The 72,089-nt window shown below is 41.7% G+C and overlaps 1 non-coding gene across 1 annotated transcript; it reads right to left on the bottom strand.

Moving 5' to 3' along the window:
• Positions 1-37,027: 37,027 nt before the first annotated feature.
• On the bottom strand, positions 37,028-37,134 carry LOC148848823 (small nucleolar RNA R71). The gene has a single exon (XR_016101560.1). It is a non-coding gene; the product is annotated as a small nucleolar RNA R71 (small nucleolar RNA).
• Between the last annotated feature and the right edge of the window lie 34,955 nt (positions 37,135-72,089).

The following is a 72,089-nucleotide window of genomic DNA, read 5'->3' as shown; positions in this document are numbered from 1 at the left end:
CAAAACCTGGGTATGTTGGGACAGTCTGAGAATTCACCTGATGGAAACCTAAACTGTCGGTAGTTGATTTCAAACATTGAAATTTGTTTTTGCAAAATATGTTTATATATATATATATATATATATATATATATATATATATATATATTATGATTTCAATATGTTTGCAAAATGTTTCAATTCACAGGATCCATGTGAGTACAAAGTGTAGCACTGTACCTTGCAGCCGAGGAAGAGGTCCTCTCTTGTCGGGCAGTGTTTGATCATTATGGGCTGAGAGGTTAAGTGTAAGACCGTTGAAGGTAATACATAGTTGGCTGATCTTGCATCTACCCACAGTTCTTAGGTTTTTATAAGGTGGTTGGATGTAAGAACCATTTAGTGTAAATGTTGGGCACATTAAGAACCCATGTTGATGGACTCAGGGGTTCACTGTCTCCTACAGTTAATTTGGCTAGGCCTTTTAACAAGGGCTGGCTAAACTCATGTGGCTGATGTGTAGATCAATGTTAGGGTTCACGCCATACAAAGAGTACCAACTAGGCAATAGTTTAAAGAGTAAGTGAGCACATAAACTTAATGGGCCTAAGGCCCGATTTGAACTGGGCTTAAGTTAGTTAATTAAAAGGGGGCGAATTTAGTTTTAAACTGATTAGGATTAGTTGAAGGATAAGATAAGTCTTATCCATTTAAGAGTCTAGATCCTAATATGTGATTTGGATTAGAAAACTCTCCTAATTAGATTAGGAGGCTGATCCAGAGAAGGCTACAAATAGGGAGCGAATTCATCAGATTAAACACACAATAGCAAACTGTAGAATTTTTCTCAGTCATTGCCGCCCATACACAGTTCAATCTCCACTTGTGCATCTGATCAAGCAATGTTGTTGATATTGTTTCTTGGTAGAAGAAACAGTCTGAAGTCATACTCACCTGCCCTTGCTCACTTCTTGTTGAAGAATTCAGGTTCTTGCTTCACTACACACTATGTCATCCTCAGTGGAAGTGGGTTTTGGTTTTCTCTTTGGATGTGAACACCTACATTAGGAGTTACTACTACTTCGTATCAGGTATATCCCTCACTTCCTATTGGTTTCAGATCTGGTTTGGTTTTAGTTTCATGAATGAACATTGAAAATGCAGTTTTCAAAGTTTTTCTATTTTATTTTATTGGAAGAAGAAGTTGTTTCGCGTGGAGTCGAAGGCACTTGCGCAAATAAGAAAACTGCAATCTGCGATTTGCAGAAATCAAAACTACAAGCAGCGACTAATCTTTTCTTGCAGGTTTGGATCCACACGAACAGCCCACTGATGTGTTTATTTTCTGATTTTGATTGTCATTTATCATCCATATCTAATTTTCAGACCATCTTATTGAATTGATTCTTGAATGAAACACCAAACCCTAGACCCATTCAAACCAGATTGGACCAAACTGGTTGGACCAAATCTATGGATCAGTGGGGGCTGTTCTCAGCCCTAAAATTCCATATATGGGCCGAGGGTTTGATGGCTAATTGCTAGGTGCAATTCGGCCCACCTCTGTAAAACCCAATTTTAATTTGTTAAAACTGCTTTAGCAAAATTTGGCATAAATGCTATATGGGCCGAACTGCTCTTTGCAGTTCAGCCCATATACCTAGATAATATTATTTGTTAATATTATGGACTTTAAATGGGCTGAAAAGGTTTTAAACTTTAATTATAGGTTTTACAGTTATTTAATTGGTTTGATCAATTGTGGGTGTTCATGCATATGATGTGATGCGTACATGGACCATAAGCACTTGGCCCATGCCAATTCAATAGTGGCTCTTTCGAACAACATGGATGAATGCACATCATTGTCATGGTGTCCTTAAGATCATTTGATGATCTCCCTTCTCAGTGCGATTTACTTTAGTTTCTCCTTAATAGGAACACCTCGAAACCCTAGTCATTTTGGGCCCACTTTGAATCTGGCTTTATGAAAGTCAGTGGGAGCCACTTTGGTTTGACCTAAATCAGATTTAGGGGGTTATTCTTTTTGTTCACTCTAGTAAATATAAGTGCATGTGATAGGGAATTTCATACGATGAATTCTCTAAAGGCCTTCCATCATTAGTATGAAGGATGGCTGTATTGGTGGGTGGAGATGCACCATAAAATTGGGCTATCCATCTACAAATGTAGTTGGCTGGATTGCTTCATAAGATGATAGAGGCATCATAGACCGATGTGGGAGGGGCCTATCCGAAAATGGAGGACTCTCTCACGGTACCTTAGCGTTCACGAACATGATGGGTGAGCACTTACTGGACAAAAAGGTTTAACCTAAAATGGTTATGAACCTTGTCTAACAAGAGACAAAGAGAAAACTCATAAGATGAGTGGATAAAATCCTTCACAGAAGGTGGTGGAGTTTTGTAGCTAAAACAGTTGGCTCCATGCACCACATGTGGTTTTTCACACTGAGATTGGAGGAAATCTTAGAGATGCCCAAAATGGAGATGAAACATAGATTAAAAGCCCTTTCTATGTGATGACATGCATCAATTTAGGTTGTGGACTTGTAAATCTGCTTTGCCTTTACTAGAAATGGCAAATGGAAACTTCACCCCGTTGTTGGATGATAACAAACTCAAGGGCCCTAATTATGCTGACTGGTTCTAAAACCTTATGCTGGTTTTGACGTCCAAGAAATTGGACAAAATTGCTAGGAACCCTACTCTGGATCATCCGGATGATAGAGCTTTTAAGGCCCGAAGGAGAGTATCAAGAATGGGAAGAGAAAAATTCACCCGGTGTTATATTATAGCCTCTTTAGATAATTCAATACAAAAAAAAATTCGATAAGATCGAACTGTCCAAAGATATATTGGATAGTCTAAAGGCTATGTATGAAGAGTAGAATCATTCTACTTGACAAAAAGGTCTTAAAATTGTTTATGATCGCACAAATGACCGAGAACCAACAGGTTCATGACCTTTGCTTTATCTCTCGTGTCAGGGCTAGATCATGACACTAGAATTGATGTTGTTATCAATTCCTTGCCTTCGTCCTTCAATTAGTTTATCATGAGTTACAACATGAATAAACTAAACATTAGCCTTTAGGAACTTTGCAATATGTTGCAGAGGGCTGAAGAACTGATTAAGAAGGATAAGCCAATAGCCATGCTTGTCCTCAATTCAGCAAGCAGACTGGCCACTGGAAAAGGAATTGTCCTCAATACTTGGAGGATAAGAAATAAGGTATGTTCAATTCTTTTCTCATAGAGACCAATCTGTTGGTCACTTTTTCTTCCTGGTGTATTGACATCATGGCTTTGACTCATGCGTGTAACTCACTGTAGAGTTTCAAGATAAGTAGAAGACTAAGTGTTGGAGAAGTGACACTTTACTTGGGGACTTCTGCAACTGTTGTAGCTACAACCATAGGCACTGAAATGTTATCTTTTCATACATAATCTAAGAAGAAATTTAGTTTCTGTCTCAAAGTTGTGCATGGATGGTTATTTATTTTGTTTAGTAAGGTGATTACTATTAAACGGAATAACAAATTCCTAACAATATCTCCCATAGAAGAAACCAAGATCCACTCCTGCTGAAGATGACATAGCTATGGATGGAACGGAACCAATATGGTGCGTCCTACACACTGGATCCTTTGCAAGAATCCTCTAGAAACTTTGAACACCGAATCTTTTGGTCTTTCTTGCAAGACAGTTGTCAAGAACTGATTTTTTGACTCTCTATCGCCGCAAAGGTTCAATGTTGCAACAGGGAATGGCAGCTGCTGGAGGAGAAATCCATGGACAAAGAGGGCTGAACTGTCTCTTCTCTCTGGAGTCAGTGTGAGATCAAATCTCAATTCGCAGGAGGTATATCTTGCATACCAACCCTAGTTTGAAATCTGATATTTCTGTTAGGGTTTCTCCTCTTTCTTCTTGATTAAGAAACCTCCTAATTGGGAGTTATCCCAATCCAAATCAATATTTGGATAGGGGATAATCTTAATCCTATCCGCAGATTAAGTTAGTTTTCTCTTTATCTTATCAGGAGGTTATCAGATTCAAATCTAATTTGAATTTGGTCTCCTAGAGTGGATAAGGTTAAAGACCCAATTCTTTTACTAACATTAATCTCATATTCGCCCCATGAATATGTGATCATATCAGCCCAGTTCGAAATGGGCTTTTGGCCCATTAAGTGTTCGGTGTTTAACTATTTTCCAATCTACTGCCCAGTTGGGCTTCTTTGTATGGCGTGAGACCCAAGCATTGATCTACACACCAGCCACATGGGTTCGGCCCAGCCTTTATTGCAAGGCTCAGCCGAATTCACTGAAAAACTTAGTGACCCCCTTGAGCCCATCACATGGACCCTATGGGCCCAACACTTACATTAAGTGGTCCTTAGGCCAAGCCATCTTATAAAAACCCAAGGACTGTGGGCAGGTGCAAGATTAGCCCATCAGGTATTATCCTAAATAGTGTTACACTTAACCTCTCAGGCCTTAATGATCAAGCACTGCCCGACAAGAGAAGACCTCTCCCTCGGCTACAAAGAATAATGCCGCACTCTCTACTCACATGGATCCCGGGAATTAAAACATTTTGCAAATCTTTTGAAACCGTACATATATATATATATATATATATATATATATATATATATATATATATATTAATTTTGCAAAACAAAATTCCAACGATTGAAATCAACTGCCGGTAGTTTGGTTTCCATCAAAGAGAGTGCATTCCCGATCATTATCATTATCCGACAAAGGGGCTGATCCTGTCACTATTATCACTCACTCAGTTGAATTCTTAGACTGCCCCAACATGTCCAGGTTTTGACCCCCACTAAGGATCTCACTGATTGACATATCAAAGACAGCCCGGTCCGACACCTCGTGATGTGTCATAATCGAGTCATGGGGTTAGGTGTAACTTTCCAGTTTTGCCCATCTGTCTCCAAGGTCTAGGGCAATACTGGAAATCTGGTCCGGTTCAAGGGTTCAAGCAATCCCATACTGCATGTGCCTTGGGTCTTACCCTGATGGCCGAAATAAGCCATCCCAACACTTGGTAGTACATCAGTATCAGCCTTGGCAGGATAAATATCCCTAGACTTATCCAATCACTGTTGACATTTAAAAGTAACACAAGTTTCTATAAGTGTCCAATTTTGGGGTCTTACATAGAATTATACCAAACAACATGAATCAAACATGTACTTTATTTATTTACACTAAATGTTAAAAGTACATCAAAATGGATTGAAGCTAATGGCATACAAAACTGTCTAACATTGTCTAGGGTCCAACATCTCCAAGGCTAGAATCCTGCCTTTCCTCTTTTTTATCTCCGCTTCTGGATGCTGCTGCGGCAAGGACATCATGATGGGCCTCCTCATTGCTTGTGCCCGGTGTGGAAATAAAAAGGATGTTTCATGTTATTATTCCCGCCTGACCAGACAACTAGGATGATGTGGCAAGCAACCTAAAGCCAAAGATATTATTGGAGAGGTGAACGGGATAAAGAAAGATAGATCCCATAGGCGAGCGGTCGGGATCAAAAAAATTTCTCTGCTGAATGGACCGAGCTGACTCAGGAACTCTCTCGATTGGATCGTAATTCATATGGTGTGTGAAAAGCAATGAATCGGATATTTCGTCTACCACCTGCTCGGGATCCGATCAGTAATAGAAAGATTATGTGATAAGCCTATGAAACTCAGAAACCACCTATTTGTTATTAGGAGTAGGTGGAGTTGAAGGGATGAGAAGACATGCAACGGATATCAACATGTATCTGTACCGCCTGGCAGATATAACACACATGCTCAGGATACTTAATAGAATACTCATTCTAATAACTGATAAGCCATAGGATTTTGCACTAGTATTGTCGGACTAAAAAGCTAGCACCGCTACCCTTCCGAGAGTCCGTGATCAACCCCAGAATCAGAAGAATCATACTATGAGCTGCTCGAGAACTAGTTTCGAACTGAGAAAGACTTAGAAGAGGGAGACTTTTAGTTGCGGCTTAGCCTAAACCAAGATAGGTAGTATTATGCTCTTTCCACTGAACCGCCGATAGAGGCGAAACGGAACTCAAAAGAACTTTAAGGATAGGATAGTTGAATTTGAAGGAGATTTATGGATAAAGAAAGTCACGATTCAGGATGACCGATGGATCAATGCTACTAAAGCTCGCGCATACTTCCTAACCTAAAGTACTGCCGAGATCCATGGTTAGACAATACAGAGATGCAAGTAGCGGGAACCCAACCTTCGGTGTACCGGTCGTACCAGCCATTTGTTCCTCTCCGCGGCCTCCCCATCCCGAACGAACCGGAGAGAGGCAAGTCATAGTAGGTCTCTCGCCCTTTTGTCCCTTCAATGCTGTTGAGTCGGTCGTCCCAGAGGGGCTGGGGGAGCGTACGGGATAGACCAGTAAACCCCTGGGCTACAGGTCCTGCCTATGAGTCAGGGACTGGGTCTGGTCCCTGCCTGACCCCTGCTTCATACGTATAAGGAATTTCTCTATCTTCCCCGCTCGCTTGTGGCCATTGTTCGGAATCAACGCCGAGTTGGTCCCCAAGAAGGAAGCCAGGGCATCCCTGGAGAAAGATATGGATAGTCAATTTCCTGATGAGCTCATGGAGGGAGAGCTGAAAGATGATGAGGCACTTGTCTACATGGCGACAGAAAGAGTGCCCTGGGTTGTCAAATGGTGCTACGTCCTCTACTACGATTCGTATGGATGGCGGGGGGGGGGGGGGCTCAGTGGTCTAGTGTTCTCTAGGAGGCTCAGATAGAGGACAAGAGGTCCTTAGAGAGTGAGTGGTTCTTGTGGTTCTTCCCTTGAGAGCTATGAGTGAATAGTGTTTCCTCCTTGTATATGAGTACGAGTGTTTAGAGTGGAGAGATTGTTATAATAAAAGAGTTGTGTTGTTCTCTCCAATTTGTTCTCTTGCCTTTATTTAGTAACTTGCTTTTGAGTGAGCGAGAAAAGAGTCAGTCGTGCGTCAAAGAGTGAGAGGTGAGCTCAAGGCCGAGTCTGTGAGAGGCGGAGGCGTCCTGCGCAAGTCGGAAAGGAAGGAGGCCGAGTCAGAGAGGCGGAGGCGTTCCGAGGTTGCTGAGCAGGAAGGCGAACACCACAGAGGGCACGCAGAGGTCAGTATCGCTGTATTGAGCTTGCGGTGAGAAGGCCCCGGAGAGCGATCCTAGCGTCTCTTGGTATCCTCGTCGCTCTCACCGGCGAGTCACCATCCTCTTGCACCAACAAGAAAAAAGCAAAAGAAACAAAGAAAGTACCGCATCTCGCTCCTTTTTGGGGGGTAAGAGAGAGGGAAAAAGAAAGCAAAAGAAAGTATCCACGTGCATCATTCCAGGTATGGATACCCTGGAACAACAAGCCTTTCATGGAAATCCTAACTTCAACCTCCGTCCATACTTCTCCGATTCAAATCGGAAAGGATTTGCATCCGGTGGCTTGAGCGTGCCCAAGACTGAAAAATGGGTTGAGCGACGAGGATACCAAGACGCTGAAAATGATTCCCTTTAGCATCCCCTCAAACCGCTAAAACCAATTTTACAGGCTGATTCAGATGTGAACCTGGCTCTGATACCATGGCTATAAGCCATGGTCCGTGAAGGAGTGCGCCTTTCAGAAGGCCCTCTATGTTCATGATCCTAGAAAGGATCGATTTCGCATTGAACTCTCTAAACCCCTGTTATATCCGTAGTTGGGATTCGTACTGAATGGATCCTTTTCCAACGGAGATTTAGACTTCATGTCCCTCTCCTTGATTATGTTTACACTGAAACGAATGTTTCTCCTCAGCATCGACTGGACACAGTTTCCAGCTTGACCGAATGACGCTCCTAGGTTCAATTGTCGGAGCGTAGACTCTAGAAGTGAGAGAACTTGGACTTGCCCAGTTTCCCAATGTGGAAACTGCTCTAGTATGACTGAGTCTACCATATCGATTTCCAAGTCAGGTGGTACCGACTTTCCCGTTCTTCACCTCAAGCCCAACTATGCGGTCTTGAGTGATGCATCAGCTGTGGCCTACTCTATTTTGGCCGCTATTAAAAAAGAGCAATCAGATCAGACTGATCTTCAAACCGGGACTATAATCAGTCCGATATCGCCTAGTCGCACTAGCGACTCATCTCGCACTGCCAAGTCTCATCCCCAAGATCCCAGTGTAACTTCAGACATTGAAGCTCGTTCTAACGAAAGGATGCCAATTCCTTTTTCCGGGGGAGGGATAGACAGAGAGAGAGAGAAGCGAGCCAACCATTGTGGCTCCTATCGTGCTCCAAAAGAATATGGAGCCTTCACGTGATGAGGACGACCTGACTCAGTCTCTCATCGTTGATAAGGGAATGAATCGAGTCGTGGATGATTTCTTTGTTCCCATGACTACGGAATTGCCATCCAGAGGTCCAGAAGTGATCTTGGATAGAGCAATGGAAAGCGCTTCGCGCGATCATGTTGGCCCTGTAGCGGTCGACCCGGCATCTAGGGAACCTCTAGACTGCCTCATGTGCGATAACTCGAACCCTAGGGTCGAGTCAACTGCCTTTTCTGATCGGAAGAGCAAGAATGGGGATTTGAATCCTCTCTAAAATGGAAGGAAGATCGCGGCAAGTGAGCCGCAGGAAGGTGACATGGTTTCGTCCTTGCTCAAAGTCCAATTGCCTAACTGGCCAAAGAAGGATAAAATTGTCGACAAGGAGCTGACCAAGTGGTCAGGATGTGCTAATGGAAGAGTGTCGCAATCGCCAAAGAAAAGAGTGTGGCACTCGTCTTTGTCTCTAAACAAGACCTACGTGCCTGATCAGTGCAAAAAGATTCTAGGCGGCGCTTTAAAGATAGGCCGCTCTGCGATCTCCGGTGAGAATGGAGGAGGGTTCAAATTGACATGGCCTCGAGAGGGCCAATGCGCCTTTGTCCCCCATAGGGGCTCGATCTCACAACTGGCACGGTAGCGGGGGTTTGGACTTTTCCTCGTCCGGAATGCAGGCCACTAGTCCCTACAGGGGACGCGCGAAAACCCCATCTACTCGAAGGAGTGATCATCACTCCAGTACCGACGCGAAGTTTCACCTACGGGATAGCAATGTTTCTTTGCCCCGGCCGCCGGTATGCCCGGAGGACTGACCGGACAAGGTATTCCCCGCCAAGAGAAACGTCTAGGCAGTCTGCTATGCTTCCTGAAAGGTTTGAGTCTCCTAACCGATGGTTTGAAAGGCTCCAAATGATTCAGTGTCTATTCCTTCAAAATCTACTCTTCGCCACGAAGGCGTGAATCACTATTCTTTCTATGCAAGGATTGGAAAACCAAGTTTCCTGCTCTCGACCATGGTAATGGATTCTCATGTTTCAGCTGGGTTTCAAAAGTCAATCCGGGATTTCCAAAGGGAAAGGTTTGTTAGCCATACACGGAAAGCCCCTCTGCACACTAACCTTGGTGGTCAAATTGGAAATGTGGATGACATCCGGACGGGCTATAGTTGCATAGCCAAAGGCAAGGAGGGCAGGAACTTCTTCCTTCAAAAGGAATGGGTGCAGCAGTTTATGGCTCGAAGTACCAGGCGTCAGGACGCATCCGGGGCTGACGACTTGACGATGGAAGCTTGTCGTGGTGGTGTACGCCATCATGCTCTAAAGTGCAGGAAAAGCCCTTTGCGGGCTATGCCCACTTTCTCACTATCCGCACCTCTTAGCATATGTCTCAAATCAGAGGCACTATCCCAAAAGGCAAGTCACTCTTCACTTTTTCCCCTCCAGGGGCGCATGGCACATATGGAAGAAGGGGGGGACCCCTTATGATGATGGGCGTGATCAAAACCAGCTTCGATGATTGCATTCTTGGAGCGTTGATGGAAGCTAATGCAGTCTAGGAGAAGACTCTTAATCCTGGAGGGCATGAATCAGGAAACCTCACAGGTGGATGGTCTATGGCCCAACAGATACTTACTGAGACTGATTCGGCCACGATCTGGAACAAGTCCTGTGGCGATGGGATCGAATCTTCCTTTATTGCGATCCGACGGGTTTCTTCTCCAGTGGAATGGCAGGATGGGAGTCGTTGTCTGGGGATCAACTACCAGGATGAGAAGGAAGCTTTCTATTTCATTTTCCGTACAAATAATCCAACAGTCACCCGGGTTGTTCTAATTGACAGTGGCAGCTTTTGCTGGTTTATCAATTCCTGGTGGAATGTTTTTGGAGTAAAGAAAGAGTGAAAGAGTGCGAAACTAGAGCGATTCGCCCCCGCCCGTTTGAAGTGGCAAAGATTGCGACCAAACGAACAACACATGAGAACGACCAGGAAGCCGTGGTACTACTCCTGGGAGTACTCGTGATGCTATAACGAGGGGAGTTGAGCTGTTGATTTCATCAGAACGCATCAGGTGCGATGGTGCGAGGGAGAGTTCCGAAGCGCCTCGTTTGATGAGGTGTGCGAAAGCCTGAGTGTTCGACTTGATCAGGCTCGATCGAGAGAGCTGAGAGCGGATCAAGAGTACCAGATGAAGAAAAAGTACTCACCTGAACTCAGGCAACATATAATAGAACTGGAGGCTCGGTATACGAAGAGAACCTTCACGAAGGCAAGAAGCAGGGGATACGGGCTGCGTCAAAATCGCCAAATGCAGCCAGGTCAAGATAGGGACACCGGACAGTGTAGACCTTTCAAACCGGTGGTCACGTTGTGGAAATTCGCTCGAGGCGAAAGGCAGGTGGTCGATAGTATAGTTAGGTCATGCAGTTAGACATACCCTGGAGCATTTCGGAGAGATTAGCGGACAAAGAAAGTCAAGGTTCAGTCTCAAGGCTTGATTCGTGGATGGGACTGGACCTATTTCCAACCATTGACCCAGGCCCCTGATCGTTGTGTCGCAGAAAGATGGAGGAGATCTGGATCAACCTTAGTGAACTCTTCGATATACGTCATTCAGTGAAATGGTGGTTGCGGGGATGCTGGGTCACCAACTACTCTTGGTGCTTCGGGCGGGTCATTCACCGGTTCTTGCAGGGGTCTCCATCTCAACCTGGAGAACGAACTCGAACTGAATCGAAACTCTTGCTTTATAGGGGGCTCAATCCACTCAATGGGGTGGGTTCCTTCCGGGCCAACAAATTGAACTGGGGCTCCGTTCGCACGGAAGTATCTGAATAAGCCCAGGGTGGTTGGCCCTAGGATTATAGGCTTTGAAAAATAGATTCAACCTATTTATTGCCGATCCAGTAGTAAATAGCGGCCAAGCTTAGGGAAGATGGAACTCCCAAGACTGAGTTGCATGGGAGGATAGGAGGTCGGGCGGGTCCAATAAACGCCGATTCCAGAGGTTCACTAGGGGTCTCGGACGGATTCATGGGGATCTTCTTCACCGGTATCTGCTGGGGAATCCGACTCATCCATTATGTGAGGTGCACTTTACGAAGGATCTGAAGTTCATACAAAATCAGGACCCGGGATAGGAGGAGGGAGCAAAAAACTGATTCATGCACCACCTTGAAAGTCCGCTCACATTCCACTCCTGATCCAGCTAGAGGGCACTACTGAAGATAGGAGGAATTCTCTGCTGCTCCAACTCTCCCGCGGACAAGAGATCAGATTCCCCTTCCAGAGGTATCAGTTACCAGTGACAGGAGCGATGAAGGCCTTCTAATCGGTGCTCGGATCAGAATCAGTTCAATCTTTTCCCCTTTTTTGACACCTATCAGATCTATTATCCCCCGTGGAATCGAGAACAGGAGAAAGAGGAAAGGAAAGGAAAGGAATGCTTATCGATCTTGAAGACTGAGACTCTTGTGACCGCCCACCCATCTGATTCAATCCAGAAAAAGCAGGCTTGTTCGACCAGAGATCAAAAGCTGCTCGGAAGAGGTCACTGATTGCCCGGAGTGACAGGCAGGATCAGATCGGAATCAGTCCCACTTTTTGTCGATTACCCCAAAAATGGATAGCCAGTCAGCATTGAATGCCACCAGTCATTATGGCCAGACATAATGGATGAGTCGGAGATGGCTCGAATCATTCTTTTTTGAGAAATAGTTCATAGATAAAGGAAGGAAAGACAAAGACTCTTCCTCTTCATGATGCATTACTCATCCTTAAAGCTGAGGGGCACCGACAGGCTTTGAGCACCCGGGATAGGAATTCCATAACCGATATGCCTCTTTCGGTGTTTTTGTCTATTACGCAGGGGCAAGTGAATTGATAGGATTGAATATCCCCCAGGGATGGCAGTTATCAGCAGCTTCGCCCACTTCTTTATTGAAACACAGGAATGGTAGGTAGGGTCGGGGAAGAGTTGTTTAGGGAGATAAGAACATTAGATCTCAGCCAAGGAGGCATGCTGATATGAGAGGGGCAGCTCTCAATTGAACTGATTGGACCGGAGGAGAAATGATCGATATGCCGTATCCGATGCAAGAGGGAATTAATTAACTGGAGGGTTTCAATATAGGCACTCTCTAGAGTCCTCGATCTTTGGAAGAATTCAACTATTGACGGCCATGAGTTTTGTACTGCCATTACGATCAAATCAGAAGGAAGTTTTTTACGGATTTGTTATACTTTTATCTATCGCCCGATGCGACTGTAGAAGTCCTCAAAATCATATAGATTGGAAGATCTATTAGAGATGAAGATCCGCTAAGGAAGTAGTTCTCTCTGGAAAATAGTTACTGATTAGAGGTGCATAATGAATGAAAATGCAACAGGAAGGCAGGAATGATTGAATCGAGTCAAATTGCGCTCCTCTGATACAGTCGGGGTATACAATATTCTAAGACTCCTTCAACAACGCCTCTAGTTCAGCTGCTCACCGCAGTCGAGGGCTCAAAATTCCTTTGATGCAGGTGGATTCAAAGCCTCTTGTTTAGGCACCTCTTTCTGGGGTTGCCTCTGACTCCTCCAGTGGATTGATCAGTCGATAACCTCCTTATGACTTCAGGGAGAGACAAGAGGTCAATGCTTTATGTGACAAAAATAGGTCTTTAAGATCTCCTAATCTGGCTGCTGGTGCGGGCTTATACCTGGCTGGATGGGACTTTCTAAATGAGTTGATTCCTGAAGCTTGATGTGGAAGCTACGGGAAAAAGAAATTGCCTTAAATTAAAGCTCTTGATTTGCCCGCCCCTATTCTCCTCATTCGACGCCCTTTCTAGTGCACATAAAGAAAAGGCCTCTCCTTCTTTCTTTCTTTTCTAGTTCAGAAGCTGGCCTTTAAAGCACCTCTAGTTCAATATCAAGCGGAAGCCCTATCTCCTCATTCGCCCGACATCCTTTTCTTAAGAAGAAAAGATCGGAGCCGGTTTCAGTCGATTGGATACCTCTAGTCATTCTCTACCAACTCCTTTCAAAGCTGGGAATTCCATATCTTTATATATTGGCCTATTCGAGCAGGTTATGGCATTCCTGTCTGTAAATGCATGCTTCTTTGATCGGCCCGTTCTGCCATCACTTTTTAAGAGGCCTTCGGCTAGGCGTTTCTTCGACGGCTTGGGAAAAGAACTTCACCGCTCATGGTCTTCCTACTCCGATCTCGCTTCGGGTTTACCACTAGTTGGGCTAGCTGGCTCTCTTTCCTATTACCAGACCTGCTTACTTACTTGTGTACCGGAAGCGGTTACGGTGACTTGCCTCTTTCCTTTTGTGCCTGCTTTCTTTCCTATTGCTTGTGTTGTGCCAGTTGAAGGGCCCAACTCCAGTAAGATTAGATAAATAGAAATAGGTTGTAGAGGAGAATGATAGAGGGACAGAGGTAACAGGACGGAGGGTTGGGGAGTCGATAAGGTAAGGTGACGGTAAAGGTCTTACAGAACCTTTGCTTGCTTTCCTACTGGCAGGCTTTCGATTGCTAATACGAGGAGATGAAATCGGCAAGACCTACTATTACGATTGATTGCTTTCCTGCCTGCTTGACTATTGCTTGTGTGCCTGTTCAATACCATAATACAAACTAGTAGAGCGAGGAGAAGAGGAGATTGCTAACCAGAGGAGATAGTTACCAGTGACTTTTCGATTGCTGGACTATTCCTGCTTGTGTGCTTTCCCGATGGCGATTGGTAATACGAGTTGCGCTTGCTAATACATACCTGCTTGCTTACTGGCTTGTTGCTATTTTTCCTATGTTGCCTTCGGTTGCTTTCATGTTCCTATTCATACTAACCACTAGTAGGGCGAGGGGAGAGTGACCAGTGACGAGTGACCATAGGGCTTTGGTAACCGGAGGAGTAGTTGCCTAGTAGCCAGCTGACTTACGAGTACCAGCAGCAGTGACGGTTACGCTTTCTTATGCCGCCTAACAAGCGAAGAAGAAAATCTTCCTGCTCCTTTGACACCCGCTCCTATTCCTATTATGACGATTGCGATGCCGATTGCTTGCTATTCTTATGTTGCCTATTCCTATTGTTTGCTATATTATTCCGGTGCCTGTAGCGATTCCTAATACCAGCTGGCTTGCTTGCGATTGAAGTGGCTTGTGTTGTGCCTGTTGGCGGTTTTTCCTTAGCGTTCTATCTATTATAACTATTCCGATGACTGGCTTTCCTGCTCCTGATCCTACTCCCGCTCCAGTTCCTATTCCTAACACGACAACCTCCTACACCCGCTCCTACTACCGGCAAGAGACGAGCTCCTACTCCTATTATTCCGTTGCAGTGGAGGTTTCGGTTTCTTATGCCAGTTTCAGGTTCCTTTTGTTCCTATTGCTTGTGTTCCAGTTGCCGGTTCATACTGACTATGTAGTATGCCGGTTGCCTATTCATCATACGAGACGAACTAACCAACCAGAGTGACAAAGCGAGGAAAGACTACTGCGAATACACCAGCTCCAGTTCCAGCTGCTGCTAAATATGCTCCTCTTCCTATAAAGAGTGACAAAGCGAGGAAAGACTAAAGCCAAGACTCATATTCCTATGTTGAGTATTCCGATTGCTTTCCCGATCGATTGCGGTTCCTGTTCCTACTGCTTGTGTTGTTTTCCTGCTCCTACTACCGGACTTGGAAAGAAAGGATAACATTACTATGACTCACAGGAGTGAGTTAGGGCACAGCTGTCGGCCCCCCCATCTCTCTCTGTACTATCGGAATTCAATAGGAGGGAAAGACGATTCTTCTTGGCTGGCTGCCCTGCCCGACGAAAGGTGGTTGTTCCTTACTAGTACCTCGCTTCTCCGAACCACTGACTGACCTGGTTGCTCGCAGAACATATGCTACGATCTGCCGGGTCTTTCCATATTGATTGCGCGCGGGTCTACGAGACATGGGACTTAGGGCAACTCTTACTCTTACTCCGGCTTCAGGCGGCGGCCCGGACGTGATGGAAGCATCTCGTATGTAGAATGTACACGGTTGGGTAGTAAGAGGATGATGCCTTCGGGTGTTCGCCTTTTGATTTAGTTTCCGAACGGCTTCTGCTTGTCGGGCAGCCTCACTTCATTCATGCATGGGCGTTCCACAAACGAAAGCGAACCAATGCCTTTCCTTTAGCGGCCGCGGTTCGCTGTTGGACAGAAGAGTATATTTCATTCTTTAATCTTTTATAAGATTCATTCATTATATTACTGATCATGTAAACGGAGACCTTTCTAAGGTTCCCTAGATCTTATCCCACCAAGGTCAAGGTGTTCAGATCAATGCCATCTAGGGTTCGATCAGTGGTAGCTGGGGTCATCTTACCAGGAGCAGATCGTAGGGTCTTATAGACACGAGACTGAAAGCTCCGTAGGGTTTACCCACTCTATCTAATAGTATAGGGGGTTGACCCACTCGACTAAAAGGAGAGGAACATGATTCTTTGATAGACTCTACCTTGCTCGAGCTGCTCCTCTTTCTTATTGATGGCTCCTGAGCGCTGTTCGTAGGAAAGCTCCGAGTTCCGTAAAATAAGAAGTGGTGCCCTTCCATCTCTAGCAGGTCTGGCGCTCACGTGACCGACAGTGATAGATCTGTCACTTCCTGGGGGAGTTCTGTTATGAGTGACGAGCGAATGCCCTATTGATCAAAGGTCATGAGCTCTGTTATGAACGGGCTTTCTTTCGTTGATCAGGAACCTCGCCCGCCATAGCGGAAGTGCATCCATTCCTTCGTATCGCTCCCCCTGACTGCAACTCTTTCGCTTGTTCATTAGGGCTCTGTGACAGGGGCGGGGCGGTCGCTTACGGGGCCTATCAGCCGGAAGCTCGAATCTTGAAATCGCTATCGGTGCAGAGAAAGAATTTCGTCATGCGTTCTCTCTCTTCCTTCCGTCATGCTACTGCTACTGTCATGTGCTATACATTTCTCCTCCCGTCCAGTGTTCCCTCTCTCATGTTATACAGAGTGGACCGCTCCCCTTTTTCTTAATCCAATGAATAGGCGAGGGCTTCGCTCGCTTAGAAGCAGGGGCGGGCAGCAGCAGCATTAATTCGTTCGCCCGCGCGTACATCTTCTATTGATCGCATACGATCATTGTGCCGGGAACCATACCGAACCAAGAGATCAAGGGTCGATGAACTGAGCTATATTGACGGTTGGTTGACTTCATTCGTTCTTTTCTAACTACTGATATTCTAGATTTTTCAAGAAAAGAACTACGCCACAACCGTGAAGGGGATACCAAAGGGGAGCTCCATGTCACCCGTGCTTATGAATATCTTCCTGCACCTCTTCAAATGATGTTCGTAAGGCAAGGCCTCCATCGGGTTGGACTCCAGTTAATGTCATATTTTTTATAATCACAAGGCAAGTGAGGAGGACAACCTAACCAACTACTGATATGGTCAGTTTTCTGGTTCCTTCTTGAAGTAGGCTTATGTTACGCTTAGTAATCTAACATTTGGATCGGTTCTGAATTGTAGCCATCAAAGGGTCCATCTGAAAGATTAGGTTTTCTATACACGGAGGAGCAAGCACTTGGGCTACGCAAAGTCAAGCCGTTGCAGCAAGATTCAAAACGGATGCACGTGCTAGCGCAACAAGCAACGGCTTTGAATCGCTTGCTCGGCTGCGCGTTAGCGCAACGGCTTTCGCGCTAGCGACTCAATCCGTTGCTTGTTGCTAGCGCGCGCATCCCGTTTTTCAGCTGGGGCTGAATCATTCAAATCATTCGAAGAAGGTTCTTCTGACTATAGATCGGAATAGAGATTATAGCAATTTCAATTTCATTTCCATTATGGTCCATGGATATCAATTTTGAGTTTTCCATATTTAGAAGTGGGTCTTGGAGTTTCATAGGTTGGCAAGAGCGTGAGGGGCACCCTTGACAAGGGGAATCCTGTTTATGTTCCCGCCAAAGGAGTCGGCTGCTCCTTTGCCTGCGAGCTTGGCCTATTTTAGTTCGGTAAAGTAGCGAACCCCGTAAAAAAATAGCCTTTTCCGGCATTGCATTTTTTGTCTTCTTTTTCATGGCCCAAAAGGAATTTTAAGATATTTATGTTTTCCAACGAAATTCCTTTTTAGCTTGTCCAGGCGGACTCGAAGAGGGCGGCTTTGCTCTGCTCATACACGCCAAACAATCACGAAGCTACTAAGCGAAGCGCGCGCTGGTTCTATCCTGTTACGTCAAGTCTTTACGTCTATAGCGGGTGCCTACCTTGCCGAACAAAAAGATAGTGGCTCAGCTGAATGGCAAGCCGGCTGAGAGTGTACCAAATACACAACCAAAAAAAATGAGCTCAACTATATGCTTAACACATGATGCCCAGGAATCCTCCAGACACGGGGGGATACGAATTCCTCCGCCTGGGACAAAGCATAGAGCTTGCCGGGCTGAGCCCCCGCTCCTTTTCCCTCTAAAACCCCTCACCTGAGGGTACCTTCGCTCCACTAGCCTGGATTGGCGGATGGAAGTACCAAGGTGCGTCTGGTGGTATCGTATATAAGATCACGGCTGCATTTAGGAGTGATGTTTCCCTCTTCTTAAAGCCGGCGGTGATCTCACTTTCGAAAGAGAGTCTCGACGTGGCGGTGTACACGTAGCTCCATAGCGCGGAGCTAGTCACTGGCTACAGGGCGACCGACCTACCGGACCGGAGGCGGCCGAGAATGTTGTCAAAAAGACCAACGACGATCTTGGAGGAGAAGAGGAGGAGGAGGAGCTAATTCGGACGGAATCGAATGATTACGAGATACACTATGAGACAAAGCCTACAGGGGAGAGCACTTAGACAATTAACTTTGAGTACAGGGAAGTCTGCTGGGAGGAATTCCTCCGGGCGTATTACGGTTTTTCACCGAGGGGGTGGATCGAAGCGATTGCAGCGAAGAATTGATCTGAAACGAAGCACTTCGTCTATGGGCATTGTAGAAAGGATAGAATATGACCCTAATCATTCTTCTCGGATCGCTCCAGTACGATGGATCGAGGGGGTGCAGCTACGCCGCCAGAGGAAATGCAACACGATAGAAGAGTTCGCTCCGCCGCGTAAGATCCTCGAACCTACCACGACCACCATCCGCGGCCTATTTTCGTTCTCTTCCCTGCCCGGGAAGGTGGATCAAAGAAAGGTAGCTTGCTTCTCTCCTAGACTGATGGCGGCTTATGTAGTGGTCGGCCTTCCTACCAGAATGCCTCCTTGGTCGAAGAGCCAAGCCAGCGCAGGAAGCAAAAAAACTTGCGTGAAGGACGTTTTCTTCTCTGCCCTCTCCTCTCCAAAAGCCAAGGGAGATACTGCATCCCTTTCCTTCGGTAGCTCTTTTGGTTTCCCAAGGATAGCGGTAGCAGGGGCAAAGCCCGCTTTCTTCGCTCCGCGAATGAGAGATAAACTCAAAGGAAAAAACACGTTCTCTCTTTGCGAGGTCTGAAAGTGGAGAACGCATAGCATTCTCTGGGCACATAGGATCAAACGTAAAGCAGCGTTTTCTTGGCAGAGTTTTAGGCGGCAAGAGACTTTAGGGCTTGTTGGAGCTGTTGAGCATAACGAATCGAAGCCGAAGACGGATCAAGGTAGCTTGCCTGCCAAGCCGATAGGCGAAGGGCCGAAGGATGGAGCGTGCAAAGTCGATCGTGCACCTGTCGTGTGACCCGTTGGTCCTAAGCAATGTCTTTCGCGAAGTGACCCACCTAGAAACAGCTCTCCTTTATGTTAGGGGGGCACTCAAATGGAACTTCGATCGGATGCGGGTATCCAATCCCGCCGCTGAGATGTCCAGCGGATTCTTGGGCCTTGACGAATGGCCGGCCACCTTTTACGTTAGAAGAGCAAAAGGCCCGGGGCATAGTAGGATGAACCAATGTGAATGAGTGTAAGCTTCGTTGCCTGAACACGATTGGTGCTGACCACACTAGGTGCTACCGTGGTAGCAAGAGAGGCCAGGCGGTGACAATTGAGAGGTTGTCACTGAGCATTCCTAGTCACACGGGAAGAGAGGTCAAATGGCAAGGCCATACGCCCATTTGGCTCCTCGCGGAGTATAGCTCACATCCAAACATCTGATTGGGGAACGGGGCAACGCCCATGAAGCTCCGGCGGAAAGGGAAGGCCTGCCAGGCCGTATGCCCATGGGTGTAGGATTCTTCGAAAAAGCGCAGGCTGACTCGGAGACCTGGGACAATGTTTGCAGTAAAAGTGGTTCTAGGTCGAATCCCACAGGGAGCAAATCAATAATCTCTTAGCCGAATGGGTAAAGTAATTGTGTGGGAAAAATAAATAACTAAAATTAAAAGAATAACAAACTAAACAAACAAGAGAAAATCAGTCTTACCGAATTTTGGTTCAAGGGTTCGGGTTGAATCGATTGGCCATCGATCCTAGGTACAATTTAGCATTCTTGCAATTCAAGCATTTAACCTTAGATTTATTAGGATAGCCATAATAAACCTTGTGTTTTCCTAATTCAGTTGACCAAACCCAGCATTCGATCAACACTTATCACCACTCAACTGGGTACGATAGCGTTCCATGTTAAACAGTGATAGCATTAAGATTTGTGAAAACAGTTAAACCAAAATAACAATAATTGAGATAGCTGCAATTACTGAATTTTGTTCCATCGATTCTTTTAGGTTGAACCATGTTAAAACATTGGTCAAAGGCTGTCACGAACAATTGACCCAAAAAGATAACAACCTAATTGCTACTTGTACCATTATTCGTGACAATTACGGATCACCGAAATCATGGATAGTAGTAGGAAAATCAACATTAATTCAGTTTGTTAGACTAATTAACATTAACATCCAATAAAAATGTGCACAAGAACCAATGAATACTTGAATTAAAAAGCAAGAAAATAAATTAACTACAGAACCTCACAATGACACAATCGAACCTCTCCCCTTGAACCAGAAAAAAGAAGCTTAGTTGCTCATGATCTGCGCAATCTCCATGCTTTGCTTCTCCATGGCCGAACTGATCTTCTTGAGTTGCTTGATCTTCTTGATGATCTCTTGGATCTTGGAATGAGTAATTGCTAGAGCTGGTTCACCCCCCTCTTTATATAGCCAAAGGAGAGGGCTGTTTTCCAACTCCTTCTAGGAGATCATCTTATCCTTAGGGAGTTTTGATCTTATCTTGAACTAATCCTATCCTATCTCTTATCTAATGCTCTAATCTCAATCTTCTTATCTCTCTAGGATTACATTCAAGAATTTAGATCTGATAAAACTCTCTCCTTGGAGATTACATTCGAAATTCGGACTCTTAACTCTTGAATTCGAGTTGGGCTGCTTCAGCTACTGACGGGTTTGTCGAAGTCCTCAAAATTAGTACTAGTCCCACAATAAAATATTTGCAATAAAAGTGGTTCTAGGTCGAATCCCACAGGGAGCAAATCAGTAATCTCTTAGCCGAATGGATAAAGTAATTATGTGGGAATATTAAATAACTAAAATTAAAAGAATAACAAACTAAACAAACAAGAGAAAATCAGTCTTATCGAATTCTGGTTCAAGGGTTCGGGTTGAATCGATTGGCCATCGATCCTAGGTACAATTCAGCATTCTTGCAATTCAAGCATTTAACCTTAGATTTATTAGGATAGCCATAATAAACCTTATGTTTTCCTAATTCAGTTGACCAAACCCAGCATTCGATCAACACTTATCACCACTCAACTGGGTATGATAGCGTTCCATGTTAAACAATGATAGCATTAAGATTTGTGAAAACAGTTAAACCAAAATAACAATAATTGAGATAGCTGCAATTACTGAATTTTGTTCCATCAATTCTTTTAGGTTGAACCATGTTAAAACATTGGTCAAAGGCTGTCACGAACAATTGACCCAAAAAGATATCAACCTAATTGCTACTTGTACCATTATTCGTGACAATTACGGATCACCGAAATCATGGATAGCAGTAGGAAAATCAACATTAATTCAGTTTGTCAGACTAATTAACATTAATATCCAATAAAAAATGTGCACAAGAACCAATGAATACTTGAATTAAAAAGAAATAAAATAAAGTAACTATAGAACCTCACAATGACACAATCGAACCTCCCCCCTTGAACCAGAAAAAGAAGCTTAGCTGCTCATGATCTGTGCAATCTCCATGCTTTGCTTCTCCATGGCCGAACTGATCTTCTTGAGTTGCTTGATGCTTGATTGCTGGATGATTGAGTGATTTCTAGAGCTGGTTCGCCCCCCTCTTTATATAGCCAAAGGAGATGGCTGTTTTCCAACTCCTTCTAGGAGATCATCTTATCCTTAGGGAGTATTGATCTTATCTTGAACTAATCATATCCTATCTCTTATCTAATGCTCTAATCTCAATCTTTTTATCTCTCTAGGATTACATTCAAGACTTTAGATCTGATAAAACTCTCTCCTTGGAGATTACATTCGAAATTCGGACTCTTAACTCTTGAATTCGAGTTGGGCTGTTTCAAGGTACTTCTGCGAGTTGGGCTTAAGTTGTGAAATGGGCCTGGCTGCGAACTTGCTCCGACTTTGGGCTCGTTTTCGTACTCGATGCGGGACGAATCTGTCAAAATCCAAAACATAAAAGTTGTGGGCCTTCCTTTCGTCTTTCTAATGCTTCTTGAATTGTCTAATTCGGTGTCCGGAATTGAGAGTTAGGCCTAGATTACTGACTGTCGCTGAAACTCTGCAAAATCACCCGATTTGTCCAGTTTTCTTCCAATTGCCTTCTTTATTGCCCTAAATCGAAATACAAGAGTAATGAGTCCATTTAAGTGATAAATAAATGTAAAAGAATGAATATTAGGGGATAAAATTAGGGTTCGTTTTGGTCTCATCAGCTACTTCTGCGAGTTGGGCTTAAGTTGTGAAATGAGCCTGGCTGCGAACTTGCTCCGACTTTGGGCTCGTTTTCGTACTTGATGTGGGCCGAATTTGTCAAAACCCAAAATATAAAAGTTGTGGGCCTTCCTTTCTTCTTTCTAATTCTTCTTGAATTGTCCAATTCGGTGTCCGGAATTGAGAGTTAGGCCCAGATTACTGACTATCGCCGAAACTGTGCAAAATCACCCGATTTGTCCAGTTTTCTTCCAATTGCCTTCTTTATTGCCCTAAATCGAAATACAAGAGTAATGAGTTCATTTAAATGATAAATAAACGTAAAAGAGTGAATATTAGGGGATAAAATTAGGGTTCGTTTTGGTCTCATCAAATCCCCCCACACTTAAACTTTGCCTGTCCTCGGTCAAGGCAAAAACTCAAGTAACACAAGAGAGACTAATTATTGATTTTCAATCTTTATTTTTCTCTACATGAGGCCTGGTTCATTTCATGCTTTAGTTCAGACTTGGTAACCTTTCCCCTTTCATCTCTTTCTCCCCTTTTTATTGTCCAAGAGTGATCGCAAATCACCATTCCTCATGGTCCCAAGTTAAATCGATAGTCAAGGAGACAAGCCTTCCAGGGCTGAAACTCCTTGGACTGCACGGGTGCTCATTGCTTTTAACAAACCAATTCAGCCAGATGCAATTACTTTCCTTTTAATCAAAACAAGGTGTGCTTATTGCCATAAGCTTGCTATGTATCACATCTTCACCACTTAGTGTGAATTCCTAGGATCTGAAGGTGAGAATGGGGTTGGGGTTCTAGGGTGAGTGCATTTTATGCTCCATCTCACCCTTGCCTTCTTTTCAAGATGTGAGTGCATTTTATGCTCCATCTCACACTTGCTTTCATTTCTAAATGTGAGTGCATTTTATGCTCCGTCTCACACTTGTTTTTTGTTTCTAGATGTGAGTGCATTTTATGCTCCATCTCACATTAGTTACTATTTTATTTTCAAACTCCTCTTTTTTTTTTTTTTTCACAAGAATCACAGGGTTTCACCGCCTGATCCATGAATTCATTGATCGTGGTCTCTATACGCCTAACACAGCAAGTTCTAGAATAATCAACCCATGTTTGACAGATAATTATGTGAAAATCAATCAAACCCTTATGCATCTTGCCTATTGATCGATTAAAATCATGAGGTACCATATGCAGCCAAGAAAGATTCAGTTAGTCATGCTTGCATCCTATCTTATCTATTCAGCCTAAGCACATGATTCCTGATAAGTTGAAATTGTTCAAGGATAAGTTTCTAGGGAGCAGAAATTTCAAGAAGATAAGGTATCCCAAATTTCCATCAGATTTCCGTAATCCCCCCACACTTAAGTTATACATTTTCCCTAATGTATGTGATTATGCATAAAGTAGAAGGATTTGGGGGTACTTCCCTGTTTGTCTTGTTGGGTTCCTGCTAAACACAAAAATCAAAACCAAACAAAATAACAAAATTAACTAAACACAATGGGTTGCCTCCCACAAGCGCAATTGTTTAACGTCGTTATACTCGACGTCCTCTTTTTTTTTCCTTAATCCAATAAATACCGTGGAATGTCCAACGAGATGTCTACCGTAGAGGGGACATTTGCATCCTCATGGAACATCTTCAATCGATGTCCATTCACCTTAAAGATCTTACCTGTGTCGAGACTTTTGATCTCTACTGCACCATAGGGAAAAACATTAGTCACAGTAAACGGTCCCATCCACCTGGAACGCAGCTTACCTGGCATGAGTTGAAGTCGAGAATTATACAATAAGGCTTTTTGTCCAATTTTAAATTATTTTCTTAAGAGTGCATTGTCATGGAACGATTTGGTCTTTTCTTTGTAGATTCTTGAATTCTCGTATGCCTCTAACCTCAACTCTTCCAACTCTTGCAACTGGAGCTTCCTTTCCTTCCCTGCTTCTTCCATATTCATGTTGCATTGCTTGATTGCCCAATAGGCCCTATGTTCAATTTCCACCGGCAAGTGGCAAGATTTGCCAAAAATTAACCTGTAAGGGGACATACCTATTGGGGTCTTGTAAGCTGTCCGATATGCCCAGAGAGCATCATCTAGACGTAGGTTCCAATCCTTCCTTCCTGGATTCACGGTCTTTTCCAAGATGGACTTTACCTCTCTATTGGAAATTTCAGCTTGCCCGTTAGTCTGGGGATGATAAGCAGTGGCAATTCGGTGATGCACCCCATATCTTCTCAACAAGGCTTCAACTGTTCTATTGCAAAAATGGGTCCCTTGATCGCTTATGATGGCTCGAGGAATGCCAAACCTACTGAAAATGTTAGACTTTATAAACCCTACAACACATTTAGAATCATCAGTTTTGGTGGCCTTGGCTTCCACCCATTTTGAGACATAATCGATTGCCAAAAGTATGTAAGAAAAACCACAAGATGGGGGAAAGGGTCCCATGAAATCAATGCCCCAAACATCAAATATTTCACATATAAGAATGGGGGTTTGGGGCATCTCATTCCTGCGAGACAGTGTACCTGTTTGTTGACATCTTTCACAGTTTTTAGAAAACAAGTAGGCATCTCTAAATAGGGTGGCCCAATATAGCCCACTATCCAAGACCTTTCGAGCAGTCCTCTTTGGCCCAAAATGGCCCCCACAAGCATAATTATGACAAAACTTTAGAATTGACATCTGCTCCTCCTCAGGGACACATCTCCTAATCATTTGGTCAGAACAAAATTTCCATAGGTAGGGTTCGTCCCATACATAATATTTTGCCTCATACTTGACTTTATTCTTTATGGATCTGCTAAGGTTATTAGGCAAAATTCCCGTAACCAAGTAATTCACAATGTCAGCATACCATGGAGTCATACCTCTCATGTGAAACAACTGCTCATCAGGAAACAACTCACAAATGGGAGAGGAGTCATCGTCTTTCACCAACCTACTTAGGTGATCAGCCACCGAATTTTCAGCTCCCCTTCGATCCTTGATTTCTAGATCGAACTCTTGGAGCAAGAGTATCCACCTTATCAGCCTCGGTTTCGACTCCTTCTTTGCTAGTAGGTATCTCAAAGCTGCATGGTCAGAAAAAACAATCACTTTAGAGCCAAGAAAATATGACCTAAATTTGTCTAAAGCAAACACAATAGCTAATAACTCTTTTTCAGTGGTTGTGTAATTGCTCTGTGCAGCATTCAACGTTTTGGAAGCGTAGTGAATGACATGGCTCTTCCCATTTATTTGCTGTCCTAGAACAGCCCCTACTGCATAATTACTTGCATCTGTCATGATTTCAAAGGGCAAGTTCCAATCGGGTGGTTGAATGATGGGTGCAATGGTTAATAAATTTTTAAGCTTGTTAAAAGCTTCCTTGCACTCATCATCAAAATCGAAAGGCGCATCTTTTTGCAGCAAACTGGACAATGGCAGAGCAATTTTTGAAAAATCTTTGATGAACTTGCGATAAAAGCCTGCATGTCCAAGAAAAGAACGAACCTCCCTAACATTTGTAGGGTAAGGTAAACTCACAATCAAATCAATTTTTGCCTTGTCGACTTCTATTCCTCTGGCTGAAACTACATGTCCCAACACAATACCCTCCTTCACCATAAAATGACATTTTTCATAGTTTAAGACAAGATTTGTTTCCACACACCTATTCAGAATTTTACTTAAACTATTCAAACAATCATCAAACGAATCACCATAAACAGTAAAATCATCCATGAACACTTCAATGCATTTTTCAATAAAATCAGAAAATATGCTCATCATGCATCTTTGAAAAGTGCCTGGAGCGTTACACAAACCAAAGGGCATTCGTCTGTAGGTGAAGGTGCCGAATGGACAAGTGAATGTCGTTTTCTCTTGGTCCTCCTGCGCAATAACAATCTGATAATACCCGGAGAATCCATCGAGAAAACAAAAGAAAGCCTTACCTGCCAGTCTCTCTAGCATCTGATCAATGAAGGGTAGGGGAAAATGGTCATTTCGAGTGGCCAAGTTGAGTTTTCGAAAATCTATTACCATTCGCCAGCCACCTTGTACCCTCATGGGAATTAGTTCATTATTTTTACTTTTTACTAAAGTCATCCCAGTTTTCTTAGGCACAACATGAATAGGACTTACCCATTTGCTATCTGAAATTGGATAAATTATCCCTTCATCTAACAGTTTAAGCACCTCTTTCATTACTACCTCTTTCATCACCGGGTTGAGTTTTCTTTGTGGTTCTCTAACTGGTTTAGCATCATCTTCCAAAAGGATCCTATGCATGCAAATCGAGGGGCTGACCCCTTTTATGTCGGCTAGGGTCCAGCCAATCGCCTCCTTATGGTCCTTTAGGACATTGATGAGCCTCTCCTCTTGCTCCTCAGTCAACCCTTTTGCAATGAACACAGGCAGTGTCTCTTTTTCACCCAAGTAGGCATATTTTAGGTGATCAGGTAGGGTCTTTAGTTCCAGCTCCGGAGCCTACAAAACAGAGGGCAGCAGCCTTGCGTGAGAAACCTTTGATTGAACATCAGAAATCCTTACCTCCTGTTTAGGTTCTAGAGTATCATAGGATGCATCGATCTCCTCCTCCCTGTCCGATTGTGCCTTATATTCTAGCTCATCATCCATGTCCTCCTCTCCAAAGACTTCCTGCACAATCGAATCGATAGTATCAATAGAGCAGATCGAATGACACTCACTAGGATATTTCATCGCATCAAAAATATTAAATTTTACAATCTCTCCATCAAACTCGACGGAGAGGGTACCCTCGTCCACATCTATTTTGGTCTTGGCCGTTCTCATGAATGGACGACCTAATAGAAGTGGGGCTGAACTCGTGGTTGTGTCTTCTTCCATCTTCAGGATGTAAAAATCAGCTGGAAAGATCAAATCGTTAACCTGCACTAATACATCCTCAATAATTCCTTCTGGGTATGCATTAGAACGATCAGCCAATTGAATAACAACTCTAGTCTCTTTTAAAGGACCTAGTCTCAATGCACAGTAAATCGAGTATGGCATGACATTAATAGATGCACCTAAGTCCAGCATGGCACGCTCGATTCGTTTATTACCAATCACACAGGGTAGGGTAAACATACCTGGATCAGCACGCTTTTCTGGCAGGGTCCTCTTGATCATGGATGAAACGTTCTCTCCTACTCTTACCTTTTCATCAATTCGCAGCCTCCTCTTGTTAGTGCAAAACTCTTTCAAAAATTTTGCATATTTAGGGATTTGTTTTATTGCATCTAGCAAGGGAATGTTGATCTCCACCTTCCTGAAGGTTTCTAACACTTCTTGTTCATATTCCTCTTTCTTTGAAATTGCCAACCTGCTAGGAAAAGGTGGTACAACATTAGTAACCTTAGGGAGAGGGGGGTCTGATTTTACCTCAATGGGGCTATCGTTTGACCCTTGTCCTTCCTCTTCCTTGGCTGCCTTCGATGGTGAACTTGGTTGGGACTGCAACTCTCTTCCGCTTCTCAACACCACCACACTTGCATTCTCTTTCGGATTAACTACCGTTTGTGAGGGTAGTTTCCCAGAGTTCTGCGCCTCCAACTTGCTGATGGAAGTGGCAAGTTGGCTAATTTGGTTCCCCAAATTCTGAATGCTAGCTCTTGTTTCCTGCTGAAATTGCTGAGTATTAGTAGCTAGAGCCTTAACTATTTCATCCAAAGACATACCTGAATTTGGGGGTTGGCTTTGCGCTGTGATGGGTGTTGAAAACTGGGGCTGTCGACTGAGAAATTGGGGCTGATATTTCTGCTGTCCTCCTTGGGTCCCGTAGCTTAAGTTTGGATGATCTCTCCACCCCGGATTGTAATGATTGGAGTAAGGATCATACTTTCGTTGGGGCTGGCCCGGGAATCCTCCCATGGCATTGACTTGCTGCATCGGGCCATCTTGTAATGATGGACACATGTCCATAGGATGGCCAGGAATCGAACAGATACCACACACCTTGGCAGTTTGTAACTGTCCTGCTGCGAGCTGCTTAACCAAGGCAGTTAAATCAGAAATCTGGTTTTCTAAATTTGCATGGCTTACCTCGTTAACCCTTCGAATGGTACCTTCTGTCCTTGTACCAAATTGCTGAGAATTTTTGGCCATATTGGAGATTAATTCCCTGGCTGCTTCAGGTGTCTTGTTCACTAGAGCTCCTCCACTGGCTGCATCGACCATACTTCTATCCATGGGCTGAAGCCCTTCATAGAAGTATTGGATTAACAATTGTTCAGGAATTTGGTGGTGGGGACAACTAGCAACAAGTTGCTTAAACCTTTCCCAATATTCATATAATGTCTCACCACCAAATTTCCGAACTCCACATATTTCTTTTCTTATATTTGCAGCCCGGGATGCAGGAAAATATTTATCTAAAAATAGCCTATTCATTTCATCCCATGTGCGTACTGAACCGGGAGGGAGAATATACAACCAATCCTTTGCTTTATCTCTTAAAGTAAATGGAAAGGCTATGAGTTTTACCTGGTCCTCGGTCATACTGTGGGGTTTCATGCTTGAACAGACGACATGAAATTCCTTTAGATGTTTGTGAGGGTCCTCACCTGGGAAACCATGAAACAGAGGTAATAATTGAATCAAACTAGATTTGAGTTCAAAGGCTACCTCAAGAGTGGGGTACGTGATGCATAAAGGTTGTTGGTTCATAATTGGTGCAGCCAACTCCCTTAATGTCCTCTCTCTGTCAGCCATTCTTTCTACTTCTTCGAAGATGGGAAGATCACAATCTGAATTCACCTTCTTTGGTGAATGATCCTTCCTTTGCTTCGCCTCCTTTCTTAAACGACGGGTGGTCCTCTCAATTTCGGGATTGTACTCGAGTTCACCTCGTTGAGAAGCACGAGTCATAAAACAAAAGAGGTTAACAAGAGGAAGGTAATAGCAAAGAAATTAAAGTTGCTCCCCGGCAACGGCGCCATGCTGCGACCATGGGCCATAAGTACTTGGCCCATGAAGACTCGTTAGTGGCTCTTGCGCACACCATGGCTGAATGCACATCATTGCCATGGTGTCCTTCAAGGTCATTGGATGACCCCTCTTTGTTTGGTGGGCCCCCACAACCCTGAAAAGGGATGCGTACGGAACCCCTAGCCGATTAAGGCCCACCAGAAATCTGACTTTATGAAAGTCAGTGGGAGCCACTCTGGTTTGACCTAAATTAAAACTAGGGCGTTTTTGTTCCCTCTAGCAAATATGAATGCATGTGATAGGGAGACCCATATGATGGACTCTCTAAAGGCCTTCCGTCATTAGCACAATGATGGGTCCTTCAGTAATGAGGAAACGCACCATAAAATTGGGCTATCCATTTGCTGTTGGATCTTTTAGAGTGTTTCATAAGATGATAGGGGCGTCATAGACCGATGTGGGAGGGGCTTCACCAGAAAATGGGAACTCTCTCACGGTACCTTGGCGTAACCTGAATATGATGGGTAAGCACTCACTGGACAGAAAGGTTTACCTGAAAACGGCTCTGAACCTTGTCTGACAGAGGCCAAAGGGAAACTCATTTGATGAGTGGATATGATCCGTCACAGAAAGGTGGTGAGGTTATGCAGCTGAAACAGTTGGCTTCACGCACCCCATGTGATTTCCCACATTTCCAGAGACATTTCATCGTCTCCGTCACTGAGAAAGGAGGGAAATCTCAGAGATGAACAAATGGGAATGGAACATAGATTAAAAGCCATATCTATGTAGGTAACATGAATCAAACTAAGGTTGTCGACTAACTGATGGAAACCAAACTACCGGTAGTTGATTTCAATCGTTGAAATTTTGTTTTGCAAAATTAATATATTTATATATATATGTACGGTTTCGAATTGTTTGCAAATGGTTTTAATTCCCGGGATCCATGTGAGAGGAGAGTGCGGCACTGTTCCTTGCAGCCGAGGGAGAGGTCCTCTCTTGTCGGGCAGTGCTTGATCATTAAGGGCTGAGAGGTTAAGTGTAAGACCATTGAGAATAATACCTGATGGGCTAATCTTGCACCTGTCCACAGTCCCTGGGTTTTTATAAGATGGCTTGGCCCAGGGACCACTTAATGTAAGTGTTGGGCCCATAGGGTCCATATGATGGACTCAAGGGGTTCATTGAGTTTTTTAGTGAATTCGGCTGGGCCTTGTTTTAGAGGCTGGGCCGAACCCATGTGGCTGGTGTGTAGATCAATACTGGGTCCCACGCCATACAAAGAAGCCCAACTGGGCAGCAGATTGGAAAGTAATTAGACACTGAACACTTAATGGGCCAGAAGCCCATTTCGAGGTGGGCTGATATGATCACCCATCCTTGGGGCGAATTTGAGATTAAAGTTAGTAAAAGGATTGGGCCTTTAGCCTTATCCACTCTTAGAGACCAAATTCAAATTAGATTTGAATCTGGTAACCTCCTGATAAGATCAGGAGTAAGCTAACTCTATCTGCAGAAAGGATTAAGATTATCCCCTATCCAAATACTGATTTGGATTGGGATAACTCCTAATAAGGAGGTTTCTTAATCAAGAAGAAAGGAGGAGATTTCGAACCAAGAAAAATCGCAAGAAAGGTTCCTGCGAATTCAGATCAGATCTCATACTCTCTAGAAAAAGAGAAAAAGCAGTTCAACCTTTTTCGTTTTGGAGATCTCCTCCTGCCGCCGCCATCTGCCATTGCAAGATTAGATCTTTGTAGAAAAGAAAGTCAAGAAATCTGTTCTTGACATCAGTCTTGCAAGAAAGACTGAAAAGGATTCAGTGTTTAGTGTTTCCAGAGGATTCTTGTGAAGGATCCAGTGTGTAGGACGCACCCTACTGGTTCTGTTCCATCCACAGTTGTGTCATCTTCAGCAGGAACGGATCTTGGAGCATTCTTTGGGTGTGAACACCAACTTTGGGAGATACTGCTTCTCCGGATCAGGTATATTCCTCCCATTTATCTTTTGGTACAGATCTGGTTTGATTATGGTTCAAGTAGGATCCTTGAATATTGTATTCTAAACTTAGGGAATATGATTCCCAGTTGGGAGAAGGTAGAAAATTTTTGAAATTCACCCACCCATTCCGCAACCTTTATGGCGTCCATTAGATGGATCCTACCCTTCTTTCAGACAATCCTTCGTTGTTTGTCCATAATTGGAAGAGCAAGTTCTTCTTCATCTCATGCCCCAAGGGTTGGTCATTTAAGTCAGGCTAGGGGGAGATGCACCTGACTGTCGAGAAGGTTGTGCCTTTACTTTGGGTCAATGAAGCCATCACGGTATCCCATCTACTCATGTTGGGGACACTCTGGGCCAAGTCCCTGGTTGAGGTGGAGCTTCCCTTAGTCTTCACGGGGCTTAGTCTTGCTCTCCTCGGTAGGAGAAGTCTTGTTGCCGGATTTTGACACGTCGTGCTTTCACTTTGCTTGGAGGTACTGATTTTTGCTATCTTTTTTGTAGAGATGCTATTGGACGCGAAGAGAATGCTGTTGGAGAGTGCTCTAGCTAAGAAGAAGGCCCCGGGCGAGGGCACGTCGGGGGGCAGACGTCGAGGAGGCCCATTAAGAGGATGTCCGTTCTTGCCGAGAGGACGCCTGCACCCATCGAGTGGACTCCTCGGCCACAAGCCCCTGCGGTCGGAGGGGGTAACCAAGAGAAGAGGCCGATTTAGGGGAGACTGAGCAGAAGAGGCCAGCCGAGGCATCTCATCCCCCTTCCTGGGAAGAGATTGGCATGCAAGGACCACCCAACCGAGGGTGGCAAGAGAGGAGGCGAGGCCGTAGTTGCTCAAAGGTGGCCTCCAGCAAAGAGGCCTATGACCGGGCCTTCATCCAATCCTCATTCTACGTCGGTGCCTGCGGAGGAGGGGGAACTTGTCACAGACAAGTGTTCCATCCCTAGTGGGATGTCTGAGAGGGGGATTCCATTGATGCCGAGGGGGTTGGCCGAGCCCTGATAAAGGGAATGATCCCTCAAGGGGATCACCTCACCATGATGAATGGTGACCCTCTTGTCATTCGGGATGAGGGCCTGGACTTCCTAGCTAAGGTATGTTTCATCCTCCATTGTTTCACTGGTTGCTTTTCATTAGTTAACTGTGTTGATGAAGATGCGTTTGTTGTAGGTCTTTCAGCATTACGTTGGCCTGGGGGATCAAGTCGGGCTCCCCCTTGACCATCTGGACCAAGTTGCAAAGAAGAATGAGTAGCTCGTAGTGTGGGTGGCTTTGACAGAGATTAGCCGGGACAAGACCCTCTCGGCTTTGGGAGAGAAGAAGTAGCTCCATCAGATGTTGGAGGATGAGATGAAGGCGGAAAAGGCAGGGACCGCCAGGCTTTAGGAGCAATTAAAGAAGTCCGAGCTCGAGCATGCCTGTCTTAATGGGGTCGCATTGGAGGCCCGGAAGTGGGCTGCAGTGGCCAAGGTGCGGGCAATCAAGGCCAAGGTGCGGGTTACAGAGGCCGAGATGAATGACAAAGATGCTGTCCTTGCTTGGAAGCCGACGATGGAGTATTAAAAGTGCTTTGCCGACTATGTGGCTTAAGCCTACTTGGAAGGGATTGAAGACACAAAAAGGGGTTGCTGAGGTTGATTGATGAACCTACAATTTATCTATAATTTTTGAGGACTTTAGCATGGATTTTTATGCTGGTTTTATTAATTTTTGCCTTAATTTAGTTTAATGCTAAGAATAAGTTTCATGGGTAATTAATCCAAGAAAATGAAGGATCAAAAAGACCAAATTCAGCCCAGCCCGGTTGTGGAAGCAAAAGAGAGCACTTCGGCCCAAGAAGAGCAAGTGGATTCATTGAGAAAACCCAAGAAAAGAAAGCCTAGCTAAGAATAGAATTCGGCCCAGCAATGAAGGCCCATTCTCAGCCCAAAAGAGCAACTCAATGTATAGCTATCATGTGCTAAGAGAGAGCCTAAGTGCAGCCCAAATAGCAGCCCTTAGGAGGCTTTCAAGAGAGCTCTAGAAAGCTCAAGAAAGGGGTGTAATACACCCCATTCTAGAGGCTTCAAGAAGGGGCAAGAGTCCCCTTGAAAAATTATACAAGGAGACCTCTAGGAGGGGGGGAGTGGTGTTCAATTGCTTGAGAGGAAGGCTCTCCCACTCTTAGAAGTTCGGCCACCTTGAGAGAAGAGAAGAGAAGAAGGTTAGGCGCAAGGAAGAAGAAGAAGAAGGGCTGAAGAAAGTTCAAGACAAGCAAGCTAGAAAAGAAGGTGAGTTCAAAATTGGGGGTTTGTGATTCAAAGATCATTTGTAATAACTCAATTGTAGTTTCATTCTCCTTTAATTTGAATTTTGTTTCTTTATTATATTTTCTTTCTTCTTTCTCATTCTTCCATTCTTCCTTGATGTATTTTATCTTGTAAAATTTCAGTTCAGCAATTTAATTCTTTTTGATTCATTCGAATGGTCATGAATTGTACTTGGAGTTTCTTGAATAAGGGTGTTTTTGTAGATTAATTCGGCCAACTATCTGAGATTGCAAGATCTGAATTGCTTGAAAGAGAATTCAGATCTGCAATTTTCAGATTGGCCGAATGGATCTAAAGCTTGGAATTCCTAGAGTTCTTGAGAGAAACTCTAGGAATTCAGATCTACTACTCAAGAATTGAATTGGATGCAAGATTAGAGATAACTTGCACAATTCAGTTGGTGATCAATTCAGTTTTCAATTGATGCCTTAGAAGTGTTTGAAGAAATGCATGCATGGGGATTAGATTCTTGTTAGAGATAGAAGAATTGTCACTTATGCATAGGATGAACATGTGCTTGAGAGAGGCTGTTCATGACCTTGGGGTTTCACTAAACCAAGGCTCAATTATGATTTATTCGAATGATCCAAATTGATGGATTGTTGAATTCTGAGATTGAAATTTATTGCTTACTCTTCTAACATGATTTGAAGGCAATTGGACCAATGATTTAGATAAATTTTAATTTAGGACTTTTAGCTTTCATTAAAGTTTTGATTTATTTGTTAATCAGATAAGAAGTACTCAATTTAGTATTGATACTTGTTTCCTAAATCCTCGTGAGAACGATACTTTATTCACTATTTTATTACTTGAACGGCTAGTGCACTTGCTAGTGTCACAATGAGCCAGACATCAAGTTTTTGGCGCCGTTTCCAGGGATTTAGGGAAGCAATATTAGGAAACATTGGGCATTCTTAATCTGGCCTCAGTCATCATTGCATTCATAGAAGGTTTTAATTGCTTCATTTTACATTTTAGCCTTGAATGCAACAGCTGTACTGATTTAATTATGTTTCTTCTTTTCTTCAGTAGATGTAGATTACTTCATTTCCTTGTTTCAGTTTCATTTTAATAAAGATAGATTTCCTTTCCTTTCAATCTTGGTGTTGTTACATTCAAAAAGAAAAAAAAAAGAAGAAAAATTCATAACAACATAAGTTTTGCAGATCTGAGTTGCATTCGGCACTCAGATCAGCAGAACTCAGACCTACAGCACTCTGCCGAAAAGACTTAGTTAGTTTGTGTTTCAGCCTTTTATTTTATTTTTATTTTTTTTTCATTACAAAAAGAAAAAAATATATATAAAGTGAAAAGGAGAAAAAAAAAGAGATCATATGAACAATAAGAGGGGCAATTGAGAGTTCAGATCAGTACTCAGATCTGAGTTCAGATCTGAATTCTGCTACAGCAGACCTGCAACAGTTCAGATCTGAATTCCTCTTAACACAGATCTGAACTGATGCAAATTTGCGGTGAATTGGGTGTCATAACCACTCCAATTTACCATAGGACACTTCTGCTACTCCTCAAAGGCAATTTGGTAGTAATGACTGAAGGTAAGGCAATTGAGAATTCAGATCCAAACTCAGACTTGAGTTCAAATCTGAATTCTATTGGTACTGATCTGCTTAGTTCAGATCTGAATTCCTTTGATACATCCAACCTGCCTTAAGGGTGAATGGATAGCAAAGAATGAGTGAAATTCAAATCTGAAATGCAGTTGATATGGATAGCAAAGAACTAATTTTTAATTCTGCATCTTAGAATTCAGATTTGAATGCAGAAGCTTTCATTACTGATGAAGCTGGTCTTCTTTCCTAATGCTGAATTGCTTCATCTTTGGTTCCTGTTTTAGTTTAGGTAGTTTAGTTGATTGCTGGTTTTGTTTATAAAAAATTTCATTATTGATTTCTTTAACTGTTAGCTGATTTCAGTTCTGTACAAATCTGCATATAGTATTCTTCATTATTGATATTACTACTCTATTTGTTTTCTATTGCTGATTTGTTTGGTTTTGATTACTGTTTTAGTGCTGCTAGTTTAGCTGGTTTTTGGTTCTATATAGCTCATAAAAATAGGGGAGTTCAGATCTGTACACAGTAGATTTCAGTACTAAAATCAAAAATCAGATCTGAGCAAACCGAAAAAAAAAAAAGAGATTTTGTTCAGTAGTATAGTTTCATTACTGCTTTGTGTTTTATTTCATCTCAAAAGAAAAGAAAAAAAATCAGATCCCAGCAGCCACACCATGGTAAATACAGGTCTGATTTCATATCTTTTTACTACTGATTGATTTCGGTTTTGTGCAGATCTGTATACAGCATGTTTCATTGCTGATATCAGTGGGTTATCCTGCTGATTTGCTCAGTTTCAGTATGGATACTCTAGCTGGTGTTTGGTGATGCATAGCTCATCAAAACAGTGGGCTCAGATCTGATATTTAGTAGCCTTCCAATATGGAAATCAGACCTGAGCACAACTGTACTGTTATCAGTAGCTGCTGTCATATTTATTGTTGTTCTCAGTGGCTTCTGAGATTTCAAAGCTAATCTCAATGTTGTGTAGAACTGATGTCTGAAATTGCTATCTCACAATCCTTTATACACTGATTTCATTTTTGTGTATTGACCTTCAGTAGCATAGAATAGCCTTTTAATATGAAGATCAGACCTGAACACAATCACTGCTGATCCGCATTTGGCTGTCCTTAGTAGCTGCTAAGATTTCAGATCTGATTTCAGAACTGTATATTACTGTTCTTAGTAGCTATTGAGATTTCAACTCTCAACAGTTCAGATCTATTTTGGCAATATAAAGAAAAGGAATTTGTAAACTATTGTTCTACTCAGAGATTATTGAATACAGACCTGTTTGTAAATTGCTACTGAATTCTGTATATTGAATAAGATGTTGATCTGTTTTTAGTTAGCTGCATTTATTTATTTTAGGATGTAGGTTTGTATATTCCAATACTTTACTATACATTTTCAGTTGTAATAAGGTTAGTTATTTTATGAATATTGGCTTGTTTATTGCCTTGACTTTCGCAGTTTCTAACAAGCAGAGTCGAGCTGGAGGAAATCCTCTACGACCCGAAGATTGAAAGAACTCTTTGTGTCCGACTAAGAGCAGCCAAACAAGTCCAGCAAGAAGCTCAAGAAGCTCAAGAGGCTCAAGAAATGGCTGAGCAGAGGACTATGATGGACTATGCCAAACCCACTCTCACTGGAGCTGCCTCTAGCATTATCAAGCCCAATATTGCTGCTAACAACTTTGAGATCAGACCTGCCATCATACAAATGATTCAAAACATGGTGCAATTCTGTGGATTGGCCCACGAAGATCCAAATGCACACATTTCTAACTTTTTAGAAATTTGTGACACCTTCAAACACAATGGGGTAAGTGATGATGCCATTAGGTTGAGGTTATTCCCATTTTCTTTGAAGGATAAAGCCAAAGCATGGCTGAATTCATAACCGGCAGGATCAATAGCTACGTGGGATTAAATGGCCAGCCGTTTTCTCTCTAAATATTTTCCCCTTCTAAAACTGCTAAAATGAGGAATGACATCACTACTTTTTTCCAGCAAGAGGGGGAATCTTTATACGAGTCATGGGAACGCTACAAGGAGCTGTTAAGGAGAGTTCCTCACCATGGCCTCCCCATTTGACTGCAAGTGCAGACTTTCTATAATGGTCTTACTGACTCAAATAAGACCATATTAGATGCTGCAGCCAGAGGGTCCATAAATAATAAAACTCCTGAGGTTGCCTATGCACTTATTGAGGAAATGGCAGCCAACAACTATCAATGGCATTCTGAAAGAACTCAAACTAGGAAGCAGTATGGCTTGCATAACGTTGATACTTATATGGCACTATCTGCACAAATAGAAGCACTCAGTAAGAAAATAGATGAAATGCAGATAGCTGCCATGCATGTGCAGCCTCTTAATTCTGAATTGTGTGGGGGAGGCCACATCAGTACTGACTGCCAAGTTGGCAATCAGTTCAGGCCATCTACTGAACAAGTTGACTATGTCAGCAATTCGTCAAGACAGCAGGGTTATCAGAGTCACCATACTTTTCATCCAGGATGGAGGGGACATTCAAACCAGTCCTGGCCAAATCAGCATACTTCCAAGCCATTCCACCAGACTTATCATCAGCCTGAACCAAAGTCCAATTTGGAGGAACTGATGACAAAATTTATAACAGGTGCAGAAATTAGATTCCAGAACCAGGAATCCTCAATCAAAAACCTGGAAAACCAAGTGGGGCAATTGGCACAATTAATCTCTTCCAGACTGTCGGGAACTCTTCCAAGCAACATTGAAGTGAATCCATGAGAGCAGATGCAAGCTATTACCTTAAGGAGTGGAAAAGAGTTGCCCGAGGTAAAAAAGAAGAATTGGGCTGAACCCAAGGTAGAAACAAGCCTTGGGACCGGACAACAGAAGACGGAACAACCAGAAGCACAACAAGGGATGTACTAGCAGCCACAAGTTCCATTCCCTAACAGGCTAAAGCAACAAAAATTGGAAAAGGAATTTGGTAAGTTTCTTGAAATATTTAAAAGTTTACATATTAATATTCCTTTTGTTGATGCTTTAGCCCAGATGCCACACTATGCAAGGTTTTTGAAGGAATTATTGGCAAACAAAAGAAAACTGGGAGATGTGGCTACAGTTGCTTTAAATGAGGAATGTTCTGCTATCCTTCTGAACAAGCTGCCTTAGAAACTTAAAGATCCAGGGAGTTTCACTATTCCTTGTACCATTGGCAGTTTAAAAATTGAAAAAGCTTTATGTGACCTGGGAGCTAGCATCAATTTAATGCCATATTCTATCTTCAAGAAATTGGGGTTGAATGAACCCCAACCCACTAAAGTGGCATTACAATTGGTTGATAGATCCATCAGACATCCTAGGGGGATCATAGAAGATGTGTTAGTTAAAGTTGACAAATTCATTTTTCCAGTTGATTTCATTGTGTTAGACATGCAAGAAGATGTGGAGGTCCCGTTTATCCTAGGGAGAACTTTCCTGGCTACTAGGAAAGCAATGATTGATGTCCAACAAGGACAACTCAGCCTTAGGATACAAGATGAGGAGATAACTTTTAAAATGTCTGATGCTATGAAACATGCACCCTCTAGTGATGATTCTTGTTTTATGATTGATGCCATTGAATTGACAATTGATGAATGCTTCCAGGTAAGTAGAATAACTGATCCTCTCAAACTCTGCCTCCAGCAGGGAGAAATTGAACAAGGAGAAAATAAAGAAATAAACCTTATGATAGCATACCTGAATGATAAGCCTTAATTCAAGGGAAAGGGGTTTCTTAAATTAGAGAACTTAGGCAAATTGCCTGGATTATCAGGTAAGCCATCCCCCCAAGAACCCCCCACCCTTGAACTGAAGCAATTACCATCCCATTTAGAGTATGCTTTCCTTGAGGAACCATCAGATCTCCCCGTGATAATTTCCGCAGCACTGAATCCCTTACAAAGAGAAAAATTATTAAGAGTGATGTAGGAACACAAAAATGCTATAGCTTGGAAGGTAAAAGATATCAAAGGCATTAATCCATCAATCTGCACTCACAGAATTTTGATGGAAGAGGATAGCAAGCCTTCCGTTCAGCCCCAAAGGCGCCTGAACCCCAACATGAAAGAAGTGGTAAAGGCTGAAATAATTAAGTTGTTAGATGCTGGGATCAGTTATCCTATTTCTGATAGTTCTTGGGGAAGCCCTGTGCAAGTTGTGCCCAAGAAAGGGAGTATGATTGTTGTTACAAATGAGAAAAATGAACTCATCCCTATTAGAACCGTCACCGGATGGCGTGTGTGTATTGACTATAGAAAATTAAATGAAGCCACCTGGAAGGACCATTTCCCTCTCCCATTTATGGACCAAATGTTGGAGAGGCTAGCCGGGCATGAGTATTATTGTTTCTTGGATGGATATTCAGGGTATAACCAGATACCAATTGCACCAGAAGATCAAGAAAATACCACTTTTACTTGCCCATATGGAACCTTTGCATATTGAAGGATGCCCTTTGGGTTATGCAATGCCCCAGCTACCTTTCAGCGATGTATGATGTCTATATTTTCTGATATGGTTGAAAAATTTATTGAGATCTTTATGGATGATTTTTCAGTTTTTGGCTCTTCGTTTGATGCATGTTTGAATAATCTGGAACAGGTGCTTATTAGATGCAAAGAAACACATCTTGTGTTGAATAGGGAGAAATGTCATTTTATGGTGCAAGAAGGCATAGTGCTTGGACACAAGATCTCTCAAAGAGGTATAGAAGTCGACAAGGCCAAGGTGGAAGCAATTGAAAAATTGCCACTCCCAACATCTGTTTGCTCTTTGAGAAGTTTCTTAGGACATGTCGGATTCTATAGGAGGTTTATTAAGGATTTCTCAAAAATTGCCAAGCCTTCATCTACCTTGCTTCAAAAAGAAGTGACTTTTGAATTTTCAACTGAATGCCTTCATGCTTTCAACATCTTAAAAGAGAAATTGATCCATGCACCTATCATGTTAGCACCAGATTGGACCCTCCCATTTGAATTAATGAGTGATGTGAGTGATTCTGCTATAGGAGCTATTTTAAGACAAAGAATGAACAAACATTTTCAGCCAATTTACTATGCTAGCAGTGAAAGAATGGTAGGATCCATCTAATAGACGCCAAGAAAGGTGCGGAATGGGAGCGAATTTCAAAAAAATTTCTTACATTCTTCCAACTAGGAATCATATTCCATAAATTTAGAATACATTATTCAATGATCCTACTTGAACCATAAACAAACCAGATCTGAACCAAAAGGAAACAGAAAGGATTATACCTGATCCGGAGAAATAATATCTCCCAAAGTTGGTATTCACGCCCAAAGAAGTGACCAAGATCCGCTCCTACTGAAGATGACAAGTTGTGGATGGAACGGAACCAGCAGGGTGCGTCCTACACACTGGATTCTTCACAAGAACCATCTGGAAACCTTGAACACCGAATCCTAGTGTCTTTCTTGCAAGACTATTGTCAAGAACTGCTTTCTTGACTTCCTATTGTTGCAAAGATCCAATCTTCCAACAGGTAGTGGCGGCGGCTGGAGGAGGAGAAGTCCAGGGACAAAGATGGCAGAATTTTCTCTTCTCTCTAGAGTCTGTGAGAGATCAAATCTCAGATTGCAGGATGTGTGTCTTGCTTACTCCAACCCCCTAGTAAGAAATATGATATTTCTGCTAGGGTTTTCTCCTCTTTCTTCTTGATTAAGAAACCTCCCAATATTTTGGGAGTTATCCCAATCCAAATCAGTATTTGGATAGAGGTTAATCTTAATCATAACTGCAGATTAAGTTAGTTAACTCCTGATCTTATCAGGAGGTTACCAGATTCAAATCTAATTTGAATTTGGTCTCTTAGAGTGGATAAGGTCAAAGACCCAATCCTTTTACTAACACTAATCTCAGATTCGCCCTATGAACTGGTGATCATATCAGCCCTATTCGAAATGGGCTTTTGGCCCATTAAGTGTTCAGTGTTTAACTAGTTTCCAACCTGCTGCCCAGTTGGGCTTCTTTGTATGGCCTGGGACCCAAGCATTGATCTACACACCAGCCACATGGGTTCGGCCCAGCCTTTATTACAAGGCCCAGCCAAATTCACTGAAAGACTCAGTGACCCCCTTGAGCCCATCACATGGACCCTATGGGCCCAACACTTACATTAAGTGGTCTCTGGGCCAAGCCATCTTATAAAAACCCAGGGACTGTGGGCAGGTGCAAGATTAGCCCATCAGGTATTATCCTGAATGGTCTTACACTTAACCTCTCAGCCCTTAATGATCAAGCACTGCCCGACAAGAGAAGACCTCTCCCTCGACTGCAAGAAATAGTGCCGCACTCTACTCACATGGATCCTGGGAATTAAAACCTTTTGCAAATCTTTTGAAACTGTACATATACATTATGTATATTGTATTTTGCAAAACAAAATTCCAACGATTGAAATCAACTGCCGGCAGTTTGGTTTCCATCAGAGAGAGTGCATTCCCGATCATTACCATTGTCCGACAAAGGGGCTGATCCTGTCACTATGACCACTCACTTAGATGAATTCTCAGACTGCCCCAACATGTTCAGGTTTTGACCCCACTAAGGATCTCACTGATTGACACATCAAAGACAGCCCGATCTGACACCTAGTGATGTGTCATAATCGAGTCTAGGGTCATGTGTAACTTTCTAGTTTTGCCCATCTGTCTCCAAGGTCTAGGGCAATACTGGAAATCTGGTCCGGTTCAAGGGTTCAAGCAATCTCATACTGCATGTGCCTTGGGTCTTACCCTGATGGCCGAAACAAATCATCCCAACACTTGGTAGCACACACAGCCTTGGCAGGATAAATCTCCCCAGACTTATCAAATTGCTGTGAACATTTAAAACTAACACAAGTTTCTATAAGTGTCCAGTTTTAGGGTCTTACACTGAATTATACCAAACTACATGAATTAAACATGCACTTTAGTTTATTTCCACTAAATAACATAAGTACATCAAATCCGATTGAAGATAAGGGCATACAAGACTGTCTAACAGCTCCCACTTGCACTTAGGTCCAATCTGGTACAAGTCGGAGTCCCATACGTTCCATGTGTTTCTCAAACACCATCTGTGTCAGTGGCTTAGTCAATGGGTCTACCACATTATCCGCTGATGCTACCTTCTAAATTAGGACGTCCCCTCTACCAACGATCTCCCGCAGTACATGGTACTTCCTCTCGATGAGCTTTGACTTAGAGTGGGCCCAAGGCTCTTTAGCCTGGGCGATCGCTCCATTGTTGTCACACAACAACGGGATGGGTGATGTGCTGGACGGAATCACTCCCAATTCGTGTATGAATTTCTTCATCCACACGGCTTCCATGGCAGCTTCACTTGCGGCAATGTACTCAGCCTTGGTTGTGGAGACTGCAGTGGACCCCTGTTTGCTGCTTTTCCAACAAACAACACACGATCCTATCGTGAAAACATACCCAGATGTAGACTTTCTATCATTTGGATCTGACTGTAAATCGGCATCGGTATACCCCAGAACATGTAGTCAACTACCATCGAATACCAGACAAAACTCTTTTGTCCTTCGAAGGAATTTAAATATGTTCTTCACAGCAGTCCAATGCTCCTGCCCTGGGTTAGCTTGGAATCTGCTTACCACACTCACCACCTGAGCTATGTTCGGGCAAATGCACAACATGGCATACATGATGCTCCCTACGGCTGAGGCATAGGGAACGTCTCTCATGCCCTCAATCTCCTCAGAAGTCTTGGGAGACATCTTCTTGGAGAGAGTTACTCCATGTCTGAAAGGAACATTTCCTTTCTTAGAGTTTTCTATGTTGTACCTTTTGACATTTTTGTCAATGTAAGCAGCTTGGGATAATCCAATTATCCGCTTCGATCTATCTCTATAGAGTCGAAGACCCAGTATGTATGAACCTTCTCCAAGATCTTTCATGGAGAACTGTTGTGACAGCCATACCTTGACCGAAGTCAACATTCCTACATCATTCCCAATGAGTAGGATATCGTCCACGTACAATTCTAAAAAAAGTAATCTTATCCCTACTGGATTTCCTGTAAACACAAGGCTCATTCGGATTCTGCTCAAAGTCAAACGTTTTGACGGTAGAATCAAAACAAATGTTCCGACTCCTAGAAGCCTGCTTAAGTCCATATATGGATCTGTTGAGTTTACATACCATGTGTTCCTAACCAGCAGCAATAAAGCCTTGTGGCTGCTGCATGTAGATATCTTCACTAAGATCTCTATTCAGGAACGCAGTTTTGACATCCATTTGCCAAATCTCGTAGTTATGGTATGCTACTACAGCTAGCAGGATCCTAATGGATTTAAGCATGGCCACAGGCGAAAAGGTTTCCTCATAATCGATGCCTTCTTTCTGAGTATACCCTTTCGCCACCAAGTGAGCTTTGTAGGTCTCAATCCTACCATCGGGGCCCTTCTTCCTTTTGTAGATCCATTTGTAACCAATTGCTTTTACCCCGGAGGGCGGATCCACTAGAGTCCAGACTCCATTGGTCTCCATTGAGTCCATCTCAGGTCTCATGACCTCCACCCACTTCTGGGAATCTATGTCTAACATAGCTTCTGTGTAAATCACGGGATCCTCTTCACTAGTCAAGGCTTCCACCAGGTAGGTATCCTGGTCATAACCATATCGAACTGGTGGTCTGGATACCCAGGTGGACCTTTTAGGTTGGTCACTACCTGGAACTTGTGGGACATTTCCCACTGCTCGTGAGCTCTCCTCATCAAGAACTATTTCCTGTCGGTGAGTGTCCATGATGTATTCAGATTCTAAGGATTGGGTGTTTCGACTGCAGAACACTTTCTGCTCACTTGGGTCATAGAGTAGATAACCCATTGAATCCTTTGGGTAGCCTATAAATAGGCAACGACTGGTTTTGGATTCCAACTTGTCCGCACTTGTTCTTTTAACATGTACATGACAACCCCAAATCTTCAAGTGTCTTACACTTGGCTTCCTTCCGGTCCATAGTTCATATGGAGTTTTCGGAACTGATTTGGTTGGAACCCGATTCAGCACGTAGATAGCAGTCTCTAATGCATATCCCCAAAAGGATGTGGGTAATACTGAGCATATGAGAAGTGACTGGACCATATCGAACAAGGTCCTATTCCTCCTCTCTAAAACACTGTTGAGTTGTGGTGTAGAAGGAGGAGCTAGTTGTGACACTATCCCATTGTCCTTTAAGTAGTCCCTGAATTCATCAGAGAGATACTCGCCACCTTGATTCGATCGAAGGGCTTTAACTTCTCTCCCTAACTATTTCTCGACTTCCTGTCTGAACTCTCTGAACTTTTCAAAGGATTCAGATTTGTGTCTCATTAGGTACACGTAACCATATCGTGAAAAATCATCTGTAAAGGTGATGAAGTACACGTGTTGATTCCGTGTCCTAACACTCAGGGGACCACATACATCAGTATGTATTAGGTCAAGTGTGCCTCTAGATCTTTCAGGCTTACCGTCAAATGGCCGCTTAGTCATCTTACCTTGAAGGCAAGGCTCACAAGTGGGAAGATTTTCTACGGATAGAAAATCCAAAGGACCATCCTTTACCAGTCCTGTGATTCGGTCAATACCGATATGGCCAAGTCGGTAATGCCAGAGGCACGTGGGATTAATTATATCACGATTCCTTTTCTTGGGATTTTCGACTGGCGTAGTTTCGGTTAGGTTAGTTTCTAGAGAAGGATGTAGAAGATAGAGACCATTCTCCAATTCCCCCCATGCAATGAATTTGTTATTCCGTTTAACCGATATCATATTACTAATATAAATAGTATATCCATCAGCACACAGTTTAGAAACAGAAATTAAATTTCTTCTCAAGTTCTATACATAAAGACAATCTTTAAGTACAAGGACTCCTCTACAAACTAATTCTACGGTTTCTATCGCCACAGTTGCAACACTTGCAGTCGTTCCCAAGATTAGTGTCACCTTGCCATCGCTCAATCTTCTGCTAACTTTGAACCCCTGCAGTGAGTTACACGCATGAGTTGAAGCCCCGGAGTCAACACACCAGGACACAGAAGTAACTAACATATTAGTTTCTATGACACAAGTTTCGATGTTACCTTTCTTAGATTCCTGGTAGGCAGGACAGTTCATCTTCCAGTGGCCAGTCTGTTTGCAGAAGTGATAGACATCCGATGCCTTGTTCTTCTTTTGTTTCTTGGGTTTGGCAGCTTTCTTCTGGGGCTTCTTTGCCTTTCTCTTTTTCTTGCCCGATCTGTTAGCTTCAGCAAGCATAACCACAAGCTCATCCTTCTTTAAAAGATCCTCGGCCCTCTGCAACATATTGCTGAGTTCCTAGACGCTGACAACCAGCTTATTCATGTTGTAGATCATAGTGAACGCATTGATGGAAGAGGGCAAAGAATTCAGGATGGCATCCACTTGCGTGCCAAGATCTAGCCCGGATCCAAGAGCTTCAAGTTCATTAATGCATCCCATCATCCAAAGACAATGGTCATGAACTTTCTGCCCCTTGGACATCTGCGCGGTCATGAACAATTTCAAGACCTTCTGTCGAGTAGAACGGTTCTGCTTTTCATACATTGTTCTTAGACTGTCCAATATGTCATTGACTAGTTCGATCTGATCGAACTGCCTCTGTATTGAGTTGTCTAATGAGGCAATGACAAAGCTGCGGGCTAAGGAGTTCTTATCCTCCCAATCTTGGTAGTCCCTCCTATGGGCCTCAGAAGCCCTATCACCCGGACGTTCCGGGGCAGGATTTTTCACCACCTTATCTAACTTTTCAGAAGTTAGGACCAGCATAACATTTTTGTACCAATCGGCATATTTTGAGCCCTTAAGCTTGTTATCATCTAGAAGCTTTGCAAATTGACCGTTTGCCATTTTCTGATAAAACAGCAAAAATGTTAGTCCACAACCTTAGTTTGATTCATGTTACCTACATAGATATGGTTTTTAATCTATGTTCCATTCCCATTTATTCATCTCTGAGATTTTTCCTCCCTTCTCAGTGACAGAGACGACGGAATGTCTCTGGAAATGTGGGAAATCACATAGGGTGCGTGAAGCCAACTGTTTCAGCTGCATAACCCCACCACTTTTCTGTGATGGATCATATCCACTCATCAGATGAGTTTCCCTTTGGCTTTTGTCAGACAAGGTTCAGAGCCGTTTTTAAGTAAACATTTCTGTCCAGTGAGTGCACACCCATCATATTCAGGTTACGCCAAAGTACCGTGAGAGAGTTCCCATTTTCTGGTGAAGCCCCTCCCACATCGTTCTATGATGCCCCTATCATCTAATGAAACACTCTAACAGATCCAATAGCAAATGGATAGTCCAATTTTATGGTGCGTTTCCTCATTACTGATGGACCCATCATTGTGCTAATGACGGAAGGCTTTTAGAGAGTCCAATCAAATAGATCTCCCTATCACACGCACTCATTATTGCTTGGAGGGAACAAAATTACGCCCTAGTTCTAATTTAGGTCAAACCAAAGTGGCTCCCACTGATTTTCATAATGCTAGATTTCTGGTGGGCCTCAATCGGATAGAGGTTCCGTATGCATCCCTTTTCAGGGTTGTGGGGCCCACCAAGCGGAGAGGGGTCATCCAATGACCTTAAGGGACACCATGGCAATGATGTGCATTCAGCCATGGTGTGCGCAAGAGCCACTAACGAGTTAACATGGGCCAAGTGCTTATGGGCCATGGTCGCAGCAAATCATACATCCAAACATCACATGTAAAGGAAGAATTGATCCAATCAATTAACTGCTGTAAAGCCCATCGAATGGCCCATTTAAAACTTAAAGCATTAACAATTCATGTTTACTAGGTGTATGGGCTGAATTGCAGTTAGCAGTTCGGCCCATACAGCTTTTCTCACAACAATAGGCTTTTGTAGTTTTAACCCTTTAAAACTGGGGTTTACAGGTGGGCCGAATTAATCCCTGTAATTGAACATCAGATTTGGAATAATCAGTGTGAGAAATATGGATTGAAAAACAGCCCCCTTTGAATCTCAGATTCGGTCCAAACAATTTTGGTCCAATCTAGTCCGAAAAGGTCCAAAACTAATTTTCAATTCAAGAATTAATTCAAGAGAGATCTAAAATTAATAATTTTTTATTTTAGACAATCACAAATAAAAAATATGGACTGTTCGTACCACCTGCAAAATAGAGGTTAATCACAAAAGTTACAGTTTCATAAACTGTAAATCGCAATATGCGATTTCTCCATCTGCAAATCTCCAACGCCGCCATCTTCTTCCTTCTTTTTTAATCAAGAAAATAAATAAAAAATAGAAATCCTATACATTCAGTCTAGAAAAAAAGAATTATTTACAGACCGAATAATAATAAAAGGAAGAAAAAAGGGTGCGTAGACTATCTGCGCCAAAACTGCACTGCGATCTCCATGTTCGAACAGTCCATTAAATCAAAAATAAATAAAGAACAATTCTAAATAAATTTATGGATTTAACAAAATTAATTTCAGATTAAACGCCCTTAACAAGAAACCATTTTTTGAAAAAAAAGGAAAGCAATCTGCGCAGATCTTGGCAGAACATTTTCTGTTCATCTGCGCAGGGTCAGATCTTATTTTCTTTTGGTTCAAGATTCGAACCTGTGGCTCTGATACCACTGAAAAAATGGTAGGATCCATCTAATGGATGCTAAGAAAGGTGTGGAATGGGGGCGAATTTCAAAAAAAATTCCTACCTTCTTCCAACTGGGAATCATATTCCCTAAATTTAGAATACATTATTCAAGGATCCTACTTGAACCATAAACAAACCAGATCTGAACCAAAAGGAAACAGGAAGGATTATACCTGATCTGGAGAAATAATATCTCCCAAAGTTGGTGTTTACGCCCAAAGAAGTGACCAAGATCCGCTTCTGCTGAAGATGACAAGTTGTGGATGGAACGGAACTAGTAGGGTGCGTCCTACACACTGGATTCTTCACAAGAACCCTTTGGAAACCTTGAACACCGAATCCTAGTGTCTTTCTTGCAAGACTATTGTCAAGAACTGCTTTCTTGACTTCCTGTTGCTGCAAAGATCCAATCTTCCAACAGGTAGTGGCGGCGGCTGAAGGAGGAGATGTCCAGGAATGAAGAGGGCAAAATTTTCTCTTCTCTCTGGAGTTTGTGAGAGATCAAATCTCAGATTGCAGGATGTGTGTCTTGCTTACTCCAACCCCCTAATTCGAAATCTGATATTTCTGCTAGGGTTTTCTCCTCTTTCTTCTTGATTAAGAAACCTCCCAATATTTTGGGAGTTATCCCAATCCAAATCAGTATTTGGATAGAGGTTAATATTAATCCTAACTACAGATTAAGTTAGTTAACTCCTGATCTTATCAGGAGGTTACCAGATTCAAATCTAATTTGAATTTGGTCTCTTAGAGTGGATAAGGTCAAAGATCCAATCCTTTTACTAACACTAATCTCAGATTCGCCCTATGAACTGGTGATCATATCAGTCCTGTTCGAAATGGGCTTTTGGCCCATTAAGTGTTCAGTGTTTAACTAGTTTCCAACCTACTGCCCAGCTGGGCTTCTTTGTATGGTGTGGGACCCAAGCATTGATCTACACACTAGCCACATGGGTTCAGCCCAGCTTTTATTACAAGGCCCAGCCGAATTCACTGAAAGACTCAGTGACCCCCTTGAGCCCATCACATGGACCCTATGGGCCCAACACTTACATTAAGTGGTCTCTGGGCCAAGCCATCTTATAAAAACCCAGGGACTGTGGGCATGTGCAAGATTAGCCCATCAAGTATTATCCTAAATGGTCTTACACTTAACCTCTCAGCCCTTAATGATCAAGCACTACCCAACAAGAGAAGACCTCTCCCTCAGCTGCAAGGAACAGTGCCACACTCTCTACTCACATGGATCCCGGGAATTAAAACCTTTTGCAAATCTTTTGAAACCGTACATATACATTATGTATATCTTATTTTGCAAAGCAAAATTCCAACGATTGAAATCAACTACCGGCAGTTTGGTTTTCATCAGAGAGAGTGCATTCCCGATCTTTACCATTGTCTGACAAAGGGGCTGATCCTGTCACTATGACCATTCACTCAGATGAATTCTCAGACTGCCCCAACATGTCTAGGTTTTGACCCCACTAAGGATCTCACTGATTGACACATCAAAGACAGCCCGATCCAACATCTAGTGATGTGTCATAATCGAGTCTAGGGGTCATGTGTAACTTTCCAGTTTTGCCCATTTGTCTCCAAGGTCTAGGGCAATACTGGAAATCTGGTCCGGTTCAAGGGTTCAAGCAATCCCATACTGCATGTGCCTTGGGTCTTACCCTGATGGCCGAAACAAGCCATCCCAACACTTGGTGGCACACTAGTATCAGCCTTTGCAGGATAAATCTCCCCAGACTTATCCAATGGCTGTGAACATTTAAAATTAATACAAATTTCTATAAGTGTCCAGTTTTAGGGTCTTACACAGAATTATACCAAATAATATGAATCAAACATGCACTTTAATTTATTTCCACTAAATAACAAAAGTACATCAAATCCAATTGAAGCTAAAGGCATACAAGACTGTCTAACAAGTAGAACCTTGACTGGACCCCAACTCAATTACACCACCACAGAAAAGGAGCTGCTAGCAGTAATATTTGCACTTGACAAGTTTCGTTCATATCTGATATTATCAATGGTTGTTGTCTACACGGATCACTTGGCATTATGGCACTTGCTTACCAAGCAAAACTCAAAACCAAGACTGATCAGGTGGATCCTTTTATTGCAAGAGTTTGACATTGAGATTAGAGACATGAAGGGTGCTGCAAACCTGGCTGCTGACCATCTCTCCCAGTTGGACAAGGTAAGCTCAAAAGAGGAGATAACCAACAACATTTGAGAAGAATTTACGGATGAGCAGCTGTACTCAATACAAAAATACTCATATCCTTGGTATGCTGATTTTTCTAATTATCTAACTGCACAAGTCCTTCCTCCTAACCTTTCATATCAACAGAAAAAGAAATTCCTTTCTGATGTAAAATACTATCTGTGGGAGGAACCCTTTTTGTATAAATTGTGTGCAGATCAGATCATAAGAAGATGTGTCCCTGAGGAGGAGATGGAGTCGGTACTCCAATTTTGCCATGATAAAGAAGCAGGAGGTCATTTTGGAGCTAGTCGCACTGCAACCAAGGTTTTGCAATCAGGTTTTTATTGGCCCACACTTTTCAAAGATGCCCATAGGTATGTGTCCACATGTGACAAATGCCAAAGATTGGGAAACATTTCCCGACGGAATGAAATGCCCCTTTCCAATATTTTGATATGTGAAATCTTTGATGTTTGGGTATAGATTTCATGGGACCTTTCTCGAATTCTTTTGGGAATAAGTACATCCTCGTTGCAGTTGACTATGTATCCAAATGGGTAGAAGTCATGGCTTTACCCACAAATGACTCAAGAAGGGTGGTACACTTCCTAAAGAAGCTATTCTCCCAATTTGGCACTCCGCGAGCTATAATTAGTTATAGGGGAACTCACTTCTGCAATAGCCAATTTGAGAGGTTAATGCAAAAATATGGAATTACACATAAATTAGCTACCCCTTATCACCCTCAAACTAGTGGCCAAGTGGAGAGATTAATGCAGAAATATGATCTCCCTTCTCAGTGCAATTTGCTTTAGTTTCTCCTTAATAGGAACACCTCGGAACCCTAGTCATTCTGGGCCCACTTTGAATCTGGCATTATGAAAGTCAGTGGGAGCCACTTTGGTTTGACCTAAATCAGATTTTGGAGGTTATTCTTTTTGTTCACTCTAGTAAATATAAGTGCATGTGATAGGGAATTTCATACGATGAATTCTCTAAAGGCCTTCCATCATTAGTATGAAGGTTGGCTGTATTGGTGGGTGGAGATGCACCAGAAAATTGGGCTATCCATCTACAAATGCAGTTGGATGGATTGCTTCATAAGATGATAGAGGCATCATAGACCGATGTGAGAGGGGCCTATCCGAAAATGGAGGACTCTATCACGGTACCTTGGCGTTCACGAACATGATGGGTGAGCACTTACTGGACAAAAAAGTTTAACCTAAAATGGTTAAGAACCTTGTCTAACAAGGGACAAAGAGAAAGCTCATAAGATGAGTGGATAAAATCCTTCACAGAAGGTGGTGGGGTTTTGTAGTTAAAACAGTTGGTTCCATGCACCACATGTGGTTTTCCACACTGAGATTGGATGAAATCTCAGAGATGCCCAAAATGGAGATGAAACATAGATTAAAAGCCCTTTCTATGTGATGACATGCATCAATTTAGGTTGTGGACTTGTAAATCTGCTTTTCCTTTACTAGAAATGGCAAACGAAAACTTCACCCCGTTGTTGGATGATAACAAACTCAAGGGCCCTAATTATGCTGACTGGTTCTAAAACCTTATGCTGGTTTTGACGTCCAAGAAATTGGACAAAATTGCTAGGAACCCTACTCTGGATCGTCCGGATGATAGAGCTTTTAAGGCCCGAAGGAGAGAGTATCAAGAATGGGAAGAGAAAAATTCTCTTGCCTGGTGTTATATTATAGCCTATTTAGATAATTCAATATAACAAAAATTCGATAAGATCGAACTGTCCAAAGATATATTGGATAGTCTAAAGGCTATGTATAAAGAGTAAAATCGTTCTACTTGACAAAATGTCTTAAAATTATCTATGACCGCACAAATGACCGAGAACCAACATGTTCATAACCATTGTCTAAAGATGATGGGTTATATCAATAAACTGGAGACTCTCGTGTCAGGGCTAGATCATGACACTAGAATTGATGTTATTCTCAATTCCTTGCCTTCGTCCTTCAATTAGTTTATCATGAGTTACAACATGAATAAACTAAACATTAGCCTTTAGGAACTTTGTAATATGTTGCAGAGGGCTGAAGAACTGATTAAGAAGGATAAGCCGATAGACATGCTTGTCCTCAATTCTGCAAGCAGACCGGCCACTTGAAAAGGAATTGTCCTCGATACTTGGAGGCTAAGAAATAAGGTATGTTCAATTCTTTTCTCATAGAGACCAATCTGTTGGTCACTTTTTCTTCCTGGTGTATTGACACCATGGCTTCAACTCATGTGTGTAACTCACTGTAGGGTTTCAGGATAAGTAGAAGACTAAGTGTTGGAGAAGTGACACTTTACTTGGGGACATCTACAACTATTGTAGCTACAGCCATAGGCATTGAAAGGTTATCTTTTCATACCTAATCTAAGAAGAAATTTAGTTTCTGTCTCAAAGTTGTGCATGGATGGTTATTTATTTTATTTAGTAATGTGATACTATTAAACGGAATAACAAATTCCTAACATATAGGGAACTTGAGAGTAGTCTCTATGTTCTCCATCCCTCTTTGGAAACCAACATTAACTAAACTACGTTAGACATAATCCCCAAGAAAAGAATCCATGATACAATTAGTCCCACGTGCCTGTGACATTACCAACTTGGTCACAATAACATAGATTGCATAACAAGGTTGGGCATATGGATTTTCTAACTGTAGAAAATCTTCCAATCTGTAAACCTTGCCTTCAGGGTAAGATGACGAATTGACCATTTAACGATAATCCTGAAAGATCTACAGGCACACTAGACCTGATACATATTGATATATGTGATCCCATGAATGTTAGAACATGTAATCAACACGTTTATTTCATAACCTTTACCGATGATTATTCTCGGTATGGTTACGTGTACCTAATGAGACATAAGTCTGAATCTTTTGAAAAGTTCAAGGAGTTCAAACAAGAAGTCGAAAAACATTTAGGGGGAGAAATTAAAGCCCTTCGACCAGATTGAGATGGTGAGTATCTCTCTAATGAATTCATGAACTACTTAAAGGACAATGGGATAGTGTCACAATTAGCCACTCCCACTAAACCATTGGTAAATGGTGTGTCAGAGTGAAGGAACTGAACCTTATTGGATATGGTCCGATCACTTCTCATCCACTCAGAATTACCTACATCCTTTTGGGGATACGCATTGGAGATTGTGACTTACGTGCTGAACCGAGTTCCAACCAATCCGTCCCGAAGATTCCCTAGGAGTTTTGGACCAGTAAGAAACCAAGTGTGAGATACTTGATGATTTGGGGTTGTCCGGCACATGTTAAAAGAACTAGTATCGACAAATTGGAATCTAAGACCAGCCATTGCCTATTTGTAGGTTACCCCAAAGGCTCTGTAGGTTTTACCTATTCTATGATCCGAAAGAACAAAAGGTGTTTTGCAGTCGAAATGCTTGTTTCTTAGAAGAAGATTACATCTTGGAGAATCTTTAGCAAAAAGTTGTTATTGATGAGGAGAGCCCTAGAGTAGTGGGAGATGTCCCATAAGCTCTAGATACTCAACCTAAAAGGTATATCCGGGTATCCTGACCTTCAATCCGTTACAACTATGACCAAGAGAGTTACTTGGTGGAAGACACAACAAGTGAGGAGGATCACACGACTTATGCGGAAGCTATGTTGGACATAGATTCCTTGAAGTGGGTAGATGCTATAAAAGCTGAGATGGACTCGATGGAGACCAACAAGGTCTGGACTCTTGTAGACCCACCCTCTTGGGTGTAAGTAATTGGTTGCAAGTGGATTTATAAGAGGAAGAAGGTCCTAGATGGTAACATTGAGATCTATAAAGCCCGACTTGTGGTGAAAGGGTACACTAAGAAAAAGGGAATCAACTATGAGGAGACCTTTTCACCGATGGCTATGTTAAAGTCTTTTATGACCTTGCTAGCTGTAGCAACACTCCATAACTATGAGATTTGGAAAATGAATGTCAAAATAGTGTTCCTGAATGGAGATCTTACTGAAGATATGTACATGCAACAACCGCAAGGATTTATTACTGCAGGTCAGGAACACATGGTATGCAAACTTAACCGATCCATATATGGACTGAAGCAGGCTATTAGGAGTTGGAACATCTGGTTTGACTCTACTGTCAAACAGCTTGAATTTGAGCAAAATCCAGAAGAACCCTATGTTTACAGGAAGACCAGTGGGGATAAGGTTACATTCTTTCTTCTTTATGTAGATGACATTCTACTCATTGGGAATGATGTAGGAATGTTAACTACGGTAAAAGTGTGGTTTTCAAAATAATTCTCCATGAAAAATCTTGGAGAAGCCACCTATATCTTGAGACTTTGGCTCTATAGAGCTACATCGAAGAGGATAATTGGATTATCTTAGTTTACTTACATTGACAAAATTGTCATGAGATATAGTATGGAGAACTACAAGAAAGGAAATGTTCCTTTCAGGCACGGAGTCAGTCTCTCCAAGGGTATATCTCCCAAGACCCCTGAGGAGATTGAGGGCATGAAGGAGATTCCCTATGCCTCAGCCGTAGGGAGCATCATGTATGCCATGTTGTGCACTTGTCCTAACAGTGCTCAAGCAGTGACTGTGGCAAATAGATACCAGTCTAACCTAGGATAGGAACACTGGACAGTTGTGAAGAACATACTGAAATACATTCGAAGGACAAAAGAGTTTTGTCTAGTATTTGATGGTAGTTCACTACAGATCCAAGGGTATGCTAATGCTGATGCTAATTTCTAGTTGGATCTAGATGATAGAAAGTCTGCATTTGGGTACGTCTTTGCGATGGGGGCCTGTGTAGTTAGCTGGAAAAGCAACAAACAAGGTTCCACCGCAGATTTCACAACCGAAGCCGAATACATTGCCGTAATTAAGCTGCTAAGGAAGTTCATTCAGGAATTATGAGTAATTTCATCCAGCACATCATTCATTCCACCATTGTGTGACAATAATGAAGCTATAGCTCAGGCTAAGGAGCAATGAACCAAGTTTAAGTTGAAGCACATCGAGAGGGAATATCATGTACTACGGGAGATAGTTGGTAGAGGGGACGTCTTGATTCAGAAAGTAGCATTAGCGGAGAATGTAGTAGACCCATTGAATAAGCCACTTACACAGAAAGTGTTTGAGAAACACGTGGAAAGTATTGGACTCTGGCTTGTAGCCGATTGAACCTAAGTGCAAGTGGGAGCTGTTAGACAATTATGCTCTTAGCTCCAATCAAATTGATGTATCTTTTAACATTTATTATAAATGAATAAAGTACACAGTTTATTCATGTCATTGTGGTGTGTTTTTGTGTAATACCTTTAAACTGGAGACATATGAGACTCGTGTTAGTTTAGAATCTTGATAGTCGTTGGATAGATCTAGGGAGATTTATCTTGCCAAGGCTGACACTGATGTGCCACCAAGTTGGTTGGGGTGGCTTGTCTTAGCTGCTAGGGTGAGACCTGAGGTACATGCAGTGTGGGTTTTCTTGAATCTCTAAACCGAACCAAATTCCAGTATTGCTCTAGACCTTGGAGATAGATGGGGAAAACTGAAATGTTACACTTGACCCCTAGACTAGAAGGTAATACCTAATGGGCTAATCTTGCATCTGCCCACAGTTCTTGGGTTTTCATAAGGTGGTTGGATCCAAGAACCATTCAGTGTAAAATGTTGAGCCCATTAAGAGCCCATGGTGATGGACTCCGGGGTTCACTGTCTCCTACAGTGAATTCGGCCAAGCCTTGTAACAAAGTATAGGCTGAACCCATGTGGCTGATGTGTAGATCAATGTTAGGGTCCCATGCCATACAAAGAGAGCCAACTGGGCAGCAAGTTAAAGAGTAAGTGAGCACATAAACTTAATGGGCCTAAGGATCAATTCAAACAGGGCTGAAGATAGTTAATTGAAAGGGGGCGAATTCAATTTTAAATTGATTAGGATGAGCTGAAGGATAAGATAAGTCTTGTCCATTTAAGAGTCCAGATCCAAATAGAAGATTTGGATTAAGAAACTCTCTCCTAATTAGATTAGGAGGCTGATCCAGAGAAGGCTATAAATAGGGGGCAAATTCTTCAGATTAACCACACAACAACAAACTACAGAATTCTTCCCAGTCATTGCCGCCCCTACCCAGTTCGATCTCCATTTGTGGATCTGATCAAGAAAGGTTATTGATCTTGCTCACCAGCCCTTGCTCGATTCTTACTAAAAAAATCAAGTTCTTGCTAAAGAACCATCCTGCTAATCCTGCTTCACTACACAATGTGTCATCTTCAATGGAAGCAGGTTTTGGTTTTCTCTTTGGGCGTGAAAATATGTGTTAAGAGTTCATATTTGATCTCCATCGAGTCCATTTGCAACCAATTGCTTTTACCCCGGAGGGCGGATCTACTAGAGTCCAGACTCCATTGGTCTCCATCAGTCCATCTCAGCTCTCATGGCCTCCACCCACTTCTGGGAATCTATGTCTAACATAGCTTCCGTGTAAGTCATAGGATCCTCTTCGCTAGTCAAGGCTTCCACCAGGTAACTATCTTGGTCATAACCATATCGGACTGGTGGTTTGGATACCCGGGTGGACCTTCTAGGTTGGTCACTACCTAGAACTTGTGGGACATCTCCCACTGCTCCTGAGCTCTCCTCATCAAGAAGTATTTCCTGACGGTGAGTGTCCAAGATGTATTCGAATTCTAAGAATTGGGCATTTCGACTGCAGAACACTTTCTGCTCACTTGGGTCATAGAATAGATAACCCACTAAATCCTTTGGGTAGCCTATAAATAGGCAATGGCTGGTTTTGGATTCCAACTTGTCCGCACTTGTTCTTTTAACATGTGCAAGACAACCCCAAATCTTCAAGTGTCTTACACTTGGCTTCCTTCCGGTCCATAGTGTTAGACAGTTTTGTATGCCCTTAGCTTCAATCTGATTTGATGTACTTTTGTTATTTAGTGGAAATAAATAAAGTGCTTGTTAGATTCATGTTGTTTGGTTTAATTCTGTGTAAAACTCTAAAACTGGACATTTATAGGGACTCATGTTAGTTTTAAATGTTCACAGCCGTTGGATAAGTCTGGGGAGATTTATCCTGCCAAGGCTGATGCTGATGTGCCACCAAGTGTTGGGATGGCCTGTCTCAGCCACCAGGGTAAGACCCGAGGCACATGCAGTATGGGATTACTTGAATCCTTGAACCGGACCAGATTTCCAGTATTGCCCTGGACCTTGGAGATATATGGGCAAAACTGGAAAGTTACACCTGACCCCTAGACTCGATTATGACATTTCACTAGGTGTTGGATCAGGCTGCCTTTGATATGCCATTCAGTGAGATCCTTAGCGGGGATCAAAACCTGGGTATGTTGGGGCAATTTGAGAATTCATCTGAGTGGGTGATCATAGTGACAGAATCAGCCACTTTGTCGGACAAAGGGTAATGATCGGGAATGCACTCTCTCTGATGGAAACCAAACTGCCGGCAATTGATTTCAATCGTTGGAATTTTGTTTTGCAAAATTAATATATTTATATATATATGTACGGTTTCGAATTGTTTGCAAATGGTTTTAATTCCCGGGATCCATGTGAGAGGAGAGTGCGGCACTGTTCCTTGCAGCCGAGGGAGAGGTCCTCCCTTGTCGGGTAGTGCTTGATCATTAAGGGCTGAGAGGTTAAGTGTAAGACCATTGAGGATAATACCTGATGGGCTAATCTTGCACCTACCCACAGTCCCTGGGTTTTTATAAGATGGCTTGGCACAGGGATCACTTAATGTAAGTGTTGGGCCCATAGGGTCCATATGATGGACTCAAGGGGTTCATTGAGTTTTTCAGTGAATTCGGCTGGGCCTTGTTTTAGAGGTTGGGCCGAACCCATGTGGCTGGTGTGTAGATCAATGCTTGGGTCCCACGCCATACAAAGAAGCCCAACTGGGCAGCAGATTGGAAAGTAATTAGACACTGAACACTTAATGGGCCAAAAGCCCATTTCGAGGTGGGCTGATATGATCACCCATCCTTGGGGCGAATCTGAGATTAAAGTTAGTAAAAGGATTGGGCCTTTAGCCTTATCCACTCTCAGAGACCAAATTCAAGTTAGATTTGAATCTGGTAACCTCCTGATAAGATCAGGAGTAAGCTAACTCTATCTGCAGAAAGGATTAAGATTATCCCCTATCCAAATACTGATTTGGATTGGGATAACTCCTAATAAGGAGGTTTCTTAATCAAGAAGAAAGGAGGATATTTAAAAAAAAAAAAAAATTCGCTAGATAGAAAATCTCCTGCGAATTGAGATCAGATCTCATATTCTCCAGAAAAAGAGAAAAAGCAGTTCAGCCTTTTTCGTTTTGGAGATCTCCTCCTGCCGCCGCCATCTGCCATTGCAAGATTAGATCTTTGCAGAAAAGAAAGTCAAGAAATCTGTTCTTGACATCAGTCTTGCAAGAAAGACTGAAAAAGATTCAGTGTTTAGTACTTCCAGAGGATTCTTGTGAAGGATCCAGTGTGTAGGACGCACCCTACTGGTTCTGTTCCATTCACAGCTGTGTCATCTTCAGCAGGAACGGATCTTGGAGCATTCTTTGGGCGTGAACACCAACTTTGGGAGATATTGCTTCTTCGGATCAGGTATATTCCTCCCATTTATCTTTTGGTACAGATCTGGTTTGATTATGGTTCAAGTAGGATCCTTGAATATTGTATTCTAAATTTAGGGAATATGATTCCCAGTTGGGAGAAGGTAGGAAATTTTTGAAATTCGCCCACCCATTCCGCAACCTTTTTGGCATCCATTAGATGGATCCTACCATTCTTTCAGTGGTATCAGAGCCACAGGTTCGAATCTTGAACCAAAAGAAAATCAGATCTGACCCTGCGCAGATGGATAGAAGGTGTTCTTTCAAGATTTGCGCAGATTGTTTTCTTTTTCAAGAAACTGTTTCTTGTTAAGGGCGATTGATCTAAAATTAATTTTATTAAATCCAAAATTTATTTAGAATTGTTCTTTATTTATTTTGATTTAATAGACTGTTCGAACCTGGAGATCACAGTGCAGATTTGGCGCAGATAGTCTGCGCACCCTTTTTGTTTCTATTTATTTATATTCGGTTTGTAAATAATTTTTTTTTATTTTATACTGAATGTATAGGATTTGATCAAGAATGTAATTAATAGAAATATGATTTCTGTTATTTTTCTTGATTAAAGAAGAAGGAAGAAGAAGGCGGCGCTGGAGGTTTGCAGTTGGAGAAATCATTTTCTGCGATTTGCAGTTTGTGAAACTGCAACCCTTGTGATTAACTTCTGTTTTGCAGGTGGTGCGAACAGTCCATAGTTTGATTTGTGATTGTTTGAAATCAAGATTATTAATTTCAGATCTTTCATGAATTAATTCTTGAATTGAAAATCAGTTTTGGATCCTCTCGGACTAGATTGGACCAAAACTGTTTGGACCGAATCTGGGGTTCGATAGGGACTGTTTTTCAGTCAGTATTTCTCACACTTGCTGTTTCAAATCTGATGTTCAATTACAAGGATTAATTCGGCCCACCTGTAAAGCCCAGTTTTAAAGGGTTAAAACTGCAAAAGGCCCATTACTGTGAGATAAGCTGTATGGGCCGAACTGCTATCTGCAATTCAGCCCATACACCTAGTAGTCATTAATTGTTAATGACTTAGATTTTAAATGGGCTATTCAATGGGCTTTACAGCAGTTAATTGATTGGATCAATTCCTCCTTTACATGTGATGTTTGGATGTTTGATGTGCTGCGACCATGGGCCATAAGTACTTGGCCCATAAAGACTCGTTAGTGGCTCTTGCGCACACCATGGCTAAATGCACATTATTGCCATAGTGTCCTTCAAGGTCATTGGATGACCCCTCTTTGCTTGGTGGGCCCCACAACCCTGAAAAGGGATGCGTACGGAACCCCTAGCCGATTAAGGCCCACCAGAAATCTGACTTTATGAAAGTCAGTGGGATCCACTCTAGTTTGACCTAAATTAAAACTAGGGCGTTTTTGTTCCCTCTAGCAAATATGAATGCATGTGATAGGGAGACCCATATGATGGACTCTCTAAAGGCCTTCCGTCATTAGCACAATGATGGGTCCTTCAGTAATGAGGAAACGCACCATAAAATTGGGCTATCCATTTGCTGTTGGATCTATTAGAGTGTTTCATAAGATGATAGGGGCGTCATAGACCGATGTGGGAGGGGCTTCACCAGAAAATGGGAACTCTCTCACGGTACCTTGGCGTAACCTGAATATGATGGGTAAGCACTCACTAGACATAAAGGTTTACCTAAAAACGGCTCTGAACCTTGTCTGACAGAGGCCAAAGGGAAACTCATTTGATGAGTGGATATGATCCGTCACAGAAAGGTGGTGAGGTTATGCAGCTGAAACAGTTGGCTTCACGCACCCCATGTGATTTCCCACATTTCCAGAGACATTTCGTCATCTCCGTCACTGAGAAAGGAGGGAAATCTCAGAGATGAACAAATGGGAATGGAACATAGATTAAAAGCCATATCTATGTAGGTAACATGAATCAAACTAAGGTTGTGGACTAATGATTTTTGCTATTTTATCAGAAAATGGCAAACGGTCAATTTGCAAAGCTTCTAGACGATAACAAGCTAAAGGGACCAAACTATGCCGACTGGTACAGAAATCTTATGCTAGTCCTAACTTCCGAAAAGTTAGACAAGGTAGTGAAAAATCCTGCCCCGGAACGTCCGGGTGATAGGGCTTCTGAGGCCCGTAGAAGGGACTACCAAGAGTGGGAGGATAAGAACTCCCTAGCCCGCTGCTTTGTCATTGCCTCATTAGACAACTCAATACAGAGGCAGTTCGATCAGATCGAACTAGCCAAGGACATATTGGACAGTCTGAGAATAATGTATGAAGAGCAGAACCGTTCTACTCGACAGAAGGTCTTGAAATTGTTCATGACCGCGCAGATGACCAAAGGGCAGAAAGTTCATGACCATTATCTTCGGATGATGGGTTACATTAACGAACTTGAAGCTCTTGGATCCGGGCTAGATCTTGGCACGCAAGTGGATGCCATCCTCAATTCTTTGCCCTCTTCCTTCAATGCGTTCACAATGAACTACAATATGAATAACCTGAATGTCAGCGTCCAGGAACTCAGCAATATGTTGCAGAGAGCCGAGGATCTACTCAAGAAGGATGAGCCTGTGGTTATGCTTGCTGAAGCTAACAAATCGGGCAAGAAAAAGAGAAAGGCAAAGAAGCCTCAGAAGAAGGCTACCAATCCTAAGAAGCAGAAGAAGAACAAGGCATCTGATGTCTGTCACTTCTGCAAGCAGACCGGCCACTGGAAGAGGAATTGTCCTGCCTACCTAGAATCTAAGAAAGGTAACATCGAAACTTGTGTCATAGAAACTAACATGTTAGTTACTTCTGTGTCCTGGTGTATTGACTCCGGGGCTTCAACTCATGCGTGTAACTCACTGCAGGGGTTCAAAGTTAGCAGAAGGTTGAGTGAAGGTGAAGTGACACTATTCTTGGGAACAACTGCAAGTGTTGCAGCAGCAGCAGCAATAGGAACCGTAGAATTAGTTTTTAAAGAAGGAATACTTGTACTTAAAGATTGTCTTTATGTACAGAACTTGAGAAGAAAGGAATGAAAAGAATGAAAATTATCATATTTTTATCCCTTAATATTTAGTATTTTATACTCATTCAGTGCATAAATGGACTCATTATTCTTATATTTTGATTTAGGGCACGAAAGGAATCGTTAAGTGAAAAATAAGGCTAATCGGGTAAGTTTGGAAAGTTTCAGCACCATGTCGTAATTTGGGCATAACTCTCTCATCCGGACTCCAATTGAGATGATTCAAGTGTTAAAAAGATAAGGAAAATTTATACAACTTTAAGGTTTTGATTTTTGATAGATACAGACTGAATTGAAATAAAAATCGGGCCCGAAGTAGCTACAACCGCACTGCTGACGTGTTGGAAATGTTCCTTAGCCTACAAGTTTCCATATGCGAGATCACTACTCTCCCACTTACACTAGATCTTTGTTTTATTTTATCTTTGATATTTTTCTTGATAAGTCAGATTTGGAGACTGTTATCTAGAGAAATTTTAGGAGATTTTTTAGGCTTCTTTTGGGGGAAGTAGAGAGAAATTAACAACATAAAACCAGACCTAGGGTTGCCGCACCTCACACCTCTCTTCTCTTCTCTTCTCTCTTCTCTGATTTTTCTTGAGTTTTCACCATGACCATGCATGGCTAAACTCTGATACTTGGTCGAAAGAAAAACTATGAGATCTATGATAGCTAAAATTATAACCCTAGCAAGTGCACTAGTTATCGAGTAGTATAAAAATATCATTCCCATGGGGATTTAACAAAATTAGTATTAAAAATACAGTATTCCCTAATTATTTGGACAATCGAAACTCAGATTTAAGAGTAAGAACTACTGAAAATAAAAATAGTAAAAGAAAATAAAAGCAAAAGCAATCAATAACTGAATATGCAATGAGTGAAATCGCTAGGACTATTGGTCCACCTAACCATTCTAATGAATATTAATGGATGCGATTAACCATGATCATTTGTCATTCCCATAAGCTGAAGTTTTTCCCAATTTTATTTAATAATCTTTCCCAAGATATATTAAACCTAATCAAGTAACCCCTCGATCCCTCGACTAGAGTTCTCAATGATAGGAATGCATTAAGTGCAAGAAAAACTCATATATTCAGATGAATCATGTGTATATATCCCTATATACCATTCAATTCACACCATAAATTATGTGGTTGAATATATAAATTCCTCTCCCAATTCATTCATATAAACCGAATCAATTTAGAGATAGACACTCCTAATCTTATTAAGTAAATAATTCATAGACTACATGGAAATCACGATCTTGGATAAATCATAATGATAAAAATATATTCATTATCATGGTTAGGCTTTCCACAACTCTAGCTAAAAACAAATCAGTCCATGATAAAGGAAATAAAGCAAACAAGAGGAAAGAAAGAACTCATGAATTCGCCCATGGTGCTAAGATCTCCTCTTCTTTTTGCCGCCACCTCCTTCTTGAATCTTTCTTGATTTTCTGATCTCTTTCTTGAAGTTTCTTGATGATCTTCTAGATTCACTTCAGAGGGACTTCAATAATTGACTAACTCAATTATTGATTGACACCTAAAGCTAGTTCACCCAACCCTTGATATAGTTTAGGGAGGGGGGCTGTTACAATCACTTGGAGTTATCTCTAGAATAGATAATCCAGGTTCAACTCCTCCTATCCTATCTTATCTTATCTATTATCTAATGATCTCAATCTTTAACTTTTTAGAATTACATCACAAATTTAAATCTGGTAGGACTCTTTTCAGTTTCTTATTTTTGTATTCGTATTAGGCTTCCTCTGCGAATTGGGCTGCTGCAAGTCTTTTCTACCAGTTGGGCTTCAACTGCGAATTTGGCCTTCCTACGAATTTGCCCTGACATCGGGCCGGGATTTGACTTCGATACAGATCGAATATGTGAAAGCCCAAAACAAGAAAGTTGTAGCTTTCTCTTATCTTTCTAGTGAGTCTTGAATCAGCCCCCAATCGGATCTCGGATACGAGAGTTAGGCCCAGATTACTGATCGGTGCCGAAACTATGAAAAACCATCCGATTAGCCTTGTTTTCCTTCTTGTGACTTCTTTCCTTGCCCTGAATCAAAATACCAGAGTAATGAGTCCAATTTAATGTAAATTAAGAGTGGAAAGACTGAATATTCATAGATAAGAATATGATAAATTTTATTCGCATCAATCTAATTTGATTTTTATTGTTTGGTTCATGCTTTAAGTATCGAATGTTCTTGTATGCTCATGTTTATGATTGTTTCGTCTGATTGCTAGGAAGCCTACTAGTTTATTATTTGTTGCAATCAACTACTAGGTTAGATATCAGATCCGTAATTGTTTGATCCCTCTAATCTGTAAAGCAACTAGGGTTTAATGATTTGTTGTGTTAGAAATTGTTAGATCTTAGGAAGAACACTCAACTAAATTAAATGCAACTGCTTGTGCTTGTGTTGTTTAGCTTCATCCATCTCTAATGCTTAAGGCTACTGTTGGACTAAGTCTTTAATGCTTGTTTAGGGATTATTCAGTAGTAAGGGTTAAGAGGAACGCTTGTTTTCTGATTAACTATGATAGGGAGATACAGGAAAATAATTCCTATGATGAATATTCAAAGTCTGAATTGATTTATCTTTGCATTGATGAGCAGTAGTGAAATTCTTATGGTGGATGTTGACTCAGACCAAGACTCATTCTTTTGATTAATTTTAGCACTCTGAATTACCTTGTTTCCCATTTGAATTAGGTTAGACACTCTCTCTGGGAACGATCCTTACTCACACTACTGCATTTAATTTTTATGAGTATAGGTTTTATTTTTGGGTGCCTACGACAGCACAACAGACACCCAATGTAGTACCATAATCGAGTATAGAGGTTAGGTGTAACTTACCAGTTTTTCCCATCAACCTCCAAGGTCCACGACATAACTAGAAAATGGTCTAGGTTTAGTGTTTCAAACAAACACACACTACATGTACTTCGGGTTTAACCCTAGTAGCTGAGACAAACTACCCCAACCTACTTGGCAACACATTAGTGTCAGCCTTAGCAATATAAACTTCCCCAAGTCTATCCAGTGGCTAAGAATATTATAAACTAACACGAGTTACATACATGTCCAGTTTAAGGGTAATTACACAAAAACTCACTAGATATAGTATTAATCAATTATATACTTTTATTCATTTATAATAAATGTATATGTACATCAAATTGATTGGAGCTAAGGGCATACATTGTCTAACACCATTAGTGAACTTTCCCTTAGTTATTTTTTCCTTTTTTTCATGCTCTTTTCATGATTTTTATTTCCCTTTTTTTTGCCCTTTGATCTTCCCTTTTGATTTAAGCATCTTTGAAAACTTGTGGGTTTTGTCAAAGAAAGATTTAAATAAAAGGCTCAAATGGGTTAACTATCATTTGAATGAATGATAAGGGACCGAGGGGAATAATTGATCAAAAATGGCCTCCAGTCCTTTCTTTGATCGATGAGCAATTGATATTGGTTTTGATGCCATTACGCTGATTTAGGAGTAGCTGACATGAAGTCGATTTAACACCCTATTGCCTTTAGTGCATGTGCTACCCGAGGTTGTCCCCTTCTCCGAAAATTTTCTTTTTTGAATTTCCATTCAATAACCAATTTTTCTCAAGAACATATCGATGAGACATGTTGCAAGATTTCGATCATCACATTTGGAGACACTAGAAGGATAAATTGGGATTAGTTGAAATTCATTATTTTGTCAAGAATATGCATTGGGACACAAACACAAAGCAAGATTTCATTATGTAAAAATCGAGTACACTGAGCTTTAAGGTGCAAAGAAAATAGAGTTTAATACAAATGTTCTTTAGGTGGCAATTGTCCATAAGCTTGAGCCCTAGGGTTGTATAGGCCATCATCAATGAGGTGTTGGATAACATAGTTCAATTGTCATCATTCAATTGTCTCATGTCCTGGTCCTTGATGGTAGGCACAATAAACCTTCTGGTTGAAATTCTTTGGATCCGTAGGAGACTTCTAAGGCAATAAATGAAGGTATCCTTTCTTGACCAAGATGGGCAAAAGTTGGGAAGGCTGGCAAGGTAATGGGCTGAACTTTTTCACTTCTTTCTTGGATGGTTGAGGTGGTGGTGTAGGATTCGAAACAAAAATTGTTGGTGTTGCTTCTGTATGGGAGATTAGCCAATCAACTCTAAAGGTTAACAAGTTCACTACTTTTCGAAGTTCTTCAATTGCTTGTTGGATTTTGACTTGATCTTTGGTAGGTAATGTCATCTTTCCTACTAAGAGCATTAGGTTTTAGATGGAATGCAAACATGCATGGAATGGATGCAAAGATGATGCAAGCAATGCCTAGACTATTTAGGTTAGTACCTTGAGTGTGTCTAGGTGGACTTAGGGTTTTAGGTGTATTTGAGGGTCCTAAGGTTTTATTATTTTTATTTGGTTATCCGAGTTGCACCCAAGCACTAATGACTAGGCTACCTACGTACTCCTTGTGAGGGATTAGGTCAGTCGTAGTTGTTGAAAATGTTACAAATTTGATTACATATTTTAGTTATGTTTTAAGGGATATTCTCTAGTATTGATTAAACATTGGTTGTTGAATTCGAGAAAAGTGCAATTGTTCATTGAGTGCCTCAGTCCTTGAAGCTCTTTGGTAGGGGATTGAGAAATCGGTTTAAGTGACAAAGGTGTTAGATAATTGCTCTTGATCGGCTTAGGAAGCAATTGAGACTTTGGAGGCAACTACAGTAAATTCTTTATGGTGGCAACTACAATAAATTCTTTGATCTCAACTAGTAGATTTGTGGATGCTAGGTGGATTTTCTCATCTTTAACTCCCCATTCGATGCATGCATCAGCCTTTTTCAATTGATGAAGGTCTTGGAAAGCTTATCCTGTATCTTCCTAAGGTGTTCTGATCATCAAAACTCTTGATAAAATGTTCACCAATTTGCTCCATGTACTTTGAGTGTCTAGGTTGAGTTGGGTATACCAATCCAAAGTGGCTCCTTTTAGGCTTTTAGAAAATAGTTGGGCTAACAATCTTTCATTAGATCCAAGTTGAAACATGTCCATACAGTAAATAGGGATGTGAGTTTGGGGACAACTAGATCAATACTTGTGGAATTTTGTGATTTTAAGATTTTCAGGAAGGTTTAGGCTAGGATGAAGGCACTTGATTCCTTGGTGGAAGGTTGATGAGAGGCTTGCTTTACAATGATCCTGAAAGGGTTCATTTTAGTTTAAGAGGGATTTGAACTTTTGTTTGATTTGTATTGTGTCCTTTTGTTTTAGTGTATTGGAGCTAGGCCAGGTAGATATTTTTAGGTTGATTGTCTAAAGGGCCTATGTTGTTGGTTCTATAAAGGTATCAATCTAGGTTGTAGGCATCTAATAAGTGGGAATAAACTAGTGTGGGCTAAGGACTAGCTCTAGCGATGTAACATGTGATGACATGCGATATGCTCATGCAAATGATGAACTGTAGGCAAAACAATGGAAAACCACGACAAATCCGACCTGCCCCTAGTATGCACCTAGAGTTATTGAGGTTGCTATGACTTGGCTAAATAGATCTTGGATCCTAAGCAAGAATGGGTCAAGGTTAAACCTGACTTGCGAGGGTGTAGGGTTCTATAGATGAAATAGGCATGGTGTGAAGTGTTATGGTTGTTGATTCTATGGTGGGTATGGCTACTAACTGGAAGAGTCCTAAGAAGGGTAAATGTATAGGTGATTAGATAGGATAGCTTCTTTGGGATAGGTCAAGGGAACCTAGCAAGGATGTGTAGGAATCTATGGGCAACTAGACTAGATTATGCAAGGGGAATGTCTTAAATTAGTGGACATCTGTAAAAAATTGGGCAAAACATTTAGAAGATGAAAACCAAGGTCGGTTTGAAGCAAACTTGATTAACTTTGTTGATGGAATGTTGATTTTTGCAATTATGTGAGGTTGCATTTGATAAAGAGACACTATTTGACAATCCTTACAATTGAAGTTGATGGTTTGACAATTTTATTTCTCTTCATTTTATGAATTGGTCATTTATTGTGTTTTTGTTAACTTAAATGAAGTATGGATGGACCCATAGGGGGGGGGGGGGAACCCTTCCGGTAGAAAATGGGAGATTTTCTGAACCATAGGGAGGGCCATGACTCCCATGGGTTCCCCTGGCTCCACCCATGATGTTGGGTGATTTTGGAAATATATATTTTTTATTTTGAGTTAGCTATTGGGATTTGATGTTGTTTGGTACATTTGTTCTTTCCCCACATTTTATTATTAATTTTGGGACTTGGGCAACTAGTGCTGTAATTAGGATCAAGTTATAATACAAAAAATACTCTTTAGGTTTAGGAAAGGACTAAGACTTGAAGAAATTCCGAGAGTAATTAGTTCCTGTACAATGTTTATGAAACAAAAACCCTTTTGATGTTGCTCCCCAAGAGCAAACACATTGGGTCAAACATCTACTTCCCAAGAAAGATATTCGAGCTCAAAAGTTTATGAGGGATCATGAGAATTTCTTTTCAATACTAGCTACGGGAATATCAATCCCTAGACCATATGTATACCCATTTAACATCTCGAAGTTTTGAAGGTATGAAAGTCCAAGTGGCCTTTTGATGTTATTTCTCAAGAGTAATTCATAGATCCAAACATCAGCTTGCCCTAAGTTCAATTGAGGGAATGAAGCATCCTTTGATACTGGTCAAGGAAAGGTTAGACCCTTCACCATATATATCTACTAGATCTTTCTGGAATTTGAACACTTAGAATGGGCCAAGGTGGCATTTTGATAGAGTTAGGTACCCACTTAGCCAAGAGATGGTCATAGGATAGAAGAAGCCCCCCAAAAAAATGGCCTTTTGATATGTTACTTCTTAGGAGCTGAGCTCATAGAGTTATGCATCTACTTAGCCAAGAAATGGACATGGTTAAAATGATTAAAGGGGTCAAAATGGCCTTTTAATGCTACTTCTCAAGAGTTGACCTCATAGAGTCATGCATCTACTTAGCCAAGAGATGGACATGGGACAAATAATGTAAGGGGTCAAAATGTCTGTTTGATGTTGAGCTCATAGAGTCATGCATCTACTTAGTCAAGATAGGGAACAAAAACCTGGAATCAGAAGATGGTCATTTTATTTGAGAGTTTCAGATTCTGATAATTGTAGTTTTGACTTTGATAATTTTTTATTATTATAGTTTGAATCTTAGATAAAACTAGTAGATTTGATTTTGATTTGTTTTTTTTATTTAATTGGTTTTGATTTTTTATCCAACATTATTATTAACTTTGACTCAAGATTTTGATATGTTGAAGCTTACTTGGGATCTAGCTTAGACTTGGATAACATTTGGAAATTTAGGCATAGGTGTTGCTTTTGGAACTTTTATGGTGTTTTAGTGTCTTTTTACAATCTTCTTTTTTAGTTTTTGTTATTTGTTGTTTTAGCTTGAATCTTAAATGAAATTTGTTGATTTGATTTTAATTGGTTTGAATTTTTTTATCTTACATAATTATTATTATTATTATTATTTTGGTTGTTTTTTTAACGGGTTGAAAGAGTTCAAGCTTCATTTTTTATTCTACTTTTAGAGATGTTAACCACATAGTGGAACACTCATAGTGTCTTAGTCCTAATTACACTATAGTTCCTTTATCCTACTTTCATCTAAGGCTTCTATATATGGGTATTCTAGGTGTGATGCATGGAATTGTTAGGTGGGTTCTAAACTCTAAGGTTCCAACAAAGTTGCTAGCCTTTAAACCTTCACCAATGGACAAATGGGCTTCTCTGGTTGGTGGCTAGTTTGAAGGTTTTGGTGGAGCCTTTAAGGTCCAAAGTCCAGAGGCACACACCTAATATCCTTCACCTAATAGGTAAAATGAGATTCTAACTTTATTTACATGAGAGTGTGTAACCGTGAATGTTTAAGCATGCAAGAAAATTGAATAGGAAAGAAACAAAAAAACAAGGGGAGAATGCAGCCACATGTTTAAGTTTGGAAACAATCCTACAAGTTCCCAATTGGCCACATTTGGGGATCTAATAGAAGCTAAGTTCCCTTGATGCATTTTCAACTGAAATGAAGAAAAGGAAAGATTAGAACAAGGAACAAATGAAATTTACTGCTACCTAAAACTAAGCTAATCATATTCAGTAACAAAGAAAGAAAAAACTATAAACTTTGAGAGATTACCAAAGGAAAAGAGGGGGGGGGGGAAAGAAAAAAAACCCAAAATAAAAAACAATAAAGGAAAAAAACAAGGGGATGTCGTGATAAACATTCAGTGTGCTACAACAAAGGTTGCAATGTGATAATAGGGCACGGGGAGGGTAGAAGGGTGTGCTTTAGGTACGATAAGACTGAAATACGGTGTGATGGGTAGGTTCCAATGTGCGATGAGCAGGAAGGAGGTGGGAAGAGCAGGTTCTAATTTGTGATGAAGGGACTGATTTGCGATTAACATTTGAGTTGCGATGAGATTGAACTGAGTTACAATGATCTTCTAGGTTGCAATGAACAGATGAACTTCTGGGTTGTGATGAAATTTTGGGTTGCAATGAGCTTCTAGGTTGCAATAAATCTGAACTAAATTGCGATGAGCTTCTGAGGAAAGGTGTGGTTTTGGAATTTTAGGTGACAACAGAGATGAAATGTGTGATTTTGAAGAACTGTTTTGGGTGAGACTTTAGTTGTGATTTTGACAAAGGTATAGTTCTGGGTGAAGTTTCAGGTGCGATCCAGCCCAATAATGGTCTGGACATACAAGGAAGAGGCCACAAACACCAAAGAATATTAAAATGTGGTTTTGAATTGTGTTGGGAAGGTCTATCATGCCCAGCCTTCTTGAGGTGCGATTTTAAATCTAAATCCATCAAGTCTTAAACTTACCAATGCAAAACCAAAAGAATGAAACTAAGCCTGAACAACATCCAGTAAAGGTTATAGTTCTCTCCAGTGGAGTCACCAGTTGTCAGGTCTTAGGTATTGATTTCCCTAAGATCCTCACCTCTCTGCCTCTATTCTCAGTCAAGAAGAAATTGCAAGCAATGGTTTTCGAACATTTTAGAACCTCAAGCAACCCAGAAAAACTAGAAAAAGACTTAACTTTCCAGTGTACCTTGTCAAAAGATTTCTAACAGCTAAAAGGACTTCAAATGAAACTTGAGTAAGGCATAGAGTTGAGTTGAGCTTTCTGGTGTTAAGTTTGGAAGACAGGAGATGAGGCTTGAGCTAGGCTTCAGGGACTTCGGTATTTCAAATAGAATGGGTGTATCACAGAAGTAGGGAAAACCGCCCCTCCCCCAAGTTTTAGTTGGGCCTCTATTTATAGAGAAAATGAAGGGAGATGGATCTAAAACTCATCCAGCTATAGTGTCTAGGATTCAACAGAGGTTTTTCACAAAAATAGGTAAGGATTCTTCAATGAAATAGATTCCTAGTCATGTTTATCTATTTGGTGAAACATTTTCTTTGATTTGGGGGTGGTTTTCATGGGTTTTGTGCATCCAATGGGAGCTCGGGTTGTGCCTATCATGGCAGTCTCGTATTTGGGGTTGTCAATGGCAGAAAATGTAAATTTGATGAAATTTTAAGTATTATTTTGTCTTTTCTTGGTCTTAAGTGGGGTTTGTTTGGTATTTTAGGCTTTTTAAGCCTATTAGGCTTTGCTTCATTGGTCCAAGTGTTCTAATGGGTCAAGAATGGGTCTGACATTAGCAATCACCCTTTTGAGGCTTCAAGTTGGGATAGATGACGTGAAAATTTAATATAGTGTGCCAAAATGGTATCTTTCTTGTTTAACGATCAAACAGATGAATCTGGTCATGAAATTCAACGTGTTGGGGTTGTTTTGGGTCTCCAAATATTGTGGTGAGATCTGATTGGTCATATGAAGTTAGGATGATAGATGGTAAGCTCTAATTAATGAGATTTGTTGAAATAGGATATAAGCTTGATGATGGGTCAAATAGGGAAAATTTAAGCTACAATTTGGTAAGTAGGCATGGATTAAGGTGAGGAGTCAAGTGGATGGTTCTAATCTAAGAAAGATATGGTCGATCTTGTTAATCATTCAGGGCCATGGGATCTTGATGCTTTTATGGTTAATTATCATAGATTTGTGGTGGGATTCGCTAGTTAATTACTTCCTAGTGATCTTGAGGTGATGGGTGTGTTGGATTTGATTTTGGGGAGTTAGAGTTTGAATATCGCATGGATCGGGGCCGTTAGAAAGGAAGTTGATGTAATAAACCATGAATCTTTGTAGTTTAGTCATAAAAGGTGATGTATAACCAATTTGTAGTTTTCCAAGTCTGGGGATGATGCCTGATTAAGGTTCTTGTTTGTCATGTGGATTGTGTCAAATGAGGGCATTTTGGGTTTTGGATTGATCTGGTTGTGTTTCTAAGCTTTTGGGGTTTAAGAGG

This window comes from Nelumbo lutea, chromosome 6 (assembly GCF_056320005.1).
Source record: "Nelumbo lutea isolate HS-2025 chromosome 6, American lotus-T2T, whole genome shotgun sequence".
Classification (NCBI taxonomy): domain Eukaryota; kingdom Viridiplantae; phylum Streptophyta; class Magnoliopsida; order Proteales; family Nelumbonaceae; genus Nelumbo; species Nelumbo lutea.
Note: the sequence above shows the minus strand (reverse complement) of the source record. Positions and strands in the feature narration are given on the sequence as shown.